The sequence below is a fragment of the Choloepus didactylus genome, chromosome 3, assembly GCF_015220235.1.
Source record: "Choloepus didactylus isolate mChoDid1 chromosome 3, mChoDid1.pri, whole genome shotgun sequence".
NCBI lineage: Eukaryota > Metazoa > Chordata > Mammalia > Pilosa > Megalonychidae > Choloepus > Choloepus didactylus.
Genome location: NC_051309.1, coordinates 168,417,077 through 168,489,165, shown reverse-complemented (window position 1 = coordinate 168,489,165; position 72,089 = coordinate 168,417,077).

Genomic DNA, 72,089 nt, shown 5'->3' with positions numbered 1-72,089 from the left:
TAAAGGATTCTGTGTCAATTTATTTCCAGATAGCCCACAATTCTAGTTGCCTCTCTTATATTGTGTACTAGAAAGTTAAGTATGGTTGCAAAAATGTACATAACAAGAGAAATTGTTGTGAATATATTAATACTGAACTAGAAAATGTTTTACATTGATAAAACAATTTTAAAAGAGCTTCTATGAGAGTGTTTGAAATAACGTATTTGAAGAGCTGACTGAGAATATTTTAGGAGAAATCTTCACTTCTTCATTCATGCCATAAACATACCCATATTTGCATCAAATAACATGAAGGTCATTTCCTACTGAAAGAATTTTGCTTTTAACAGATTTCAGTGCCTTCCTTTATCTTTCTTTCTCCTTTATTTGTATTTTTTACTCTTTTACCTTGCTGACTCATTTTTAATTTAATAGCTTGCTTACTTTTTTGCTAGTTTAAACTTTTATTAAAGGGTAACATACATACATAAATGTGTACAACTCATAAAGGTACATGTTTATGAATTTTCAAAGCCTGAACATGTCTGTGATATCAGCACTCAAATCAAGAAACAGAATTTTACCAGCATCCCAGAAGCCCCTACCATTCACTATCTCCCTCCCAAGGGTGATCTAAGAGCATAGATTATTTTTTGAGGGTGCTAGATTATTTTTGCCTATATTTGTAGTTTATATATAAATTGAATTTTATAGTTAGTACTCTTTTGCTTCATTTGCTCAATATTTTATTTGAGAAATTCATCCAGAGGTCTGCTGGCTCTGTCCCACTGTGGCTGATTTCAAGCTACATGCATGATGTCACTGATCACCAAGATGGAAAGAGATGTGCCACCAGCCCTCAAGAGCCAGTGTGACTGCCCTCCTCTCTACATGGGATATGACTCCCAGGGGTGTAAATCTCCCTGGCAATGCAGGATATGACACCCAAGGATGAATCTGGACCTGGCATCGTGGGATTGAGAACATCTTCTTGACCAAAATGGGGATGCAAAATGTAACAAAATAAAGCGTCATTGGCTGAGAGATTTCAAACGGAGTCGAGAGGTCACTCTGGTGAACATTCTTATGCACTATATAGATAACCCTTTTTAGGTTTTAGTGTATTGGAATAGCTAGAAGTAAATATCTGAAACTATCAAACCCCAACCCAGTAGTCTTGACTCTTGAAAACGATTGTATAACAATGTAGATTACAAGGGGTGACAGTGTGATTGTGAAAACCTTGTGGATCGCACTCCCTTTATCCAGTGTATGGATGGATGAGTAGAAAAATGGGGACAAAAACTAAATGAAAAATAGGGTGGGATGGAGGGGGTGATTTGGGTGTTCTTTTTTACTTTCATTTTTTATTCTTATTCTTATTCTTTCTGATGTAAGGAAAATGTTCAAAGATGGATTGGGATAATGAATGCATAACTATATGATGGTACTGTGAATAGTTGATTGTACACCATAGATGACTGTATGGTATGTGAATATATCTCAGTAAAACTGAATTTAATTTTAAAAAAAAGAGCCAGTGTCAGCTGGTTTGAGCACACTGCTGAAGCTGTACTTATTGTAGCAGGCTGTGTAGGGGGTGCATTCTTAACTGCTAACTACTATTCCATTAGTTGTTATATACTAGTCTATACTAGTATGGTACTGGTATATTAGGTATTACTAATATACCACAATTTAGGTATTAAATCTTCAAGTGATTGCTTGTGAGTAGTTTCCAGTTCAGGGCTATTAGGAATAGAGCTGCTCTAAATATCCTTGTACATATCTTCTGCTGAACATACATAAGCATTTATTTGGGTCTATGCTTAGGAGTGGAATATCTGGGTATGAATATGTTCAGATTCAGTAAACATTATCCAGCAATTTCCTAAAGTGGCTGTGCCCCTAATTTGTACTCTATCATGTTTTTTATTGTTTTTAATTAAAATGTTCCTTATATGAATTTAATCTTGACTCTTGTTTTAAATTCTCATTTGTTCTTTGTTCTTTTTTCTATTATCTTGCTACAGTTTTTAGTTTTACTCTTCTCCCTTCGTTTGACCCACTTCATTATTTTATAATTATGCCTTTTATACTTCTTTTTATGTTTTTCATGCTTTTTAAAATATCAATTTGAAAATTTTTGCTGCAAGTATGGTCAGAGAAGAGATAGCAGGAGCTAGTCCTCAGGATAAAAAGAAGAGGCTAGAGACTTCCTTCTCACCCTTAATCTCAAGAATTTTTTTATAGTGACAACTCTGAATCCCAAATTTATCTACCAGCATTTTTAAGCCTGGATCCACAAAAATTTTACCTGTTAAATGCAGGAAATCTGTTTGTGGCAGAAAAATATATTAAAATAGTAAGGACTTTTTTTTTCTTTATTACATTTTCCCTGCCTTTACCTCTATTAAAACAGATTTTTGCCCTGGCTCATGACCTTGGGGGAGGATGTGACAAGGTAAAAAGCAGTAGTCTTGAGTGTTTCATTTCCAAAAATTTAATCCCCAGGTCAGTGAGACGATTTACGTCTTGTTGCTGGTGTTGGTTCCAGAAACATAAGGGTTCTTTCTTTGAATACTGAAAGAGTATTTCTCTGAACAAGAATAAAAAAGGCAATAAAATCTAAGAAGTATAGAGTTCTCACAGAGACGGAATGTGCCTCCATCATCTCAAAAGTACTTCCAGGGAAAACATCAAATCCCCAGAGAAGGGTATAGGACCCTTAAATAAAGGTTACCCGCATCCCATTTCCCAGCTGGAACTACTGTCGAGGCAGCAGCGTCCGAGAGATAGAGTAACTACATGAGGAATCTTAAAGAGATGGTATCTGGGCATTTGTAACCAATGAACAGCCTTGTAGAAAAAGAAGTTAGCATGATATTAAAGGTCTGGGAAGACTGAATTAGTAGGGGTTCATAACTGAGAAAACAATAAAATGCTTATAACTAGTTTAAAAAGAAATGAGATTTATTGAAGGATATTAGGCAGTTAAGAAAATCTCCAGAAGGGCCAGAGAGTCATCCTTGGGAGCCATTGCCAAGGAAAAAAAATAATAATAACCAAATTACAACTCTGGTCCACTCAAATGGAGATCCTATTCCACTGTTGTAGGACACAGGCATTGCAACTCATACCACACCTGAGCATGGGAAATTACCCAAGGACCTCTGCCACTTCTGCTCTGAAATGTCTTTCAAATACCCTGAAAAAGTGATTACACAAAGAGACTTCCTCTTAATAGCATTCTTTTTAGAATAAAAGTCTCATGTGGTTGCATCTGATGGGCTGAGCCTAGGACACATGACGATGCTCGAACTGCAAGTGAGAATGGGAGACTGAGTTTCCAGCTTCCATATTGGTGAGACTGGACACATAAGACAAAAAACCCCAAACATAGGAAGAGTGTTCAAATATTGATGGACAGCAAGAAAACTTGGCAAATATCCATTACAGTTCACCACTTGGTTGACCAACATTCTACTTCTCCTGTACTTACACTACCTAGATTAGCTTCAACAACATCTTGGAGCTGCAAATCGGAATGCAGCTTACCCACATACGAAGGAAAACACACTCATTTCTCCTCAAAATAGGAAACAATCCAAAATTTCATTAATTATTGCATGCAGCTTCAGGTCCAAATGTCTGAGCAGTATTTCTCTTTGGTTAACAATGCTCTTTGTTGTACTCACTAGGTGGTATTCTGTATATTATTCATATCTGTGTAGATATAAGAAATTTAGAGCATAGCACCTAAACAAAGAATGTTTGGATACTGAATTGGTTTTCCCTCTGTGTAAGGCTCTTATAATTTCCTTGTAATCAAGGCTAGAAGACCAGTGACATACCTTGTTTTTTAAATTTCCTTTCTCAAAGAGTAGACTTCTATTTCTGATTCTAGTCATCTTTTGTAAGCCAAAGGCTTTTTAAGCTCCCTCTTTTGTGAGTTCGTTTCTTTTGTGTTGTTCAGTAAATTTTGAAATCATTGGGAAAAACTATGTGTATTTGATATTTAGAGAGTTTTTTTTAACAGTTTTATTACACATCATACAATCCATCCTAAGTATACAATCAATGGTATAATCACATAGTTATGCATTCACCACCACAATCTATATGAGAACATTCCCATTTCTTCCAAAAAGAAAGAAGAAGAAAAAAGAAAAAAAATCCCACACCCCTCCCTTATATCTCCCTATTATTGACATTTAGTTTTGGCATAGTGTCTTTGTTACAACTGATGAAAAATATTACGAAGTTAATATTAACTATAGACCTTAGTTTGAATTAATTGTATTTTTCCCATATACCAGCCCATTTTTAATACCTTGTAAAATGATATACATTTGTTCTAGTTCATATAAAAACTTTCTTATATTTGTACAATTAGCCCCCATCACCATCCACTCTAGATTTCACTAGGGTATACAGTCCCTTAAAGAATTTTTAAATATTTAAGAAAATTTTCAATTTAGAATATCTGGCAGATTAACCTTTTAATTATATTTTTAAATTTATAATGTATATTATATTTATGATTTGAACTTGAAAAGTATAACTTGACTTGTAATAAAACTCTAACAAGAATTAAAATATTTGAGAGAAATCACTATTGTTAACATAAATATAATTTGTGAGAGGTTTATAAATATGAAATATTTGGGGTGGGTTTGTATGTTAGGATGATAGATTTGACCAGGCAAATATTTGATTTGTGTTTAAAATATATATATATGTACATATATATATATATATATACACACACATATATATAAAATGTATGATTACTTAAAGTTTAAAATGTTTAAGGACTGATTATTTAAGGAGAATACAGTCTTTTCAACTTGTGCTTAAATAATATTTTTAACATAAAGATTTGATAGCTTAAAGTTAAGGCTTAAGGAAAATTACATTTTTAAAATTTTAATTCTAATAAATCAGATACTATTTTAAACCTAACTAACCATAAATAATCCTTTCTTGACACAAGAGCTGCTTCAGTCCTCAAAAAACAAAACAAAACAAAACAAAACAAAAACTTACATTAAGAAATATAAGTTCTGTTTGAATTAAACTCCAGGAAATATGGGATTCCTGATTATGATGCCTATTTAGATAAATTATGGCCAACTTTAAAACAATATAGCAATAGAACATTTGGCAATCATCATAAAGTAAGCAAGAGCAAAATCAAAATATGCTATCTAAAAAGTTACCATATTTAATTATATGTGCCAAAATAATATCAAAAAAGCTCAAATCTAAGAAATCCATATGGGAAGGGATAAGTTGGGTATCTCATATATAAATGAAGGAAGATTCTGGACATAGATTTTTGACTTGGTAATTGGGAGGTTTATTTTCTAGGGATTTACAGACCAAAACCAGCTGTTCCACATTTGTAGTTCCCACTTCTTACTGGGTCTTATAACTGCTATCACACATTAAACAGTTAAATAAGATCCTGTGGAAGAAGGATCTGAATTGTGAGCTTTTTCTCTAATGGCTTATATAGGTGAGCTCTGTATATTTAGCTCTATCTTTGCTAGGTCTAGAATAAAGTCTATCCCATTTTTGAAGGGAAACAGCTTCCTTTTTTAAATTATATTATTAGGCACTATAAAATATGAACAGATAATTTTGTTTCCACTGCAAAATTGTTTTTGAAACATTTTGAAACATCTGTTCATGATATTGCACAATGTTCTTTTTATGAAAACCCATTAGAGAAATGCCTTTCTTGTTTGTGTTAATTGTGCCTCCCTCTTTATTCACTGCCTAACTTTAAGACAAATCACTGGACCACCTCCAGTTAAGTAACAGGACACTGCAACATGCATTTTGTGTTCAAGCCTTTCTTCTGACTTCAATGTCTCTTCCGTATTCTGATTTTCCTTTCTGTCATTTCCTTCAGGCAGTTACTTAATTTTTTAATCTTGTATTGTCCATTAAGTCAAGCTACCTGTATTAGCTATCTAGTCCTATGTTACAAACTACCCCAAAATTTAGCAGCTCAAAACAACAAACAATTATTATTTCACAGTTCCTCTGGGTCAAGAGTCTAAAACCAGCTTGGTTGGAGGGTTCCAACTCAGGGCCTCTCAGAGGCTGCCAAGTGTCCGCTGGGGCTGAGGTCATAGGGGCTTGACTGTGGCTGGGGTTTCTACTTCCAAGCTCACTCACATGGCTATTGGCTGGAGGTCCTAGCTTCTCACCACATGGGTCACTTCACTGATCGCTTACAACATGGTATCTGGCTTTCCCCAGAAGAAGAGGGAAGAAGGGAAGGAGGGAAGACAAGTGAAATACTGGAGTTCCCGTGTTTTACACCCTAACCTGGAAGATGACTTGCCATCACTTCTACTTATGCCATTGGTCACACAGTCCAACCTGACACAATGTGAGACGGACATATAAAGGGAAGCAGGATCATTGGGAGCTGTTATGAATAGAGTAATGTCAAGTCTTAAACCCCATCTTATGAATCTATGAATATGACCCTATTTGGAAATAGGATCTCTGAAGATGTTAGTTAGGATGAGGCCAAACTGGAATAGGGTGTTCCTTACAGGAAAAGGAAATATGGATACAGACAGACAGAGAGAAGAGTCATATGACAGAGGCAGAGACTGAGTCATGCCGTAAGCCAAAGAACACCGTGGATTACCAGCTTGCCATTGCCAGAATCTTCCAGACTTGAGGGGAAGCATGGCCCAGCTGAAATCTTGATTTCAGATTTCAAGCTTTTTAACTGTGAGACAATAAATGTCTGTTTTTTTCAGCCATCCTGTTTGTGGTATGGCAGCCATAGGAAAGTGAGACAGGGGCCATCATGGAGGCTCTGAAGCAAAAAGCATGTGGTGCCAAATATGGGGGTGGAAGGAGAAAGACACTCTAGATATAATAAGTGTGATTTTATGCCCATTCTTGATTCAGCTTATGGACTAAAGATCACTAAAGCAACACAGACACCACACTTCAGTGAGAGGATGGGAGGTGGGAAATAGAAGGAATGCTAGAGATTTGGAGAACAGAATTATATGTGGTCTTAGCAAACTGATGAAGTGGTTAGAAATAAAAGGAATACCAGTGGAAGTAATTTCATTATTGTACACCAGAAAAAGAAAAAGAAATGTACTCTCTCTAAATATTAATTAGTACACTTTTGGTTTTAAGTGTCAGAAAACTAAAATTGTCTTAAGGAAACAAATGGTGTAATGTATACTGACCCAGGTAACTGAATAGTTTTGGTGAAGGGTGAGGGGTAAGATTGACTTCAAGCACAGCTTGATATGGGCCCAATTTCTCTATCTCCATCTTTCTCTCTCTTCTTTGGAGATTCCCACACCATAGCTTCAAGGGAGGCTGAGAAAGTATATATACCTGGCATTGTCATCTTCAATAGTAGAGACAGCCTCTACCTCATAATTTGAGGGATTCACTAACAAGAAGTCAGCATAAACTTCAGTATATGGACTGTAGTAAACAAAGTCTTTAAAATGCCTCCCTGTTGTGTGATTTACAGACACCACTGGTTGGTTGAACAAACAGATATTTTCAACCACCTTCTCTTGGCTGCTCTCTATAATTGAGGATGGAAAAAATTCACAGATTCCCTTGAACATTGGTGTGACCAAAGACATGCCAATGAGGCATTCAGATTTCTAGAAAACAGGGTATTTCTGACCTTCAGCTCTTCTTCTGCTTTGTGTATTTACTCACAGACATTACATCTGCAACTATAGGTGCCATTTTGGGACTATGAGGCAAAAAGCATGAGACTGAAAGGTCCAGGCATAAGAAGGGCAGGGCTAATCCCCTGGTGGTGCCAATGAGCAGCTAAACCAATGCTAGCAGCCATCCACCCTCAGACTTCTTGTTATGAGAGGTGAAGAAGCCCTGATTTGATTAAGCCACCTTTAAGGCAGAGTTAATGTAACTTACAACAAATACATACCTTAAGTAAATAGGTGGGTTTCCAGGACAGAAACTAAAAGACCATCAAACTGACCGAAGGCAGTGCACAGAGACTGAGCACCTGGCGGTGCTTTCCATAAAGTGTGAGCTGTTAGACTACCTCAGGCTTAGCATTCAGTCAGAAGCTGACATCCCAAACAGCAACTTGCAATCCAGAAAGAACAAAGGGACCCACACAGCAGTACTGGAGGCTGGGGAATTGGTGCTGGAAATGCAGATTCACTGGAAGCACATGTGTGACATCTAAAGAGCTCAGATACTTGAGAGAGAGCTTGTAAAATGCCCCAGGAATCACCTGCCGGTGATCTGGAAGGGAGGACATGGATTAATGATGGCTGGTTAGGTTCAGCATGTGATGGATCATTTCATTATTTTTTATCCCAACCATATGCTCAGGCAATTATAGCCTGGGAAAGTATTTATTACAGGAATAGAATAAAGCAATCTGCAATGCTGGTGTCTTGAAGAAAGGTAGGCTATCTGGATATCAGGGAGCAAAGCTGAGTATGACTGAACAAAGCAGTACAATTACAAAAATTATGAAACTAAACTCTGGAAAGTATAATGACATATTCAAATGTCAGTTGAAACCCTGATATGACATTGCTATGTCCCTCAGCATCAAAACACAGCCTTTCAGAGCACTGAGTAGTGGGTTTGATTTTAAGAAAAATATGGGGATTTGGAGAAATAAACTGATGAAGAACAATAAAAATGATGAGGTTTAGAAAAATATCTAAATTTCAAAAGATTAAAAGAATTACGCTTATTTTGCCAGCTATGGTATGATTTTAATAATCATCTTTAAGCTTTTGATGTGCTGTTAAAATTAAATCAGAATGACTCAACTCTTCAATTCTACTCCTTTTCCTTAGGGGTCAGAAGTTCATCAAACAGGGTGTTCATTTGTTGTTGTTTTGCTCCTCAGGAATATCATTCTGTCCATCCTTGGCAAAGAGTGACTCGCGAAGATGTAATGAAAGCTTCTGTCCCTACGGGGAGAAGTTCACTGCTGTATTTCTAAAATCAGGCCTGCTTCACCACAGAGAGAGGGTAACCAAGTTTTGTGTGCTCTGCACCATTGAAGTGAAAGTCTAAGGAGGAAGGGAATGAAAATACAGAGAGATAGCTTGAGGGAAAGAATAGGAGAAAGGAGCATATCTGATGCCCATCCCCAATAGATATTGCTAATGGGCCTTGGGGCTGGAATAGGTTTCCCTGAAGGGGGCACTCTGCAAGGTCCAGAACCCCCACAACACTAACTCCGCACAGCTGCAGCCACACAACCACGCACCAGAGCCCCATGGACCTGGAACCAGCTCCCTGCCCAAACCTCAGGATCCCTCCTGGCAAGTGGCTGCCATCAGGTGAGCCAGGTCAATGATCCTCTTGGGTTGGAGTCCACACATACCAAATAACTTAGCCTCCTCTTGAGGAGTCCTCCCTTCTGCAGTCCAGGGCTAAGGGCCTAAGGAAAGTACCAGATTAGTCTGGGAGCATCTCCAACATGAGAACTTTGTGGCTGGACCGGTCACCAAGTGCTGGAGACAAGGGGAGTGTAGTAGATTGTATTATGTACCCCCAGAAAAAAACATGTTCTTAATCCACAGTCCTGTGGCTGTGAAGCCATTGTAAGTAGGACCTCTTGAAGATGTTATTTTTAGTTAAATTGTGGCCTAACTGGATGAGGGTAGGTCTTATTCTGAATTACTAGAGGCCTCATAAAGAAGACCCACAAGTCACAGATGCCAAAATCCTATGGGTTTTCAGGAGAAAAGAGAGGACACCACCATGTGATGTGACCAGAGATAAAAGCCAAGGAACCCCAAGCATTGCGGCCTCCAGCACCAAAACGTGGACTATGGGAGAAAGCAAGTCTTGCCAATATCTTGATCTCAGACTTCCTGTAGCCTCAAAATCATGAGCCAAAAAATTCCCATTGTTTAAGCCAACTCATTTTGTGTTTTTTTTTGCCATAGCATCCTGGCATATTAAGAGAGGAAGAGAACCTCTGTTACAGTGTAAAAGAAGAACAAACTGCCTATGAATGTAGAATAAACCTGAAGGAATCCCTGACAATGAGCATCTCAGACATTAGGATGCATCACAGATATATGTTATCTCTCTCAGAAAGTCTTTTAAAATAGAATAAAGTATCATCTGCCTTCAAGGGTTAATTTAATCTTACTCCTTGGCATATGAATATTCAAGATGGCGTCTCCTAGTTTTTTTCCTCAGAATTCTTTATTTAACCTAAAGAAAACAATATTTTGTTTTTGTATTTATATTTTACCTCCTTCTCAAAAATGAATGAGTTACAGTGACTTACGGGGATATATAAATATTTATAAAATAAATATTTATTAAAAAATAAGAATATGAATAAATTATGGAGAAAGAAATATTCAAGTGGGGTAGTAAGATAAAGTCAAAAAAAAAAAAAAAGTAAGGAAATAGATTGGCTTTTGCTTTGCCAGGAGAGTAAATCATGCCAAGAGAGGTAACCAGTCAATTTGTGGTGATAAGTTCAATGCAATGGAGTGTCTGCAAGAAATTAGTAAACTTTTGCAAAGTGTCTGAAGTATTCCCGAAAGCTGTTTCTCACTCTCCATATGTCACTGGTTAAAATCTCAGAATTACAATGTGCCATCAGAACATGCTTGTTCTAGTCACACAGACATATTTCTACTCTTTGAAAATTACCTAGCAAACTCAGAGACACAAGCCACATGACATGATCCTCAATTCCCAACACCATCAGGGCAGCTGAAGGGGGCCACCAGTGAGGTCACCAGCATCTCTCATCTTCTACTTTGCTTCACCTGCTTCTCTCTCTCCTCTTCCTGTGTCATTTTCTTCTAGAGAGAGCCCCTGGTCAACAGCCTGCCTTGAACCACACGTAAACGAGCTAGACAAATATATTCTAGGATCCCCTTAATTGCTTAACAAAGGGGAATGAATAAACAATGAATAGATAAGAAGAAACTGAATATAGATTGTACATTAATGAATTAATCAATCATAAAAGGCAGGAAAAACCCAGTGATTTGGCTTGCTTGGGCTCCTGCTCCTGTAATGGTGCTTTGCTTCAGAGCTCTTTTACTCCTACATTACCTTTCTTCACACCTTGTTACATCTGCCCCAAGCAGTGAGCTGATTGCCAGGGAAGGGCCTCCCTAGTCACCATTTTCCTCCTGCTTGAATTGCCTTCTGTCCTTCTCTCTGACCATCCACCCCTGTTCCCTTCTTCAAGCTCCTTCCTTCCACAAAATTTTCCCTAATGTCCAAAGCCAACCTGATTTGTCCTTTTGCTGCATTCTTACAAGCCTTTAGTCAGTTCCTCACTATTTAGTACTTACTCATCCATTGCCTTGAAATTCTCTTGAGTTGGTTCATTTATGTAAGTCTCCTTTTCCCAAAAGCTTCATGTGCTCATCAGGGTATAAGATCTCCATGGGTAGGCAATGCCCTGGTGCTTTGATCAGGCCCATTTAATCAGGCCCAATGGCAAATGAGTGACTCGGCTGCAAACTGGATAAGAAAATGAGCAAGAATTCTCAGAGGAAATGTACTTTAGCAGCATGGACTGAAATGTGAAGTAATCAATCTCTCCTCCCTCCACCCCTCCCCTTCTCTTTACTGCTAATATTAAATGGCTAATCCTTTTAATGCTAATGCTAAGTGGTCTGGATGATAGCAAATAAATCAGTAGTGAATTACTGCTCTGCTCTAGGGTCCTGAATGCATTGGGAATGAAGACAGTGGCTGAGCATTCATGCCCTTATTTTGCAAGTACATCACCAGTCTTGCCCGTTTGCCTTCTGCCTCTACCACTCCATCACTGAGAAAAACACTTCCCACAAATGACTCATCTTCCTTCCATCAGTGTTCCAATCTTTTTGCCGTGGGTTTCTAATAGTTGAGTATCTTTTATATCTCAGCGTTAGGCATGGGGTCTACAACGAAAAGAAGTTCATTGGTTATCTGCCAAGAAAATGTTAGTATTCTGAGAGTAGGTGGTTTTTTAAAAAAATATGTAATAAGTGGGTATGAAAGGTTAAGTCTTTCTTCAATGAAAATTAGCTCTGATTTAAAATAAAATCTTTCAGTAATTACTATTAGCTGTGTCATTTTGTCTCCTTCAGAAAATGGACATTTTTATCCTCAAAGTTTAGTTTCAAAGTATTATATACCATGCAGCTTTTTAACATGTTTTTCTCCTTTGATTCACTGAGGGTCACCTGGCATATGTAAGGGTTTATATTAGCTCCCCAGAAGAAATACAGACTACTAAGGGTTAATCCTAAAAAGAATTATAGATAAAAGTTCTGTGCAAAAAATCATAAAAATATGAACTATGCTTGTTTCGTACCTTCAGGGAAAGGTGTTGCAGAAAATTCTCAGGTGCCAAAGTGTCATTGGGGTCCCAAGTCCTTACTGAACTTCAATCATCAGATGGGAACTCCTTCAACTTTCTGCAACTGTGGCTATAAATCTATCTGCATCTACAGCCAACCTCTTCTCTTTCTTTCTTCTCATAATAAAAGAAGTGTCACTCAGCCTTCCAAGGCCACCACACATTCTAAATAGATCCTATTTTCTCCTTCCTTCTCAGAGATCTCATTCCAGCCACTGTATCTTCAACCTCTCCTTCACTACCAGTTCCTTTCCATCAGCATGCTAACATACTAAATTTGCTCTATTTAAAACAAAAACAATAATGAAAGCAATTACTTTCTCCCTTGTAGTGGTTTGCAGCCATGTACCCAGGAAAACATGCTCTTAAACTTAATCTATTCTTATGGGTGCAGACCCTTGTAAGGAGGATTTTTGATGAGATTACTTCAGTTAAGGTATAGCCCAGCTGGATCAAGACGGGTTTTAATCCTATTACTGAAGGCTTTACAGGGAAGGTCACAGAGAGAGAGAAAACTACAGCCAGAAGCTGGAAGGCAACCAACCCTGGAAGAGAAAAGAGAAGAGAGGAGAGGCTACCACGTGCATTGCCATGTGACAGAAAAACCAAGAACCAAGGATCACCAGCAACCAGCCCCACAATGCGACAGTCTCTGGGGAGAAAACATTGTCTTGATGACTCCTTGATTTTGGACTTCTCCTAGCCTCAAAACCATGAGCCAATAAATTCATGTTCTTTAAACAAAACCCATTGCATGGTATTTGCTTTAGCAGCCAGGAGACTAAAACACCCCTCCAGTTTCCTCTTTTCTTCTCATCCACCTAGTATCAAATCCCTACAACATCCAAGGTTATATCATCAGCCAAGCCTCTCTTTTTATGCTGACCATCTTATTGCCGTCTCTATTTGCACATCTCACAGGCATCTCAAGTTTAACCCAAACTACTTGTGATCAATGCCCTACTGCCATCACTTCTGCATTCTCTATCTAACTCCTGTGTTCCCTATCTCAGGATGTGATGCTATCTATTTACTCAAGCCAGACACTGGAAAAGAATTCTTGTCACAGCCCTCTCTTTCACCTTGAACCCTCAAACACTCACTTACTATTGTAGCTTGTATTTCCAGAACATATCTCAAATCAACTCACCTCTCTCCATCTCCAGTACTGAAACTGGAATCCAAATCATCATTACCTCTTGGTGTGTATTTCTTCAATAGCCCCTGAAACAGATGTTACTTGGACCTTCTTTGTTGTCTTGCCATTGGCAACTGGGACACAAAGCTGGAGTCCTAAAGATGTAAAGTAAGATGCAAAGTACTCTTCACGACAGAGCCACAAATAATCGAGGGCCAGACACTCCCTCCAGAGTTATTAAGTGATATTCAAGCTGAATCTGCTATACCCACACATTAACCCCATCTATGTAAGCAAAAGATGAGGGAAGAGGAAAAGAAGAGGCTTATTCAATAGACCGTAAGAATCTAAGAAAGTAATGTGACTCTACCTCCCTCTCCACCAGAGAAAAGAAGGGGATTTTTATCCTCCATGTTTCAAAGTGAAGTGATAGTGGGTCCAAGAAAATCACTCAGAGACATTAAGTCAGCAAGAGGAAGATTGTATAAATCCAAGCTCAACAGCAGAAAATACAATACAATCTAGCTGGTTTAATGAGAAAGAGTGATTGATTACAGGGGAATAAATAGTTTACAGAATAATTTTCACTGTTGATGAGAGAGTCTAGGATGCACCACACCGTAGAAAGCTTGGCTGCCAAGGCAGCTGCTGCCCCTGCAGTGAGAGGAAGCTGTACAAACCAGAAGCAATGATTCAACTGCCAGTTCCATTAACACAACCTTCTTCATGGCCCATATAGGCAGAAATGGGCATCCAGTACCCTTCCTCTTTTATTTCTACATGACTCAATTCCCAAGTTAGTTGAATAATATACATAGTATAAATGCATTTATGTTTTTGTTGGAATTTATTTATACACTTATGAATGTGTGTGTGTGTGTGTGTGTGTGTGTGTAAACTTATGGACAAAGTTATGAAAAGGATATATTTAATGACTGTATACAATTTTTCCAAAGGAAAAATCTTGCACAGAATACACAAAATATGAAAGTAGTTGTAGGTGCAAGCAGTCATAATAAGTGATTTTTTAATTTTCATTTCTGTTTTTAAAACTTTCTAAAATGTTTTCATACTTTCTGTTTATTTTAACAATTATTGAAGAGATATCAGACATTCTTAATAAAAATCAAAGAACATCACAAAGGGAGGGTGCATGTTGGGAAGGAAATATTTACCCTTCAGGGCAACACTCAATAATTTAAAGTCTTTATAGAAAAGCCTTTGAGGTGGCCTGAAGCCCTGATTCTCCATTTCAATACAATTTCTCTGGAACTTATTTATCAAAGTATTGTAATATGGAGTTGTGTTCCTACACTTCCTCTTTGACATGGAGATCTCATGCCATTAATTAAATGCCAGTTATAAATTATTTCATTCAATAAGCATAGATAGAGTGCTTACACCACGACACATGCTGTGTTGGACAATATTCAAATAGTTAGGAAGACAGCATCCCTTCCCTCAAGGAGCTTTCCTTTTAGAAGGGAAAGGCTATGCTCTGCTTCCATGGCAACCAATAAGTTATCATGGCAGAACAGAGGAAGTGTTCTTAACCAGATTTGAGGTGGAATGGGTTGTACAGCAGAGGTTTCCTAGAGATGATGACATCTGTGCCAAGTATGGAAGGAGGAGTCTGGGAGAAGCCAAGGATGTTCTGGGCTTGTATAAAGGCCCAGGGCAAGAGTGGACACGGTTGCTTGACACAATGGGAGGACTGGCTAAAAATAAGACTGGAGTAGCAAAATCCCCAGCAGGTAGGGGAAGCTAAGGAATTTGAACTTGATTCAGGAGTGAAAGGGATTCATTAAAAGGTTTTAAAAATTACAGAAAAATATCAAATTCATGATTTAGAAATATCTCTGTTAGATAGAGAATAGATTAGAAGGAACAAGACTGGAGGCAGAGAAACTAGTACTTAAAGAGATGCAAGCAACCCTAATAAGATAAAGACAAAGGGGTGTAGAATAGTTGATACACATGGGAGATTTTCAATGGGTGGACTCATCAGAACTCGCTGCCTAACTGAGTGTAGTGTATGAAGGTCAGGGGAGGTGAAGAACGACTCCTAGATGGTTGATATGTGCCCACCCTAATCCACGGAGTCCAGAATCTGAACTTGGCTTAAAACTGTGCCTGCTCTGCTTTCAATTAGAAAATAGTCCATGTTATGTTTCCAGACATTCTTGATTTTATTTTTTAAATTCCTGTGTTGCTTGATTACTTTGAAAGAATGATTTGAACTTCAGATGCACTGTGTTCTCAATTATTACAAGAAATAGATGTGATTATGTTGGGATGAATTTAATTTTCTTCCTAATTTATTACTTGTTTCAATTTAATCCAAAAAGTGGAAGCCTTTATGTCCCTGGTACAAATAGCAGGCTGTTCTTCCAATCCCAGTTTTTCCTGTTTAAAGATCAGGCAACCTTGACTAAGTCTTAGCTCTAAGTCCCAGCTTCTCAGAGAATATTTAACAGGTGTCTAAAGCACAAGGGTTAGGTATCTGTTTTTATTTCCTGGCTGCTAAAGCAAATACTTGTCATGAGTTGGTTTAAACAACATAAATTTATTGGCTCATGGTTTTGAGGCTAGAAGACCAAAATCAAGGTATCATCAAGGTGATTCTTTCTTCCAGAAGACTGTGGTGCTGTAGGGCTGACTGCCAGTGATCCTTGGTCCTTGACCTTTCTGTCACATAGTAATGCATATGGTGGCCTCTCCTTTTTGGCTTTCAGTTTCTGGCTGCTCCCTCTGGCTTTTCCCCCTCTGCTTATAAAGGACTCCAGTAATCTGGATTAAAACCCAACCTGATTCATTTGGGCCACACCTTCACAGAAGCAACATTTTGAAGAAATCTTATTCACAATGAGTCACCAAAGTGTCAATTACCAAAGTAAGAGTCTTATTTAAACTTTTCTCCATATTTATTCTACTTTTAACACTTAGATTACTTTTGTTCCTCATTGCCTCATGAGTATATGTGTTTACCAGAAGAAGGAAAAGAGATAATCATGAAATGGAAATTAGCTTACCCTGAGCTTCCTTGATGAATAAACTGCTTTTTTTTCTTAAAAAAAAAAGAAAGAAAGAAAAAAAAAAAAAAACAGCTGTTATGCTTATACTAATGTGTCTTAGCTATACCTGGAAAGTGTATTTTCTGAATTAATTTACTGGATTTCCACATTTCATTCTATAATGCTCCCAAATTTTTGTGATTCCTGAAATTGTTAAATTCTGCTGCCCCAGACCATGAAAGTATTTATTCTTTCACAGATAGTACACAGTATTCATTCTGGGTACAAACAAGGCTATTTTCTATTTGCACTGGCTGCCTATTTCTCTTGGGCTTTTGCACATGTACCAGCAACCTATTAAAAACAATAGCAGTCATTCCCTATCCATTGTGTAAGGAGCACTCCTCATGGGATTCTGGAGGAATGGAAAGGAACTAGAAATAAGTCTTGTACTCTTTCTAGTGAAGCATATATATTTGACTCGTAAAGCAGGGAATTGGGCTCTGAGAGAAGGGGGCCAATGGAACAAGTGAGTGTTATGCATTTGTTAAGTATCGGGTACTCCCTGCATATAGCAGACAGACCTGTCAAGTGTGATTATAACATCTGGATGGGAGTGGATTCCAGCTGATGGGAGACAGCACAATTAGAAGACAGTTGTGGCAAATGTCTAGTTATAAAAGCAACCTTCATTCAGAACCTGCCAGAACCCCACAAAACTAACTGAACCACAGTGCAGCTGCTGACTCTTTAAGTAGAAAATCAGACCATGTCCCATGGCCACTGATTTTGTTTGGTCCTGACCATCTGCCTGGAGATCCAAATGCCACTTTATGCCAGAAACCTTTAATTGCATCAAATGATGGAAAGTAATTTCTACAACCTCATTTTCTGGCTCTCATGAAAGCATTATCTTTAACTCTAACCACAAGACTAATATTTATTTTGTTTCTCCAAGAGAGTTTTAAATTTGTAAAGGTCCCTTTACAAATATTATTGGTAGACATTAAAAAAATTCTTATGTATCAAACCAAATAAATGTAATGCCAAGTAATAGCTATACAGAATATCTTGTTAAGCACATCCAAGAATTTTAATGTATTTTTAACATGTACTGTAAGTAAAAGTGGTCCCTGGACATATATTTTCCATTTTGCATTTTATGATGTTAATATCAAATATATGGCTTGCAATGAAATGTCATTATGAATCTTTGCTTTTGCAAATGATTAGAATACTCAAAATTCATATAACTGGCTGTTGACTAGTACTCTTCTTACTGCCTCAGATTTTTGCTGAAACCCCAAAGCTGAGAACAATAGACAATAATTACCTGCACGTTCTAAACAGAGAGCTGGACTCATCCATGCATAACTTACTGAAGATTTTTTAGAGTCTACCACCCTCAACAACCTATAAAAACAGAAAACTAGAGTTGGATGAAAGAGTAAATATAATTGAAGGAAATCTTTAAGAGTAGTAAATGCTTTAGCTTCTCTCCTCCTTTCCCTGAAATTAGTTGCTTCCACACACCACCCCATCCCCTGAACAAATGATAGGATCTTGGAAAAAAACACACTTGGAGATTGTGGGTGCATGTAAAATGAGATTGGTTCTCATTCCCTGCATAATGCTTGCAGGGCTCCTGCAACCCTCCCCATGGGACACAGTGAGAAGATTCATGAAAAATCTCCCTTGGATCCCAGGAGGAAGGGGCATATGGAAACCCAGCATCTGATGCTAGCTTTGCATATGAAGAATTCTGAATGCAGAGGGCTGACTTAGAGCTCCTGGGACTGCATATCAAGGAGAGAAGGGAGCAGGGGAAGCTTCCATCTTGTGGCTAGGTATGTGTGTTACCTGTATAATTATTCTGGAAGGTAAACACACATGAGCTGTATTGATTGGCTCATGCCAGGGTAAGAGGACCCAGGAAAGGAGTCTGAGGGAGGTACTATAGAGGCAGGAGCTGAGGGAGGTTCTCAAGAGATCAATTAGATGGGGAGCAGCGTTTTCTACAGTGACTCCAAAAGGCCTTCAAACACACCATATAAGATAGAGCCAGACAAGATGGCTTAGACTCATTTCTCAGCTGCTCCTTACTAACTGCAAGTATAAACCCTTGAAAGAATTCAAGAGGCAACCAAAGGAGTACTTTGACAGGTGGTTAAGAGGAAGGCAAACTGGTTTGGGACTCCAGAACTGGAAGAACAGCACAGCATCATCAGAGTATCTGTGTCCCCACACCCAACGGAAGAAAGTGACTCCAATTCGGCCCGTCCACCTCCCACAGCTTAGCAACAGCGGGCAGACCAGATGGGCTCATTTCACCCCTGAAATGATCCAGAGTCTCCCCATAATATCAAGCAAGTCCTACATCACTGGCAAGGGGATCTGTGGGGAGAACTGTCAACAATAAATGGGCAAGCTCGCTCCTTTCACATTGGAACTGAGATTCGCCTCCTCTGCTGAGATTACCCAGTTGAACAGACAGAACTGGCAAGAGAGACACAGCCGCAGCAAGCCGCCTAGCCCAGGAAGCCCCCTTGTCTCTGTGTCCCTGACAGTCCCTACCCCATCCAAAAAACTAAGCAACCCAGCTCCTCAGGCAGCACCAACAGGGACTGGTGGGAGCCTCAGTGGTCGTAGATAAACAAAGCACACCAAAATAACATTGAGAAGGCTCTGAAAATTAAACTGCCATTGAAACAACAGGCTACAAAAGTAAGCCAGAACCTGTGTGCTAACTCTAAATACGGTGACTGCCTGATAAAATAAAAGATTACATAGGACACTCCTAACATAATAAACAAAGTATCCAGGATGTAATCAAAAAGCACCTGTCATATCATAAGCCATGAAAATCACAATTTAAATGAGAAAATACAGTCAACTGACACTAATGCAGATATGACTCAGGTGTTGGAATTATCTTACATAGATTTTAAAGCAGCTCCCATAAAAATGCTTCAATAATTAATTACAAATTCGCTTGAAACAAATGAAAAAACTAGAATATTTCAGTAAAGAAATACACATTATAAAAAGGAACCAAAGAAATTATAGAACTGAAAAATACAATTACTTGTATTGTATAACAAAACTTTGCTGCATGGGCATAGTAGGAGAGCGGAGATGACAGAAGATAGAATCAGTGTGCTGGTAAACAGATCAATAGAATTTACACAATCTGAACAGAAAATAGACAGGGAGAAAAATGAACAGAGCCATGGGGATCCATAGGATAATAATACATTTGTATGATCATTGCCCAGTAGGAGAGGAGAAAGAGAATGGGGCTGAAACAATATTTAAAGAAACAATGGCTGAAAACTTCCCAAGTTTGGTGAAAGATACAATCACTGATTCAAGAAGCTGAGAGATAAACCCAAAGAAATCCATGCCAAGAAACATCATAATTAAACTTCTGAAAACTATAGACAAAGAAAAAATATTGAAAGAACCCAGAGAGAAACTACACATTACCTACAGGGAAAAACTATTTGAATAACAGTGGGTTTCTCACCTGAAACTATAGAGACCAGAATGAAGTGGGATAACATTTTTTCAAGGGCTGACGAAAAGCTCTATTAACTGCCAATTCTACGTGTAGTGAGATTATCCTTCAGGAATAAAAGAGAAATAAAGGCATTATCAGATGAAGGAAAATTAAGAGAATTTGTCACTAATAAACCTATCCTTAAAGAATGGCTAAAGAAATTCTTCAAACAGAAGGGAAATAATAGAAGAATTCTTGGAGCATCGAGGCACCATCCATACAGGCACTAATAGAGAATTAACTCCAGCACCAATCAGATTAGAGGTATTTGTCCTTTTCTCTCCAGTCCCCCTCTCCATCCTTGATTCTGGAAGACCCACCACCTATCTCCAAACAACCATAGCCTTTCCTTTCTATAGAAAACTCCTTGAATTCAGTATTCCACTGTCTACAATTCAAATACAGACAAGATTCTCATCCAAATCAGCTTGCGTTTGAAAGAATTGGCATAGACTGATAGCATTCCTGTCCTTACAAATCCCTGTCCTCCAGCAGTATACCAGAATTGGTCAAGAAACAGCTCTTCTACGCAGATCCTGTAACCTACAGTAGGCCCACACGGAAGATGTAAAAAAGAGTCCCTGCCTTCAATAAGATCAAATTAAAAGGGAAAATAAAGTACATTATAATGAACAGAAATATAAACGCAAAAAGACTTTGAGGAAAGGGTCAGTTCAGAGGTTGAATTGGTAAGGTAGATAATGGGGTTCCTAGGCAAAGTATACTGCCTTGTTTTTAAATTTTGAGTTTAAACAGTATATATTTACTTTTAGCAAATCTCCAAAGTACAAAGGGCTTTTAATAAAAAGTATCAGTCTCCTGCTGATATCCTCCCTGCCCCAATTACATACCCCAGAGGGAATATTTTTTGATTTATTTAATCTTTCTGCTCTTAGTACTTCTGGTGATTACCTCCAAATTTCTAAGTTATATATATTTAAATGATTGCATCTTGATTTATTATATTTTAGAAATTATCTAGTGATGTCCTAATCTAACATAATTGATGATAATTTAGCTCTCTTTTCCTACTCCCAAGTACCCTACTCCAAATATAGGTGTAACAAATTTTAGTATTACTTAGAACTTTAAATAGTATCCTTATAATTTTATTCCTGGTTCCATAAATTACAGACTATTGGGATAAAATCTCATCTTCCCATTATTTTAAGAAAATAAACCGTTTTTATAACAGCATGTTAAAATCAAGCCTTAATGGAGAAAACTACACGTAGAATCTTAATGCCATTTTGCCTAACAAAAGAATACAAGAGCCCCTCATACACAGATAAAATTACATTTTTTGCAAATCTAGTTTAAATGGTTACATTCCATTGAAGAATATAGTAAAATTTTAAATCCAAATATCATGAAATTGCTTCTTACATACGACCTAGAGAGTTCAACTTCATGGGAAAAAAAATACAGAACAACTATACCTATGGCAAGGGAATATGTCATCTTTACTATTTCCAGGACAAATATATTGTAACTATTCCCAGTTAATCTTTTTCTAACAAGCAATGAACAGCTTACACAGCTCAGAAACTTGTCTCTAATAACATGAATCAACAGACTCTTATTCGTCCTAAGGTTTTCACTAACAACAGCTAATTGAAAGAGTTCAATATCCTGCTTCTGGCATTGTTTGATCAACTAAACAATTCAAAGAAGATAGGGTTTAAAGAATTCAGGAATTAATCAAAGAATATAGAATTTTAATTTTAAAATTTATATTTCTTTTTATAAAAAGTAACACTTCCATCCATCCACACTAAGACGAAAATAATAGCAGCCAATATTTCTCTTCATATAACTCCAAATAACATCACCTCCCAACTTCTAATATGTGGGCCTTTAACACACATACGCAAAAATGCACACCATAATAAATTATTAGAAAGAGAATATCCATATATTTATCAATACAGTCAAGAAATTAAATATTGTCAATATGTCAGATCTGCCCCTCTCAAACCTCCATCCTAATCATCACACACTCCTTCCTTCCTAAAAGGAAAACAATATTTTGATTTTTAAGATAAATAAAATTGCCTCTCTTAATAGCTTTACTCCCAGAGTATATCTCCCTAAGCACAATAGTTTTTTTTGTTGATTTTGATCTTTATATAATTGAAACCACACAATATATATTTTGTGGCTGGCTTCTCTTAGCTCAATATTTTGCATGTGAGATTTATCTGTGTTTTTGTGAGTGGTAGTAGTTTTTTCAGTTTTATGGCTCTGTATCTATATCCAATTGAATGACTACACCATAATTTATTTATCCATTCAGATGTTGATGGAGATTTCAATTATTTTTAATTTCGACTACTAGAAATAATGTAACTATCTCTTTGTGCATGCATATCTTTTGTATATATAACTAGGAATAGAAATGCTTGGTCATTGATTACGTGTATGTTTAACTTTAGTTTGTAATGCCAAATTGTTTTCCACAGCGATTATACCAAAGTATACTCCCACCTGCAGTATATAAGAGTAACCATTGCTGCATATCCTTGAAAAAATTTTGTATAGTCAGTTCTTTAAATTTTAGCCTTTCTAGCAGATTATATTGCCTCGTTGTTGGTTTGTGAATAAATTAGTAATTAGTAATCTACTAACTGGTAATTACTAATCTATTAATGTTTTGGTAGATTCCTGATTAATAAGTTTGTGCACCTTTCCATACATTTACTGAAATCAGATATCTTTTTTGATAGTGGTTTGGCTCAGTTTTGTGATAGCTTAGGTATTAAGAAATGATTTGATTATGATTATATTTTCAAGGTCAAGCCAAGAGCATTTGCTGATGGGTATGTGGAATGGGAGAAAAAGAAAATTATCCACTGACACCAAGGTTTTTAGCCTGAGCAACTGGAAGAATGGAGTACCTATTAGCGTAGGGTAAGTGTTCCAATTTGCTAATGCTGTTGCTATGCAAAATACCAGAAAAGGACTGGCTTTTATAAAAGGGATTTATTGGGTTACAAATTTACAGTTCTAAGGCCATAAAGTGCCCATACTAAGCCATCAGAAAGAGAATACCTTCACTGAAGAATGGCCAACAGTGTCTGGACACTTCTGTCAGCTGGAAAGCTTTTTACATGGCTGGCATCTGCTGGTCCTTTTCCTGGGTTGTGTTTCCAAGTGGCTTTCTCCAAAATGTCTCTGGGCTTCTGTCCTTGCATCCCTCTCAGTTTCTGTGCCTCCTTGCTTCTTTCTCCCAGGATATTTCTCTCTAAGAGTGTGAAGGTCCTCTCTTAGCTTCTCTGGGGCAAACTCTGGGCTTCATCTCATAGCTTAGCATCTCCAAACATCCTTCTGTCTGCAACTCCAAGCATCTCTCAGAGTCAGCATCTGTGTCGGCTCTTAGGTCTCTTAAATAGTCCAGTGAACTAAATCAAGACCCAACCTGAATGGACGGGGTCCACACCTCTATGGAAATAGTTTAATCCAAGGTTTTTCCCGCAGTTATGAGTCAGATCTCCATGGAAATACGCAATCAAAAGTTTCCACCCAACAAGATTGGATTAAATGATCATAGCTTTTGTGGGGGACATAATATATCCAAACTGGTGCAGTAGGAAAAACCACAAAAGAAGATGATTTGCTGGGAATATTAGAGTCAGGATGGATATATCAGATTTGTTTAGATGCCTAAACAGGTCAAAATATCAAGTAGGTAACTGGAGTTCAGGAGTGAGGACCAGGCTAGTGACATAAATTTGGGAGTCATTAGCATAAATTTGATAGTTGAATCCTTAGAGCGAGTAAAATTACATGTAAAAGGTAACCAAACAATGGAAGAAAAACAACGTTAAGCCTTTGACTTTGAAAGACACAAGCAAATGATTCCAGGGGGATGTGGCATGTTTTGCAAATAAACCCTGCCCTAGGGGTGGATAGGAAAGTGAATTGATAATGCTCTCAGAATTATCTCATATTCTCCATTTGGAAAGTGTCTCCATTTTCCTGAGCTGCTATCACAAATACCACAGGGATTGGCTTAAACAAGCATTTATTGGCTTACAGTTTCAGAGGCCAGAAATCCAACATCAAGATATTGGCAAGGCTTGCTTTCTCCTGAAGACTATAATGTTCTGGTGTGGGCTACCAGAGATCCTTGGGGTTTCTTGGATTGTATCTCTACCTCCCATTACATGCTACTGTCCTCTCTTTTCATCCACTCTTCCAGTTTTCCTCTGACTTCTGACTTCTCTCTTTGTGGCTTTCTACAACTTCTGGCTTCCAGTTTCTTCTCTTTATAAGGCTTCCAGTTAACATGGATTAAGACCCACTCGAATTCAGTTGGGCCACATCTTAACTAAAAATAACATCTTGAAGAGGTCCTATTTACAATGGATTATCATCCACAGGCATGAGAATTAACATTAAGAACACTGTTTTTTTTCTGAGGTGCATAACATAATGCACCACAACCAATTCAGATTTAGTTCTGGGCTAGTGGATGTTCAAAGGCCTTTCTGGCTAAAAGGAAAGCAGGTAGAAGGTACACTCTCAGAGCAGTAAACGTTTCTAGTAGGTAATAGATGACCTCAATTAGAACTGAACATGTTCCAAGAAAGCACACCTTTTAGCACTCATTCAGATTTGTTGTTTCTTCCGCAATGTGCACTGTCAATCAAATAATGTAAACTTGAAACCAAAGTTGTAGAAATAAAATAGATATGATGTATCCAATCTCTGCCCTCACCTCCCACCCTTTAGTCCACTTTTAAGACACTTTTCACAGACAAGACACCATAGGCTGATACCAAAAGCCAAGTTTAAGAAAAGAATTGAACTTTCCTGTGCAAAAGAATGGTATTAGGAAACATCATTCTGCCTCTATTATGCATTATTGTCATGTTGTGCTCACATTCACCAATGTATCCATTCCAAAATTCTATTAGTACTACAAGGCAGGGATTTCTAAATAGGATTTATTGCTAAATTTAAGTAGAGAATATTTTAGAAATACAGATTCCCAAGCCCCACCCTATACCTACTGACTCAGGGAGTACTTTTTAAAGTCTCCCAGTTACCTCTGATCATCACACAGGTTTGGGAATCACTTCCCTGGCACATGTTATTCAGGCTCCTTTGGAAGTTCTCCATGACAACATTCCCTCCTGGAGAACTTTCCAAGTATTTCTCAAGTATAATAGAGGACTTTAAGAGATTCCATAACCCTTATTTAAACAGAACTTCAATTATCCAGATACACTCTCCACCCCCCACCCCCCCCCCCGCAGCTTCATCCCACCCATGCCCTGTTTGCTTAAGGCTGCCTGAGACTTTATTATAACAAACCCACAACTTCCTTGAACAGACTGTGGGAAAAAGGACACACATCCACAGGAAGTATTGCAAATAATTAGAAAAATAGAAACTTTTTTTTATTATGTGTATCAGGTGCTTTGCAAATTTGATACTATTTAATGCTTATAACACCAAGAGGCAGTCTATTATTATGAATCTGAGTTTATCTAAGTGTGTGAGAAATATTCAATAAATTACAGGGTTAGTAACAACTTGAGCTGTAGAACTAGGATTTGGACCCAGGCAGTCTGAATTCAGTGACTACATGTTTAACGACTGTCCTAGTGTGCTAATGCTGCAGAATGCAAAACACCAGAGATGGATAGGCTTTTATAAAACGGGGGTTTATTTCACTACACAGTTACAGTCTTAAGGCCACAAAGCATCCAAGGTAACACCTCAGCAATCGGGTACTTTCACCGGAGGATGGCCAATGGAGTCCGGAAAACCTCTGCTAGCTAGGAAGGCAGCTGGCATCTGCTCCAAAGCTCCGGCCTCAAAACGGCTTTCTCCCAGGACGTTCCTTTCTAGCAAGCTTGCTTCTCTTCAAAACATCACTCCCAGCTGCACTCTCCTTCCTCTTTGAGTCAGCTCATTTATATAGCTCCACCGATCAAGGCCCACCCCGAATGGGTGGGGCCAAGCCTCCATGGGAACATCTCATCAAAATTATCTCCCACAGCTGGGTGGGGCACACTCCAAGCAAATCTAACCAACACCAAAACTTCTGCCCCACACAAGACTACAAAGATAATGGCATTTGGGGGACACAATACACTCAAACCGGCACAACGACCAAGTTATGGAACCATAGAACATAGTAGGGTGAGTACAGAAAGACATTTCAGTGCCTGACATGAGCTAGAGGAACAAAAGGAGACCACCATGGTTTTCCACCCAAGGGGACAGATAGATGGGAGCCAGGGCAACTTCAACATCATGGGAGGAGAATGTAGGGGGTAAAATCAGGCCACCTAATCATCTCCTTGCTTCCAAATCTCAGGTTGGGTGAGCAGGATGTGGCTTGCTCCCATTAGTTAAAAGACTTTTATGAAAAACCTTAATAAAATTGGAGCCACCTCAGGTGCCCTTCTAAGACTAATGAACAACGGAACACATTGAGCAGCTCTGTTTCTAGGAAGTCACTACAAGTAGGTGGAGTGGACCTGATAGCTTCAAGTACCTTTCAAAAGTCTGCAGACATGATTTCAGAATCTTCACTGTGGAGGCACTGTGTGCCTGTGTGGGGTACTTAGTGTTTGCTTCTGCTTTCTGGAGCCTGCTCACAGCTGAATGGACAGTAAATAGCATAATGATTCATTAAAAGCAGATGCAGGAGGAAGACATTCAAACTGTTGTTTGGGCACATTAGGAGGGACTGGATTTATCTAGGAATATGAAGGGTTCATATTTAAAAGTGTGTGTCAGGCCAGTCCTAATTTGGGGAGTAGGTAAAAATTTCAGCTGAGCAGACAACTGTTTAAAACATGATGTTGAAAATGCAATGGGTTATACATTGAAATCCACTAAATTTGTGTGTGTTTTTAACGTGTCACAACTAATTTCCTTTAATGTTCCAGCATTATTATTAAAACAAATCTTAACTATAATTTCTGTAGACCTCGTCTACACAGAAGACCTGGGTTATTCATGGACACAACTCTCTTTATACCATTTCTATTCTGAAACACAGCAAAGTTCCCTATTAGACATCTGAGGACACAGACACCTATTCCTCAGAATGTAAAAAATACTGTAGCAGAGGGATGTTTTATTGGAAGAGAAGGGGAGGAGAGGAGATGGGAGAGAGAAAAAAAAAATCCTTTTGTAACCTTTCCCTTCATGAATTGCAACATCTGAAAGGATGTACAGGTCCAATATTACATGACCAGGTGAAAACAGCAGATAATCATGAACGTGCCTCATGCAAAATACTATTTTTTGCTGTTTTTACAGGGTCATGTTCCAGTTCACAGGGAACCATGCTCAAAAGTCTCAGTTCACATGGTCCCCTTCGTCCCTTTTACCCTCCATCCCAGAGTCTTGACTCCTGCCTCTGATCCCTGTGGCCAAGGCTGGGAAAACTCTCTCCCGGTCCCTTACCAGGAGTGCCAAAGATGACAGATTTTTACATCTTTAGAGTAGACAATCAGTAAAATTAAAAGCTTCTCTTATTGATAATGCATCTCAAAATAAATCCAAAACATAATTATGCCAAAATTATTCCCTTTGCATCAAAAGTGAGGAAGAGAAAAACAAAAAGAGGGAAGGGGTCAGAGCACCTAGTTTTGCCACACAGCTAAGTAAAGCAGCAGCAATGCAAAGTCCCACGACTTCCCACAGCCCCTTGGGGCCCTACAATTAATATTTCCAAATGTCTTTCATGAAGAACCTCTCCACCAGAAAGTCTACTGTACTGCCCTCTGCTGGAAGATCAGCTCACCACTCAGCTTGACGGGGTCTGAGCCCAGCCATTGTTCAATGTCGACAGGACTAGGAATCTCAGGTGCTCAGTCCGCTGTCCCAGTAATAATCTCTGCCTTTATCAAGGAGCATAAATTGATCAGAAATGCCTCTTTAGGACAACTCTGCTGGACAGAAGCTCAGGTAGGAGAGGTCTCTGTGTCTCCTTGCTATCCCCTCTGTTGCTGCCTTTTCTGAATCTCAAGAAAATGACGGTAAGCAGCAGAAATCATGCCTCAGGTTTCATTCCGACCCACAGGACAGTCCCTAACCTCTAGCAGCTGGCTGGCATCCCACATATGCACTCGTTTACTCTCATTCACTTCAAGATAGGAAGAGCTAAGTAATTTGGAGTTTTCTGACATCACTTCCAGAGATGCATGGCTGCTGAGATAGAGGGTGAATTAGAGGAAGGAAGCTGTCTTCAAGCCCCAAAGATTAGACCCTGTGATCCTTCTCTTAGTTAAACAGAGGCAAATGAATAACTAATTCCAGTGGCAATCCAGATGTCATTTCTTTACCATAATGAGCAATTGCTAATTATTTTATCCAAAAATAATTTCTATAATAAACTAAACTATTTCTTAAAACAAAACAATAATAAGAAGAAGAATATGGAGTAGTTGCCCCTTAAATTTCTATCGTTTCAAAGTTTTATGCTGTATCATTTCTTGGGAAAACAGTCATTCTCTCTAAATTACACTTCCTCTTTCTGTGCATCTCTGGTCTTGAAGAAAGATAAGTTTGAGTGCAATTAATCACAAGAACTTAGCAAATCCTAATTTAATTATAAATGACGCCTTACACCTGCCTTACCAAAATCTCCTCCAGGAAAACTGACAGAATTCTGATGTATGTTACAAATGTAACAGTATTCTTGCCCTCTCCACGCAGCAATATATTCTAATAAGTTAAAACACAAAATTAGAAATTTAATGCTCACACTGGTATTTTGCAAGCTAACCAAACTAAACTTGATCTTTACCTTCACACATGTTATATCATATATCATACTGCCTTTTCTCCAACGTCTTCTCCACCATAGCAAAGTACTCATGAGTATAAATTCAGATGACTCCCTAGTCAAATTGCCTGACCGCTATCTGCTTGCAAAAGCAAAATATATGTAACTTTTCTCTTTGTGATAGTTTTTCCTTCTTTTTATTTCAATGCTCTTGAATACGCTTCCAAACAAAATAATTTTCCATTTTATTCTCTCATTAGTTTTCCTGTTGTTTTCAGGATAATTTTATGGTTCTACCAAAAGTCTAGTTAGAAGTTTCACTAAAGGCTGGTTAAGAGAACTATACTGATGAAGACCAAATAACCCATTGGACCTGTCTCTTGCCCACAGGCAGGCTAAGTAGACATTTCTCAAAGTCCCATTCATCTTTGATGCTTTTCTGATTTTCTGAATCAATCATGGCAAACCATTTCCTCATCTCAGTCCTTTTCTTAGATAGTGGTATAACTAGACAAGCCCCACTACCACAACCTGGAAGACACAAATGGGGTCAATTAATATCGATAAACTTTTTCAAAAGCAAAAGGCCAGCTTTCTTCTCATCACAATAAGAGGCCTTGTAATATAGGATGACCAACCTTCCTGGTTTGCCTGGGACACTCCTGGTGGTTTCAGCACTGAGAATCCCTTGTTCTGGGTCATCCCTTGGTCTTGGGAAATATTAAACCCAAAAGAATCAATATTTTAACCTTGGTAACTTAACACGACATGAGGAAATGCCCATTTTGTATTTTCTTGGATCCCTGGCATAGTTATGACCCTGGAACAATCTAAAACCTATAACTCATTGTCTACATATGCTTTACCCTCAACATGAAATGTAACTTGTCTTATACAAGAATTATTAGTGATGCCTGCTCAAAAGTATCTGTACCTGCTCAGAGAGTTGATTTCAAAAGCTAAAGTACAGAGATATTGATTCTGGATATATCTTGGCTTCTGAATGCAAGTACTAATTTGTTCAGGTTATTTCCTAATGAATTACTAGCCCATGGTAATGTGAATCTCCTGGAAAAGAAGGAACCACTTTTTCTTTAATTCTGAAATATTTCAAATTCAAAATATAATAAGCATCTGGTATCCACAATTCATACTTTAAAAATATTCAAATATTGACATTTTGCTACATTTATTTCAGATCTTCTTCAAAGATTTAAAATATTAAAGATTTGGGTATCGTTACCCAGCCCCCATCATCACCACCACCATTTTCCCCCTTCTTTTTCCAGGAATAATCACTTGTCTGAATTGGTGTCTGCTTCCCAGGTATGTCTCAGATTTTTGGCACATACGCATGTACCTGTTGCAATATTGTTTTATGTGCTTTTATGTCTTATACATATTTGACCCCCCTCCATATAGAAAATTCTGAAAATCTTTAGTTAAATTGAATTCACCAGCTAAAATGGAAAATGGGGAAAACAATAAATCCTCTACTTTCAAAAGGTCAAGCTGAAAGTTAAATAGTCTAAGAATAAAAAATTAAACTGAAATCAATATAAATTATTGTCAAAATAGTCATGCTTTAGATAATAAATTCCATATCCCTTCAAATTATTCAGAAAAAAATATTTTTGTACTGTGTCCATTAAGATCTCATGTAGTTCCCATTCTAGCATCAAAATACAATCCTGACTTCTTCCACCTCTATAAATTCTGCCCATATAAAGTAAAATTTCCATACTTCAATTTTTATAAATATTTCCTCTATACATCTGCCTCATAAACAAAAATCACCATCCTGGGTTCCATTAATATTTCTACTTCCCAAAATCAGAAAACAAATTTGGTTAAAAAATTATGTTCTTCTTTTATTACCGCTTTTCTCCAAAACCACATTTTTTATCAGTTACATAGTGACACCATCTAATCTTCCCCAAGATCTATAACTTTACCTAGTGAATATAGAAATTGAATAAACAACAAATAATCCATCATGCCAAAAAATAGGAAATGTTCTAATTATTTAGCCCAGCCTCAACTAACACAATGATGATTTATGCTCCTGTGAAACCACTCTTACATCTTTTATAAAAACTGGTTTCAAAAGTTTCAAAGAGCCCCTCAAGATGGCTGAGTGCGATGTTTCAGGGCTCCTTCCTCCAAAAAGAGTTTTGAACAGGTAGCAAGAATTGGCAGAAAAATCTTTCTAAAAGCTCCAAAAAAACAGTTAAAGGAGTGCAGTAACAGAGTAAACACCAAATCAAGAAAAAGGCCACTTAAAACAGTAGGATTTTGTGGCACCCTGGCTGACCCCTACCCCATTCCCTATCCAGTTTGGCATGAAGCCAGCCCACACTCCCAGTGTGAAACCCTGGGCAGTCCTAAATGTGCTCAAAGAGCTGAAGGAAAACATAAACAAAGAAATAAAGGAAATCAGGGAAAAAGTAGATGAACGCAAAGAGACTATTAATAGAGAGAAGAAAATTATAAAAAGGAACCAAACAGAGCTGAAGATCAGAGTAACAGAAATTAAAAATTCCCTAAAGGGGTTCAACAGCAGATTGGAGCTGGCAGAAGAAAGAATCAAAGAACTTGAAGACAAGACAACTGAGGAAAAGAAAGAAGAAAGAATGAAGAAAAGTGAGGAACCTGTTGGACACCATTAACCATTCTAATACACACATTGTGAGAGTCCCAAAAGGAAAAGAGAGAAAGGAGCAGAGAGAATATTCAAAGAAATAATGCCTGAAAACTTCCCAAATTTAATAAAATACATGAATATACACAGCCAAGATGCTCAACAGACCCCAAACAGGATAAACCTGATTTTCATTACATATTAGATCATACATTAAACACTGGAGAATTGTAGTCTACCTCCCAGATTCAGCCTTCCCCAGATATCATCATCCTGGTACAAACTTCCCTCACTTCTGACATATTTTCCTGAGGTATTTTTAACAACTGTCTTCACCTCCAATCTATCTTTACACAGCAAACCATGTTTTACAGAGCTGTATTATTTTCTAGAATGTGATTGAAGAATCTATGGTATGTCCTAACTCCATATTTCATCAAAGACAAATAATAAGAAATCTTACTACTCTAGCATATTTTCATGTCTTATATTCTCAAGTTATTTGAAATTCTCTGACCCACTGTAGCCTACAATGGGGATGACTGGTCACTCAATAAAACCCCAGGAAGCTGCAGCCGGCAAGGGAACTTAGGTGAGTGATACCAAGGAAAGATCTTGGAATCCATGGACCTCTGCACAGATAGGGCATTTGTGTCTCTATTCGAATCTCCACGTGGAAACTGCTTTCTCTTTACAGAAGCCAGAACAGGTTCTAAAACCCTTACTTGCACAGATATTTGAGACTTCAGGAAAAGAAAAAGGAAAGGGCTACAGCTTTCTTTATAAATAGAAATGTGGATTCCTAGGTGTCTTCATCTGGGTTCCTCTGGAAGCAAAATCTGAAACAAGGACTTGGTAGTTACTTGGGGAGTGCTCTGAAGAAGCAAGGGTGAGGGAGTGGGGAGAGCGAGACAGGGAAGAAGGAAAAGCCAATACAAGATGTGTTATCAAGGTGCTGCTGTGAACAAAGTGGCTTGATTCCACAGGACCTCAGAGAAGCACAGAGCATGCCTTGCAGCATCGTCCATCTGAGGAAGGGAGGCTGGGCATTTGTCCATTGGCTCCCACCCACCAGTGGTTAAGTGTTGCCCCCAAGAGCATGAACTCTCCTACACTTCCGGGCTGCTCTAGCATGCAAGAATTCATCCAGCTCGCTTGGCTTTGGAGAAATCTCTGGAACAGAAAAGAAGGACTCTTGGCTAACTTGATTATATCATGACTGTTTTGATGTGCCTACATCCCACATAAAATATAATTATATGCCATAAGATGTAAAAAGACTGTTATAGGTTTGTTTTTGTAATTACTATCGGTTTTAATATTGCAATCTTTGTTTCATATTTTTAAACCAATTTTCTTTTAAGATCTTAAATATTTTTTAAGGTTTTTAAATACTTAACCAAATGCATAAAATATCTCTGAAGCCCACTTAAAGATAGTTCTATAGGAACAAGTAGCTACAACTCTACTCAATATCCTGACTTCTGTGAAATTGCTATTACAAGCTCAAATACCAGGCAGCAATCATATCCTGTGCAAAAGTGCACAAGAAAAAGAGTAGCACAGAGCACAAGAAGAAAATGATCAGAGAAATTGAATAACAAAAGCCAAATAGAATAAATAGCAGACCAGGAAAGAGAGATTTCTATCAGTTTTCCCTGGTAAAGACTCAACAATTTCCTGGTAAAAATGAAATTATAAATTAATATCAGAACCACAGAAGGCTTATATAATCACTATAATCCATTTAACTGTTTCATTAACTGTGCAAAATTCTGATTCCAACATGTGGATTTATCTTTTCAAATTTAGTCTTTAGTTTTTATTCATAAAGTCCCAGTTAGGAACCCTTCAAAGTGTTGCTATGAAAACTGACCATTGTAAAAGTGTGTTGTTCAAAGTAAATGAACAAGGTAAGCTACACTCTACAAAATACTGCTTTAACAAGGTTTTGTTTTGTGCCTACTCAAGGACCTTGTACTGTCTTTCTCCCATTTTCTAGTTTACAGGTATCTCCAACATTACTTCTCACTCTCTGCCATCCCCGGTGGAGCTTGAGACAATTATTTTAACTATATTTAAATAAATAAATTACCAGTGGTACATAAGAATATACTACATTGAATTGCCCATGTGACATGAAGCTCAGTTGCGTACAAATCTGGAATTCAGAAATCTGCCCTTAGGATTTTGATTGAAGTTTGTATTTGAAACTACACTTAATTTCATCTGTCCATGGACCCTTAACACATGCAGGAGAGAGACCTTTTAAAATGAAGATTCATTTTTAAAAATCACAACACATGCAAACTTAAAAAATATAAGCATGCATTCATTCACAATTCTTTTGATATTTGGCCAACTTTCTTCTTGTTTTTCACACCAATAACAAACAGTCTACCATGTCAAGCTTCATGTTTCTTTTAATAGTATTAGGAACTTAAAAGATGGAGATGAAGCAATCTGAGAACAGAATCCTTTTGTTTTATGTGTGTGTTTATTTTATTATTTTCCTCCTAGACCTGTTGCAGTTGTCTCAATGACACCTGTTTGGCAGCAATTGTGGCTTGGAAGACATCCGGGTTCTAAACTTTTGCCCCTGCTGTTCTCTTTTATTTCTGCTGATTCAATATCACCAATTCCTTTCAAAATCCAGTTTAAAACTCACCTCCTCAAAAGTGTTTCCATGGATCTCTTCCTTACTGTTCTCTTTCAATATATTTGCATACCATTGTTCTGCATTTCTTCAGCCTGTTGCTTTATATCTGTTCTTGCTTTTTTTCTGCTTCTTTCTCCAGAAGGTTCTACAGGATAACAATGGACATGTACCAACAGAGCCGAGTTTTTCTCAAATTGCTAGTCTTGACCCTGTTTCAGAGTGATGCTGCTGATTTAACAGGTCCAACAAGGATTTGTTCTAATGAAATTAAATAGAATATAAAATAGGGTGTAACACAAGTAGTAAGCATACAAATTGTTTTATGGAACTCTTTTAGTTTTATATGCCTATGTATGATTGCGTGACTTGAATCACAATATAAAAAGTATTTCTCACTGTGGATTACAGTTAGAAAAGTTTAAAAGCCACTAATGCAGGCCAGTGCTGCTCAAATAGTTATTAGCCAGCAAATGCCTATTGGTGGGTTTAAAGAAAAATCATTGCTAAGTATAAAAATTGAATGTCTTCAGTCACACTGCCTATAAAATAATGACATCCAACTAATATTTTTGAATACTGATTTGTACTAGCCACTGCAGATATAATGAAATAGATTCAGTCCCTTTCTTTAAGGATCCTACAGAGTAATGCGGAAAGACAGGTAAAGAAGAAATTATAATTCAATATAATAATGGCATAAAATCAGGAAGCCATGGGAGCACATAGAGGGTTTTCCTAACTGTGTCTCCAGGAACTGGTTATTGGTTTTTAACTGCCCTAAATCCTTAGAAAGCCCTAATCTATAGACAGATTTTTGGCAAAAAATATCCACAGGTATTAAACCAACATTCTGTAGTGAACAACATCATGTCAGACTGCACAATGGAAACTCACTTGGACTAATTAGTCTTTCAATCAGGTTTCAGATTCTGAAGGGTTTCAGGAGGCAGCTTACTCTCCTCTGCTTACTTTTCTCTGCGAACTTGAAGAAACACAGCCTACCCTGTCAGGAATCCCTTGTGTTGTATTATGTATGCTCTCTGCCTCAAGTCAGCCCCCAGGAAATAGGCTGAAATTTGTGTGCAGGATGTTTATTGGGAAGTGGTCTCAGGAGCAATACCTGGGAATGGGAAAAGAAGCAGGATTAGGCACATGAAGAGGCTGAACTGCTGCAAAGTAGTTCAAAGAAAGTTTCAACAAATCCCAGTGGGAACTCTAGAGCTAGGATGGCCCTTTAGAATGTCCCACATTAAGGCATGAGTCTTGGCCTGTATATACCTGTCCTTATTATCAGTCATTGAATGTGGGCTGTCCTCAGCACAGCCTTGGTTATGGTTCCTTAAGCCTGGGGCAATTACCTGAGAGCAATGCAGCTCTGAGCTGTTAGCAGCAAACCTCCTGGCAGTCAGGAGTAAGAGGGCCTTGCCCTGAAGGGAGAACTGGGTGGCACACCACAGCATCCACTACTCTATGCCTGTAGAGTTTTATGTTTTCAACTACTTTTATCTTCATCAAATCTATCTCACTGGGAATAAAACTGGACATGACAAAAAGTCTTTTTTGAATTCCTGCCTAAAAATTTCAACACAAATAACAATTCATGAGGAAAATGTAACAGCCTACTATGAAAAAACAGCAGGTCTTTTTCATCTCTACAATTGAAAGGTTCAATCTTTTAAAACAATAAAAATTCTATATTATAAATATACCATATATGATACCAAGAGCATAGGAAGTTGAACTGTACCCTCACTTAGGCATAGCTTGGCTGTACTCCTGTCTTAGTGTGCCAGGGTGCTATGATAACTGTCACACAATGGATTGGCTTTAACAGTGGGAATTTATTGGCTCATGGTTTTCAAGCCTAGAAGTCCAAAATCAAGATACTGGCAAGTCTTGCTTTCTCCCTGAAGACTGTAGCTTCTGGTACTGCCTGCCAGCAATCCTTGGCGTTTGTTCCGGTTTGCTAATGCTGCCATTATGCAAAATACCAGAAATGGATTGGCTTATATAAAGGGGGGCTTATTTGATTACAAATTCACAGTCTGAAAGCCACGAAAATGTCCAAACTAAGGCATCAACATGAGTACACCATCACCAAAGGAAGGCCAATGCCATCCAGAAAACCGCTGTTAACTGGGAAAGTACGTGGCTGGCATCTGCTGATCCTGGGTTGCGTTCGACTCCTCTCTGAGCTCCTGTGTTTTCTTCAAAATTTTGTTCTTGGGGTGTTTTGCCCTCTCTTACCTTCTCTGGAGCAAACTCTGGGCCAGCATCTCCAAAGTGTCAGCAAAAGTCTGTTTTCAGAGGCCATCTCCAAAATGTCAAGTCTCAGCTGTTCTGAGGTCCTTTTGCTTGTGAGCTCTTTTATAGGACCCCAATGATTAAATCAAGACCTACCCTGAATGGGTGGGGTCCATATCTCCATGGAAACAATCTAAGCAAAGGTATTACCCACAGTTGGATGGGTCACATGTCCATGGAAACATCCAATCAAGAGGTCATACCCTAATTAAAAAGATTAATCAATCTGCCCCCATGAGATTGTATCAAAGAATATGGCTTTTTCTGGGGGACATAATATATATATACAAACCAGCACAGGGTTCCTTGGCTTGCATTTCTACTTCCTATCACATGGCGATGTCCTCTACTTTCTGCTCTTCCAGTTTCCACTGACTTCCAGTTTCTCTTTATAAGGCCCCTTGTAATCCAGATTAAGGGTACCCTGCTTCAGTGGTCCACACCTTAACTAAAAATAACATCTTCCAAAGGTCCTATTTACAATGAGTTTACACCCACAGGGACATGGATTAAGATCAAGAACACGTGCTTGTTGAGGTACATAATCCAACCTACCACAACTCCCTACCAGGAACTCACTATAGGATATAATCAATTTGTGGGGTAGCAAATAAAAATCCCACAACAAAAACTTGGAAAGAAATTTGCCATTTATGAGTTAAAATTCTATTGTTAAAGTTTAAGGTTCTGCCTTTTTTTTTCCCACCCAAACTGAGATTTCAGACACTTCCATATGAAAGTAAAACTGAGAGCTGCTTGTGAATGTAGTTAATGTATTCCTTTAAAAGGAACTTTGAGTTCACTCAAGTACTTTGACAAGTTAAGACATCAGAGTTCTACATCATACGATAGAGGAGAAATCGCTTGGGCCTGGGAGTTATTAAGAGCAATTTTTTTTTTTCTATTTCACTGCCCAAATCCCAAAGAACTTCAGTGTAGCTCTAGTGTTGCATCTAACTCTTATGTGATTCTGCATTTCTGTCAGAGATGAGCTGCCTATAAAATGGGCATCTCCAAGTTGAAGGAACTGAACCAGATGATGAGGGCACTGAAATCCACTTCAGGCAATTGTTATTTTGGCACACCATACTAAAACAAAGTAGTGCCAGAGATGTTCAGCTGTCATCCCTGGCAATAATTAGCCACCTGGTTTTACTATAACATGATGGCTCTGAGCTTTAGAGAATAAAACTATATTCCAAGCATAAAATGGACACCTAATTGCTATAAACTGAAGAAATGTATCCAAATTTTTTCTGGAAGGGACTACATTGCAGCTGTTCTAGAGGACGGATGCAAGTTAGCCAGTCTGGGGAAATGTTCCAAGTAGACAGAACCAAAGAAAGGGAAGGAGAATTGTGTGTTCAGGTAATTGCAACTAAATCTCCTGGCTGCAGGGGAGAATAGACGACATCAAGAGGGAATAATCTGAAGAGGTCTGCAGGTACAAGATCATCAAGAATTTTCTATCCTGTGCAGGAATCCTAAACTTTATGGCCAGTCATTGAATGGTTTTAATTTGGGCAAGTGTAGATGTGATTAAATATACACTTTAGGACAATTTGGGCACAGAGGAAAGGAGGCCTCATCTATTTACCAATATCATGACACAAGTTTTGAGATATATTGAGAGTCAGGGATTTATGAGAGATAATACAATTAAGTCCTTAGAAAGCTTCTGCCTTCAATTCAATAGCTGATAACATACTACTGAACAATCTTTGATGATAAAACAGAACACAGGTGTGTCCAGTAGTAAAAAAAAATAATTGCTTATAAAGACAGATCCTTTCCATTGAAGTTCATATTGAAAAACTAAATAACATAATTTTCTGTAAAGAGTCACAAAGAAAAGATCAATAAATTTAACATCCTAAAATTTAAATGTAAATATATCAAATACCATGTAACACAAATTTGAAGGCAAATAGTCTGAGATAAAAGTTGCTCTTCTTACTGAATAAGAAACTTCACAATTAAATATATCTATAAACATACCAGTAAAAAGAAGATCAAAAAATATTAATTCAAAGAAGAAATATAAAAGGCCAAGGTTAATGAAAATGTTTAATCTCATTGGTAATAAAAATACAAATTCAAATCATGATGGGATACTTTTACCTATCAAATTTACAAATTTTTAAAATATTTAATCTAGTGAGATTGGAATAGAAAACTACCAAAAACTGTTGGTGGCATTATGAACAGGTAGTAATCAAGAAAGCAGTTTGTCAGAATACATCAAGAGCCTTAAACATGTTCATACCCTTTTGTTTCAGTTTGCTAAAGCTGCTAAATGCAATATATCAGAAATGAGTTGGCTTTTACAATGGGGATTTATTAGTTTTCAAATTTACACTTCTAAGGTCATGAAAATGTCCCTATTAAGTCATCAACAGGATGATACCTGGACTCTGAAGACAGGTTGCTGGCATCAGGTTTCCTCTGTCACATGGGAAGGCACATGGCCGGCGTCTGCTGGTCCTTTGCCTTCAGCTCTGGTTCCAGTGGCCTCTCTGAACTTCTGTGGGTCCTCTCTTAGCATCTCTGAGGCTCTTCTGGGTGTTTATCTCTTTGGGCTCTCTGGCTTTTCTCTGTCCTTTATCTTCTCATAAAGGACTCCAGAAAAGGATTAAGGCCCAGCTTGAATTGGGTGGGTCACATCTCAATTGAAACAATCTAATCAAAATGCCCCAACCACAATAGTTCTACAGCCACAGGAATGGATCAAAAGAACATGGCCTTTTCTGGGGTACATAACAGCTTCAAAGCAGTCCCCCTTTGATCTAGTTTTCTCTACTTCTATGAATCCAAAAGAAAAAAATCAGAGATATGGCACAAGACTATTCTTGTGTTAAAGACATGAAAGTGTTAACAGACCTCCTGGCTGCAAGTAATAAACCCAACTTTAGTTATTGTTGAATAAATAAATCAGAAATTATATCACACTTGAGCATATGGTTTCTTCCAGCCAATTCATAATTCAACATGTTTGGGGTCAAAATTAATATTGGTACAAAGATCCCACCAAAGGTGTGGCAAAACTTTAGAAGAGATGTTAGGAGGTCAAAATGAAAAAGGTGATCTATACTAATATGCTTGGAGCTAAAGAGATCATGGCATAAGATGAGAGCTGGGTCCCTGACAAGGGTTTCTGTGAGATGTTGTACCAGTGGAATTCATCCACATTCTGAACCTTGACCAATCATAGCTCACAAATAATTTAAAAAAAAAAAAAAAAAAAAGCTGAGCTAAGAACAAGGTGGCTCAAGTTAAACTTTTCTGCCTTCTTTTTGCCATGTTAGTAGGATGAGTGAGAAACAGATTACACTCAAGTGTTACTCTGGTTACCTCTAAGATTATAGAAGATTTTATTTTTTTCCATAGAATATTGCGTGTCCATTTTCCTACAGTGAGTATGCATCCTTATTTCTCATTCAATCAACAAACATTCAATGAGTGCCTGCTCTGGGCCAACACTGTTCTATACGCTAGAGATGGATCATGAAACAAAATAGACATGGATGCCGCATCCTTGTAGAGCTTACATTCCCCAGGGGGAGATATACAAGAAGCAATAAATATAATAAATAATAAAAGTATATTAGCTATTAGAAAATGATAAAGGCAATGGAAAAAGGAAATATAAAGCTAAGAGTGCCGGGGGTAGGGCACGTCCAGTTTGAAATGATTGAGGTGATGTTTGAATTAAGACATGAGGGAGATGAGGGAATTTTAAAAATTTTATCATTTTCAAAAATATGTGATTATCTTGAGAAAAAGCAAAAAGATGAAATGGAGTCTTGATGTGAAGGCCAGAAGACTAAAGGAAAACATTAGAGAAAGTACAAATTTCCCTTTTCGGGGTGAGATTCATTGACATTTCAGTCCATCCTAAAAGAAATATAGCTAAGAAGAAAAGGAAACTAAATTACATACTTGGTACATGCTAATCAAAATAATTTTCACTTCAAAAGACTTTCCATGGCTCTCTTTGTACCTTTAAATGACTGATCAGATGGGATAAAAGATTCTAGCTAGAGGGAACCCTGGAATATACAAAATATAGAAAGATGACTTTAGGATTGTGTAGCTGAATCGAATTATGGACTTTTATTCTTAATTTGCTGTTCTTACATAAATGAATTACTTATATAAGTGAATTATTTAAATAAATGAATTTCTTACTGACCCTGATGACTGAACCCAGGCCTCGGTGTCCTAGAAGATACTTTCTTTATTAAAAAAAAAAAAAAATTAAAACATTTAAACAGTGAATCTTTGGATAGAGTCTGCTGTGCTTCACTTGAGATGCTGTTATATAACTACTGTTTCCAGGATATTCTGGGATTAGTAAATAGAGAGCATAGCCCATTACTTTTAATTCTTGGTCTTATATATGCTACCTTTCTTCAACACAGTAACCCCTCTCTAATATTTGCTGATTGACATGTAGAAAGACAGATAAAGGCAAATAGGTACATGTCATTTGCTTTTTATTTCATTTAGGGATGCTATAGATGCACTCAGATCTATTTTTAAAAAATTTATTGAAGTAACTAATTATAAAACATGAAATTTCCCATTTTAACCACTTTTAAGTGTAGAATTCAGTGGTTTTAACTACATCCACAATACTTGCTACCATCACCACTATGCATTACCCAAACTTCCTAAACAGAAACTCTGCATCCAATAATAACTCCCCAAACCTTCTCATTCCCATAAACTGTAATCTACTTTCTGTCTCAATGAATTTGCATATTCTATGTATTTCATATAGGTAGAACCATACAATATTTTATTCTATTCTGTAGGTGATATTTTCACTTTCTTGATAATGTCCTTTGATGCACAAAAATGTTTAATTTTGATGAAGTCTATTTTTTCTGTTTTTCTTTCATTGCTCGTGTTTGATGTCATATCTAAGAAATCACTGCCAAACCAAAGGTCATGGAAGGAAAAGTTTTACCCCATGTTTTTTCCTAAGAGTTTTATGGTTTTAGCTCTTATGTTTAGATCCTTGATTCTTTTTGAGTCAATTTTTGTATATGATGTAAGATACAGGTCTAATTTCATTCTTCTGCATATGGAATATCCAATTTTTCCAGTACTATTTGTTGAAGAGACAATTCTTTCCCATCTTGAGTGGACTTAGCACTCTTGTCAAAACTCAGTTGGCCAGAGATGTCTGAGATCTACTCTGGACTCTGAATTCTATCCCATTGGTCTACATGTCTATCTTCATGCTAGTGCCACACTGTTTCGATTGCTGTGGACTCACAGTAGTTTTTATTCCCTTACAGATTCTATCCATTGACTTAATTATGGCCTCCATCATGAATAAAAGCAATAAATGCAGCTATTTTACCTTCTACTGAATGTTGTCTATGTTCCAAGAAAAGGCTTTACGTATATTATTTCATTAAATCACAGTGTCTCAAAATGATGGCCATTTACAAAATGGGGAAATCAAGAGCAAAAAAAGGATGCACTTCCCCCAGGATTACATAGCTACTTAATGATGGATATGAACACTAGTAAATCTGATGCCAATATCTGCGGCCAGAGCTCTTCATTCTATCCTAGGTCACCCCCTCCTATTTAAAGCACAACAAATAGTTGGAGCTATGATGATGGCCCCTTTCCCACTGTCCTCTTCACGGTGCCCAGTTCCCACCATTTCTCTTCATATCCACCGTAGCAGCACCAGTCTTTCTCCTCATTAGACATCCTCTCCTTCACACATACAGTCAATGCCTGCTTAAATAAGTTCCCATTTTATAGGATAAAATGTCAAATAGTGAACACATTTATATATCAAGCCTCGAATCTATAAGAGACTAGTCTTCAAAATTCCCTTTACTTGGTATTTACGATGGTTTGGAGATTTTATGGACCCCAGAAGAGATCATGTTCTTAAAGCTAATTCATTCCTGTGGGAGTAGACCTATTGTGAATGGACCTTTTGATTAGGTTATCTCAGTTGATACTTGTCCCAGCTGAGTCTTAATGCTCTTACTGGAGCCCTTTATAAGAAAGAGAAATAGAAAAAGACACAGGAGCAAAAAAAAAAAAAAAACACACAGACGCTCAGAAAGAACAGCCAGAAGCTGAAAGCAACAAAGCCCAGAGGAGAAGGGAAAGTCCAGCAGAGGTCACCATGTACCTGGCCATGTGACAGAGGGCCCCAGGATTGTAGGAAGCCTGTCTTCAGGGAGAAAGCATAGCCAGTTGATGACTTGATTTGAACGTTTTCACAGTCTCAGAACTGTATGTTTGTAAGTTAATAATTCCCCATTGTAAAAGCAACCCATTTCTAGTATAAGTATTCATATAAATGTTTTCTGGAATGTTCCACATTGCTTGCTTTGCATCTTCAGTTTTCTCCCTGATGACAAAATCATCAGACAAGGCATAGCAAGAGCCTGGAGATAGGTGGTATTGATGCCCAGCTCAACTCCACTCTTCTGTTTTCTTCCAGCATGACTCAAACTCCTCATTGTCTTATACTCTAGGTAAATATATGGCAGAAAAAATCATTCCAAAAAATAAGTATGTAAGACTAGAAATCCGTCTTCTGAAATCCCCTTCCTTCCCTTATTTTAGTACCTAATGCAACTCTAACTGGGCATTTTGTACCTCCTCAGACAACTGGAAAACCACTTTTCTGCCTCCTAAGAGGAGTTTGGCACTGTGACTGGAACACTATATGCAGTTTCCTCAGGACATCATGTGCCAATTAGTCATTACCTGCTTGAAAGTAGAGTAGCACAGTGAGTCCAAGGCATCTTTTCTGGCTTTCTCATCTTTATGCAATGTGTCAAGAATAAAAAATCTGAAGAGTAATTTCAATTCAAGTTAACACAAGGGAAAAAAACTTGCTATGGCAAAAATCCTTTTCAAATAAATTCTGACTTCCTCCTAAATTCTTATCATTATCTTGGCTCTGGTATACTTAATCCCTCTAGTTATCTCTTAAAATAAAGTTTGCCTTCATGAAAAAAATCCCAGACAGAACATTGTAATGGTTTTATTACCACAGTGAGTCATTTTTTCCCTTAAGCCTTTGCATTTCAATAGTTCTTTACAGATTATAAGTCTCTTTTAGATATATATTATGGACTCTGAGAGCCAGAAAAGGGTCTCAGAAATTACTTAAATCAATCCCATAATCTCATTTGACTCTCACAACAACCCTATGAAGTTGTTATGTAAGAAATATTATTCCTTTCATTTTATAGTTATGAATGAAAGCTCACAGAGTTGAAAAGGGGGAGAGTTAGAGCAAACACCAGGCTTCTGACTCCCAATCCAATCCTGCTTCTAGAATGTCACGCTGCCACTCACTAATCAGTGACTGCTAAGAAATGACTGCTCCTTTCTCTGCTGACCTTTAGGGACTACATCAGTCAGGCTCTCAAATCCTCTAAATTCTGGCTCATTTCAGCCAAAAGGAACCACTGTCGGGAGATGGGCAGAAAGGAGAAGCGAGAATTTGGGGAAGGTACTCCTGCTTGCGCTCTGCTTTGCAAGGATCTCCCATGACTACAGCTCAGGTTGAACAGCTGCTCTTCATGGTTCTGATGCAAAGATTGGCACAAATGTCACCAGCATAGGTTTAAGGTGGGGTCTTTTCCCCCCTTTTGAACCATTAGACAAAGATATGCACTATCAAGGATGCACATGAGCAGCTGTGGCTCCCTAATGCCTCCCGTAATCCTTGGAGTGATGACCCAGACATTTGGTTGTCAGTGAGAAACCTCCAAGCCCGTCCAGCTGCCTGCAATTTTTTTACCTATTGCCCTCAGCTCCACTCCTTGTGGTCCTTCTATATTTTTTTCTGTGGTGTTGGGGTTTGGGTCTACCAACTACATTTCTTAGATTCCCTTGACAGCTGGTTTCAACTGGATGGCAGGGGAAGGGGAGAAACCACCTCTGAGCGGTGAATACTTGAAGAGTTTCCATGATTCTCGTCTGTCATGAAGAGAATGTGTGAACAGTTCCCTCATGACCTCAGTTGGTTAATACTGTCTGCACATTTACAGAGCCCTCTCATTTTATGGTAGATAATAAAAATGAAGGTAATGGATGGTAGTGCTGGTAGTACAACATTGTGAACAAAATTAACAGCATTGAATCATATATTTGAACATGATTAAAAGAAGAAATTTTAGTTGTATGTATGTTACTAGAATTTTTTTTTTAAGTAGTCATTTCCAGGGTGTCCTATGGTACCTATGCTGAAAACGAGGAAAAGGTCAGAAATAAAGCATTGACACATCAAACCTGGCATCTTCCAATCACTTAAATGAAATTCTGAAGTATGGAATGAAAACAATTACATAAACAATAGTTCAATTACTAAAAGTGGACTCGACTAACCCAGAGCATCCTACCATTTTAAAAATATCTGGGCCATCTTGCCACACAAATCTCTAGCTAAATCTGCAAGGGGCAATGTTACGTCCTGGGAGACACCCACCCCTGATCCACAAGGACCAGATTTATACCAGAGGGACAGAGCTAATTTAAGATTAAAATAAAGATCATTAAGAACTGTTAAATTAAACGTGGAGTACATGGCCATATTGAAAGAAGAGCCCTTTTTTAGTAATCTTTGCAGGATTCATTTTTTAAAGGGCATGTATAGAATGTAAGCCTAGTAAAAAAGACATTGTAGTGTCTTGGGTGTAGTAGCATTCAGCTTGGTGACGGTGAACATGTTACTAAAAGATGTGGGGTCTTGGGTGTATTTCCAAAGGGAAAGAACAGAAAATGTCAGGGAAAAATGACACTTAAGGAAAACAATATTCAAGATACATGATCTGTTGACAAAAGAGCAGTCCTTTGAAGTCTATCCTAGAGATCGTTTGGAGTAGCTCAGCAGAGTTTCAGCAAATTCTGTGTATTAGATCACTTGAAATCATTAAAAGAGTTTTAAAAAGTATTCATGTCTGGATCCCACTCTCAGATATTCTGATTTACCTGGAATGGGGTGTGCCCTGGGCAGTGGGATTTTTAAAAGCTTCCCAGGTGATTCTAATGTCCCTTGAGGTCAAGCACTAGTAGAAACTACTATATTAGATCATACAGCTCTGTTTACTTTTCCACCAACTTAGCATTTATCTACTCACCTATAATTTTATTGTCATAAACAGCAAAAATACAAATCACTTATCAATTAAATATGGTGGAATAACAGGTCATTGGAACTGAGTCCAGAATACCCAGGCCTCAGCTCTGGGAGGAAATTTATGCAGGCAGGTAAAGTCTCCAAACTTTTCTGAGCCTGGGCCCTCTCAGCTGTAATATGAAAAGAAGAAATTAAGTCTACTCACCAACAAGTAAGTTCCCAGGACTGTGAAGTATTGTCTCATTTAAGCCTCAATTTTGTGACTATTTACCCCATTTTTATACATGAGAAGTATGAAAACCAAAATATGAAGTGACTTTCCAAGGGCATATAACTGCTAGGAGTGAAAATCAGAGCTTGTAACCTGACTTACTGATCCCCACAAAGGCTCATTTGACTAACATCTTGATGCTCTTCTGAGTTCCTGAAAGCCTTAAAACTCTGTGGGAATATCAGCTATAAATATGATTAAAACTAACACTTATTCAAGGAGTGTTTCATATCGGGTTAGAAAGCAGTTGGCCCATTTTATTATTTTTTGAAAAGGGTCAAGTGATAGACATTACCAGAAAATATCCTTCTCCTTAGTGGGATTTAACACCTCCTTCTATTGGGGCTTAACAAATGAGTGAACTCTTATTACAGAATATGACAAAAAAGAAAAGCCTTCAGACAAATTAATAATGACATACAGAGGCAAAGGAAGTAAATAGCAATCTGGGAAGATGTTCATATAAAAGTCTAGCAATATACCCACATGTGCAATATATACCTTCAATGAGCATTTGGTAATTCTATTTTTTTCTGAAATGTTGAGATACGGTATTAATTAGTTTGCAGAGAGAAAAACCATTATATTAGAATGAAGACTAGAAAATAGGAGACCATGGGAATTATTTTAACACCATAATAGACTGTTATATTTTCACTAGACTTATGGAATAGATCACTGCTTTCAAAGGAAATACAAACTGAAATATAACAAAGGAAATTACAAATTGGATATATTTTTCATGCTAAAGCTCATTTTAAGAATCTCCCAATATGAATAGATATTTCTTACTAAGAATAAATGGTCAATCCACTTGTGAATCCTGTAGGAAACTCATGGGAGGAGAAAAATAAAGGCTGGGGTGAGAAATAATCTTCAGCTAAATGAACATTATTTCCTTTATGTCTAGTATGTCCCAGAAAAACTACTCAAATCTTACCCTGGCAATTCTTTATTCATTCATTCACCTAATAAATATTTATGGAATGTGTAAAAAGTAATTTTGCTAAGCAGTGGTAAAAAGGGCAAACAAAAATAGTGTCTGCTCCTATGCTCATGTAGCTTTCATTCTGGTGGGGGAGAGGGACAATAATCATCCAAAGGAACAAGCACATAATTCCACATTGAGGTAACTACAGTGAGAGATAATAAGACTAGGAAAACAAGACTAAAAGAATCCTGATGTAATCCGTTGGGTCATGGAAAAGTACCTAAAGAAATGAAAAGAATGCTCTCTGATTGGAGAGCCAGGTTTAAGAATATGAGGGAAGAAAATCCCAGGCAGAGGTAACTAGCAAGCGCAAGGGCCCCGCAGCAGGAGGAAGCATGATGTGTTACAGGAACAGAAAGAGCCCCTCGTGACTCAGTTTGCCAGATCTGCTGTAACAAAGTACCATAGACTAGTTGGCCTAAACAACAGGCCTCACAGTTTTGGAGGCGAGAAGTCCAAAATCAACTAGTTGCTAGGGCCAGGCTCCATGCATGAAGTCTGTAGTGTTCTGACGGTGGCTTGCAGATAATCCACAACTCGATTGCTGCATTCATCACTTGGTCTCTTTCTCCCCATCTGTCTCCTTCTACTACTATATCCAACTTTCCTCTGTTCATAAGGACTCCAGTCATATTGGATTCAGGCCCACCATGATTCAGTTTGGCCTCATCTTAACTAATAACATCTTCAAAGATGTTATTTACAAATGACTTGACATCCACAGGTCCAGGGGTAAGACTTGAACATGGCTTTATATGGGACATGATTCAGTATGTAACACATAGTGATTAAGTGCAGAGAGCAGGAATGAGAAGGGTGAGAGAGCAGACTGCAAAGGTAGGCAGGTTGGGGACTTGCAGAATGGGCACTGGGGTTTTTAAAAGCTTCCCAGGTGATTCTAATGCACAGCAAGGTTCTAGAGCCAGTGAGAACCACTGTATTAGATTGTACATTTTTTTTTCTTTTCAACCTAGTTAGCATTTAACCTAATCTATAACTTTATTTTCATAAACATAAAAAAATACAAACCATATATCAATTAAATTTATTGGTATAACTGAGTCCTGGGTCCCTACATGCAAGGGGGATGGAGGTAGGAGAGTAACAATATCAGATCTGCTTTTGAAAAGGTCACTGGCTTTGTTGTAGAGACTGACTTCGAGGGTGTATTAGTTCCCTGGGGCTGCATAATAAATTACACAAACTAGGAAGCTTAAAACCACAGAAACTTACTCTCTCACAGTTCTTGACATGTCAGCAAGGCCATGCTCCCTCTGAAAGCTCTAGAGAAGAGCCCTCCCTTGCCTCTTTCATATTCTGGTGGCCACAGGCATTCCTTCAGTTGTGACAGAATAATTCCAATCTCTGCCTCCATCTTCACATGCCTTCTTCTGTGTTTCTCTTTGTCCTCTGCTCTTCTCATAAAGACACCAGTCAATAGACTTAGGGCCTACGCTAAATCCAGGATGATTTAATCTCAAGATTCTTAACTAATTACATCTGCAAAGACCCTAATTCCAAATAAGATGACATTCTGAGGTTCCAGGTAGACAAGCATTTTGGTAGGACACTATTCAACCAGTACAGATGGGCAGAGAGTGTAGGAGCCCAGTTAGGAAGCTACAGCAGTTGTCTAGTAGAGTGATGACAGCCACTTCAACTAACTTTATGACGAAAGACAAGTGGATGTGTTGGGAAGAGATTTAAATATTTATTTTAAAGAATAAACTCAACAGGACTAAGTAATGGTCTGGATAGTCAGGATGAAAGAGAGGGACATGTCAAGGATAAAAACTACAGTTAACATTTGCTAAGCATTTACTTTGTGGCAGGCACTCTTGTAAGCACTTTAAATTTGTTAGTGCCACCTCAAACTCATGAGATGATTACCATCAGTATCTCAGTTTTGTAGGTGAAGAATGCAAGGAACAGAGAAATTAGGTAACTTTTTAAGATCACACAAATAGTAAGTGTCAGAATGTAAATCCAGAGTATGTTTCTTACCCATCATCCTACTCCCTTCTTGCATAACTGACATGGGGAAATGATAGTTTAAAGAAAGAGAATCACAAGTTCAGGTTTAAATAGGCTGAGTTTTGGAGAATTTGAAACATCAGAAAGTATGTGTGGATCATGCAACCGCCTATTTGTTCACTGCTAACTTCCAGAACAGTGCCTGGCTGTTGAATGAATGAGTAAATGAGTCAGTCTCAAATTCAGAGGAGAATTCAGGGCCGTGCAAAGTTAGAGTCATTCATTTCTGGTGTTAACTAGAGCCGTGGATGTGGCTTGGATTTCCAAGAGAAGAATGAAATGAAAAGAAGAGAGGCCAGGACTCCCAACATTTTACCACATTGAATAACCAGATAACCCACTCCACCATTATCTGCAGCATGGAAGCTTGCTAATATATAAGAAATTCTATTTGCTTACCGAAACCAGCATTCCTATATACTCTCCAACAGCTACATCCTTACCTTTACACATTGCTTACTTCCAACTTCACTTTTCATGCCCAGGATATAAGCCCAGACACTAAAGATACTAAAATGGAGAATAAATCACCCTCAATATCAAAGAAATCAGGAAAACAGAGCACACACTATAGATAAATATTGTTTTATGCTTGAATTACCCAGATGAGGAAAAATGCTGGTGACAATTTTGAACCTGTGCAAGGAAATACAGCTAGTAAGTTGCAAAGCCAAGGGTAAAAGTTGGAGATTGGGTCTCTGAACCAGTATTCTTTCCCCAACAAGTCAACTGTCTTTCACAGACCCTCAATCAATGCCCTGGGTTCGATTGATTGTGACCAACCTTGGGTTAAAAAGAGAGGTCCAGACATTGGCACTCTAATTTCCAGGGCTGGAGAGATTAGCCAGGTCAATGATAGACATGGAATTCCTCTAAAGAAAAGCGAGACTTCACAAGGCCCATAAGGATGGGAAGAATTATATCAAGGTAAATTCTGACAAGCAAACATCTTGTGAAGAAAGGTGGTGCATCTAGGCCAGATGCGAGGAGATGAGGACTGTAAGGAGGGCACCTCCACAGAAACGGAAACTGAGAGAAAGCAAGAAGCAGTCATGAAGAACCAACAGGGTTTGGTGACCAGCTAGATGTAAAGAGAAAGAGAATTATTTGAAGCCTGGGAAAATAAGAAAATGGGAGACTACTGACAGAAAATAGGGAAGTCCAAAGAAGAAACAGGCTTTAAGGAAAAGATGAAACAGAAATACAGTGAGCAGAGATCAAGGACCTCACACTGGCCTTATCTCCTGACCATTCCCATTATTCCCTTCTAAAGAGAAACTAATGCCCTCCCTTGCCCAAAGCAGGACATGGTGCATGCCACCAAAACAGGTACCAGCTAAATATGTGAAAGAATATCTTCAGCTCCCTATTCTGTCACACACAGAACATGCACCAACCTGGCAGCCCAGCATCCTTACACTGCCCAACTGCAAGCCAAGGTCCTCAGTGGGAACCTAACTGATTATGCTTTTTCACATATGATCCTCATTCCACCATCAAAATTTGCCTGTCCTGTGTTTCATCTTCCTATATACACTTTTAGCGCTAATGCTAGCCAAATACTTCTCCCTTCTTGATACTTCTCCCTTCTTTACCAGGATCCACTGTCAATGCCTGAAGCTAGATTTTTCTCAAAGTATGCTCTGTAGACCACCTGCATCAGAATCTCCTGTGGTGTTTGGAAACAATGCATATCTCTGGGACCCCTCTAATAATATTCATGAATCTGAAATCTAGGGTGGGTCCTAGAATCTTATACAAGTCCTTAGTGATTTTCCTAAACACTAAAATTTATGGGTCACTACTTGACTTAAAAGAATGGATTATATGGTGATGCAGAACTCCAGGCAGCATGCTGAGGCAAACAAGAAAAATCACTGGACCAGGAGTTAGCAGATACAACATACAATCATGACTTGGTCACTTTCTGATTGGGTGGCATTTGGCAGGTCACTTGCATCTCTGCTCCTTGGCTCTTATCTGTAAAACACAGGAGCAGAACTGGGCAAACCCTAAAATCCCTTTCAGCTTTACACCATCAGAGGGAGGCATTTTGGCTGGAGAAGGACGTATTACAGGATGCAATGCATCATTACAACCCCAAAGCAGTGACGTGTGAGCTCAAGGTGCTCAAAAGGTAAGTTTCCTCTCTGTTATTACCACAACCATTAAACATGTTGTAACTCATATCAAAACTAATTTCAAATTAATTTTTCAGATGAATAACCTAACTTGACCTTATAGCTACTTCTAGCTGCTAAAGCTTTTTTTCTGCTCCTCATTATAGCAAAGCTGCTTGAAATAAGGCCTTCACCATAATCAAAAGTTGATGGGACACCATTTTACTCTGGAGTTTGTGAAAATAACATGCTTGTCTAGATTTAGTAAGGAAAAAGGTGAAACTTTTCAGACCACTATGGTGTCTAAACTTTTGCCCTTCCCAAAATTATACACAGGAACATTTTTATCCACAATAATTTCCTTATTTATCTTTCTTCTCCCTTCTCTACACAGCATGTATAAAAGAGTTTTGAAGATAATGGATGTACAAAAGAGATGTGTCGCTTGAGTGAATGAACAGAGGTTTATCTATATTGGCACAGCTCTCCTGTAGAAAATTAAGCCCTGATTGTTTTTAAGGATTTTGCTTTCCCTGTGAGCTGAGCAGAAGCTGATTAATGTGTATTTACTGATGCAAGAGAAAACTTAGGACATGTCTTTAATATCCATTCACTATTGAGCATCTATTATGTACAGATGATATTCTATGCCCTGGGGATACAGAAGTAAAACCAGATTAATTTGGGCTTCATAGACTTTACATTCTAATGAAGCAGACAGATAAAGTTAAATAAATATAGAATTGCATCAAACAATGGCAGGTAGAAATAGGCTTTAAGTTTTCACTTTTAGATGATAAACTCCCTTCAATGGATACTCATTACTGGTTTTAAATGACAGACTAAATGTCTGCACAATTCTTTATTGTGTTCAATTTTTTTTTCATATTAGAAACTATGAATTCAAAAAGACAGAACAAAGATTTTCTAATATTCTATTTTTCCTTCAGAGAATTGATTTTAATATTTTGTCTTTTAAAAATGTATTCCTGTGAGTAGTGAAAAAATGAACTCTTTATTTCAAATATAATTCTTGTAAAAACATGAAAAATATTTAAGGGTATTGAAGTTGTTATGGATTATTCAAGACTATAAGTTATATGGCACAGAACTCAGTTACGTTAAAAGCATACAAATTACTCTTGCAGTATTCCAGTTTTATCATAATAACATAGACTGTCCTTTAAAAATATAATGAACAACAAAGATAAAGATATTTGTCACGTTATAAATTACACAGCTTGGATTCTAGTTCAATGTTTCTTTAAAATCGACAGGTACCTTAATTGCATTGCCCCCCACACTTTTAAAATTAGTCATTCTGACAAGTCTTGCTGAAAAAATTAGGTTAGGTATTGATTTCTCTTCTTTATTTATTTCTTTTTAGTCCTCATTCTCATGGTTGACACAATGCTTTCTGGTAACAAATTAGGGGACAATTGGGAAATAAAAGTTGGTCGTGCTTTCTAAACCACTATCATCTTGAGAGAAAAATTATTATAGAGCACTGAAAATTTGAAACAGGTGACTACCTATAATCTTGTAGGTTTATAATACATATTATTTAATTTTTAGTTTTCATTATCATTCCCTTGAGAATATTGTTATTGATATCTATTGACAACAATGGCTTTGCTTCTTATAGCCATTTTTTAAAAACTTTTTATTGGGAAAGAATTTCAAACTTACAAGAAAGTTGCAAAACTAATACAAAACTAATACAGAGAACTCCAATATACCCTCATCCATATACTCATATTTACCAAATTTTAACATTTTTCCATATTTGTTATACACATTCACTTATGTATCCACCTTAAGTGCAGTTATCAAGTTCAGGAAATTTAACACTGACATAAAACTTGCAGTCTATATTCCAATTTTTTCATATGTCCCAATAGACTCCTTGTGGGCACTTTCTCCTCATTATTAGATCCAGTCCAGGATCATGTACTGCATTTAGTATACAACATAACATGTATACAACATAAACATTCCCATCCCAACCCTTCCCAAGCCAGTCTTTCAGTGGGATTAATTACATTTACAATCTTGTGCTACCCTCACCACCATCCATTACCAGAACTTTCCCATCACCCAAAAAAAGAACATACATTTGTAAGCTGTTTGTCAATTTTTCTCTGTCACATAGTGGGCTCCTGCAGGCAGGAATGCTGCCTACATTGCTTGTGAGTCTCTAGCGCCAGCACAATCTTAGTGCTTGGTGGGAATTCCGTAAGTGCTGTGGATTGAGTTGAGATGGTTAGGACTGGAGTTAAACTGCCTTGGTGAGAATCTTGGTCTTAGTGCTTCTGGGCTCTGTGCAAAATGAGGCTAAGTATAGTACCTACCTCATAGTTATTGCGAGGATTAAGTGAAATGAGCCCTATTATAGCGTTTATAACGATGCCTGGCACCTAACAAGAGCTGGGTGACTCTTTCTATCACAGACCTAACTACTTTGAGTCCCTTCTTGTTCTGAAATACTGCCACCTGCTGGTAGGCTCCGGGCAGAGCCACCACATTGCATTTACCCCAGCTGGCTCTGGTGGTGATTCCCCCATTTGGACCATCCTCTTCTCTACTCTCAGCCATGCTCCTCCCTCTTTCCAAATACTGCACAATAGCACCTGCTGCTGGAAGCTTCCTTCATTATCAACTTTGCTCTCCAGTGAGCCCAGAGCCACCGCTAGTGTTCCCCCACTTCCTCCCATCCCCTAACTATTTCTTTGGCTACACAGAGGATTTTGGAGCCAGGAAGATGTGAATTTGGATGCTGGTGTCCACACTTTTTGCCCTGTGTGACACAGGGCAAATTATGGAACCTCTCTGAGCTACCTTGTAGAAGGGACTCCCATACCCCCCATAAATATAATAAATGGAGCTACTGTTTTTAATCTTCTGCCCCCTTGTCTGGGCCAGCCCCTGGCATTCCCCCACTATCCTTCTCCCCTGAAGCTCTCAGTGGGGTATTGATTACCTTCTGGTCCCTGATAGCAGACACCCTCTTGGCAGGTTCTGGACAATGTTCCCTTCCAGTAACCACAGGGAAAAGAGAACAATACGCAAGCAGGGAAAGGGGTTATCACAAAGATTGAAGTCCATTTCGATGGTCACATAAAAAAGTCCCAAGTCCCCACTTTTTAGCTACATTCCTGCTCTCCATGTGTTTCATCTTAGGCCTTGCCTGGAGGAGGCTCAGCCTTCCTTGTCTCCTCACCACACCCTGTGCTCTCCCAAAGCAGTAAGTTGGAGGAGGTTGGTTTGTTCCAAATCCTCCTGAAGGGGGGCTTTGATCTGTAAATGTGGGGGGTGGGGCCACAAGGTTCTCTAAGGTGTTTTCTAGCTTTGGCATGCTTTGTGTCTGAGTCAATCCTTCTCTGACTAAATGGTTTCCAAAAGTTTGCTTGGGAGAAGTGGCTTTTGTTCCAGTAGCTGAGTCTGAGAACTACGTCACAACAAGAAAACCTGCTGGGCCTCCAAGGTGATATGTCTTGACGGAAGTCTGGCTCTTCCATTCAAATCTAATCCAAGAAGGTCCGAGGCTGAGAGATAATTCAAATTGAGCCTTCGTCTGGCATGGTGCCTCCCAGGCAGTCTTCTTTTCAGTAAACCAAGGCCTATAAGTGGGGTTAGATGAATGAATGAATAAATGGATGGATGGATGAATGAATTGAATGAATGGCAAGCTCATATTCAGTCTTCACACTCCTGAGACAACTTTTCAAAATGCTTAGGCAGAATCACTGACTCCCTGTTAATATCTTCATTGTCAGCCTCATTACACAATCCAATATCAATAGGCAATATTGGTTTAGCATTGTTTATTCTTGGTTTAACACTGCACACAGTAGATGCTCAATGATTGTGGAATTCTGTGGAACTGGTGACTATGATGTCATGTTGAGTTTTCTCAACCTGACTCTGTGCTGCTCACATCTAAGCTTAGGCTTCTTCTCTTTCCTTTTCTCATGAACATTCAAGATTTTCCTACCGGCATTTCTCAGAGGACCTGGGAGCTATAAGGGTGCCTGTCCTCTCTTAATCTATCACCTTCTCAAGAACAGTGGCCTTATGCTTTTAGCTCGGTGTCCTATGTCATAGCATGGTGCCTGGTGCTCAGTAAATGACTGTTGGATGAATGAATGGAGATGGATTCAATGAATGCCTGAATTAATGAAGCTTCTGGAAATCTCCCCAGCTATCTGATGATCACTATTCATCAGGGTTCCTCTCACTCTCAACTTTTCTAATTAATTTCTTCTTGCTGATCAGAATTAAGTCCAAATGAGTATTTCATTTCCCCTTCTCATACACTTCTCTATGCACTTTCTATCGCTGCCTCACAGAGGCATATTGTGGTCAGCTTGGTATCAGTCAGGATAGGCCAGGTTATGATACAGTAACAAATAGCCCTCAAGTATCTATTAACATGACAAAGGGCAGGGTCTTCCATGTAATTTCTTAATGTTGCACCTCCATTTTTACAGGTTCTTCCATAGCTGCCACAACATGGGAAGAGAGAGGTGGGGAGCTGTACATGGTCAGTTAAATTCTTTCATCCAAAAATGGTGCATATCACTTATGCTCACATTTCACTGGTCAAAGTAAGTCCCATGCAAGTCACAAAGCAAGTCCTGATTTTTAGGGGGTGGGAAAATACAGTCCTCCATGGACCTTTCAGGTATGGAGAAGGGTAGGTCACTCAGCTCCAGCCTTTAACTTAGGACAGCACCAACTCCAATCCTGCCTCCTCAGTAGATCCCCTGCCATTCAAGACTCCTGGGTCCACTGTGTGTCTGATCCTAAAAACCATGTCCTTAGCTACCAAGCTCTAGCACAGTAGCTTTGGTGACCAGAAATCTGTCCAACTGGAAATCCTTCTTGCAGACTGAAGAACCTTCCATCCCATGAAACTCTGCTCCCACACAGCATCAACTGGTTGAGTTTGGCTCTCCAAAGAGAGAGTGCTTGCAGGGCAGGCCATGCTGCATTTCCGCTTCCAGGGAGATCCCAGACAGGTGATTCTTCTGAGATTTCAGAAAGCACCTTTTCAAAGTCAAAGCTGGCCTTAGGAGAAAGGCAGGTCTCGGTTCTCAGGGTCCAGACATGAAGGAAACCCAGCAGTGATACTGAGCAAAGCCAGACCCCACTGCCCTCAGGAAGATGGAGGGGCTGCCCCTGCCCTGGGGACATGGATGCTATCTTTATGGTTTGAAGAAAATTAAGACCAAGAATCTCCCACTCTAAATACCTCCCTCACTTCCTGCTAATGTGTCTGCAATTGTGTTTTTAATCCTGAATTCCCCAGAAAAGCCTGTGAAGAAAAGTAGGGCCCCAGTGGAGGAGTGACATATTTCAACTCTTCTGAGAACTATTCGGCACTTTCTTCCTGATAGGCAGCGAGCGGAGCCCTGGAGGCCTGAAGGTCCTGAAGTTGCACCCCACCACGGTCGTTCTAAACTCCCCTCTTATAGCCATTTTAAAGAAAAATAAGGAATGTGTTTTCCCTTTTAAATGCAGACCATACCAAATAGAATCTTCCTACACCCAGGTCTCATATATGGATGCATCATGCTTTGTGTAATATAGAATCCTGATAACACAACACATGGTTTAAAAAATTAGATCATTTAGATTGACAAATGGAAAAAATCTACCACTATTGCATTCATAGTCAATTGTTTCCCATCTCCTCATACAACCACAAGATGTTAGACACAATGAAAATCACCTTTACATGATGGAGTTAATAAGCGATTTATACTTTACCTTCCTCTGACCTATACAATTTCATCACAGATGCAAAAAGGCTCAGAAATATAATATTCTACATATTTAAATAAGTATTGTTTGAATACATTTGTACTTAGGGCTGTTTTACCACTGACCTGTATAAAACGGTATAATATGACACCTGGAAATACTTTAATTTTCATTTGGAGACACTGTTGTTTCTGGATGAGTTGTATGCAATGGCAAGCTGGAAGATAGTGGCAACAGGACAAGTTACAAAATTTACACTTTTAAAGATACCAGAAAGTTATGGAAGCAGAGACGATGAATGAAAAATCCAAAAACAGAAGAGCCCTTGCTATGTGAGCTGAGATCCCTGGTCATTTTCTCCCCTGGGTAAATTGCCAAGTCTTCATAAGAGCTAGAAACTGGGCTGACTTAGGCAGGTGGATCTTCATAAGGAAAAAAGAAAACAGCAAATTTTTTTTACAGATGTATAGGCTAACAAGACAGATTTGAATATGAAGGATATTCAGATACATGGATGTATCTACCCACAATATACTTGCTGAGGTGCTTTGTTTTTTTGTTGTCTTTTTTACATATAGGTATTTTTGTTGTGGTAGCATATATACACAACACAAAATCTGCCATCTTAACCATTTCTAAATATACAACAATTCACTGGCATTAATTACACTTACAAAGTTGTGCTACCATCACCACCAACCATTATCAAAACTTTTCATCACCCCGTACAGAATCTCTGTGCCTATCAAATAAGAATGCCTCAGTCCTCCCTCCCTACAGGCCCTGGTAACCACCAATCTCCTTTCTGTCTCTATGAATTTGCTTACTCTATATATTTCATGTAAGAACCATACTTTATGTATAGCTTATATCATTTAGCATGTTTTCAAGTTTCACCCATCTTATCGCATATATCAGAACTTCATTCCTTTTCATGACTGGAAAATATTTTATTTATAGGTATACCACATTTTTGTTTGTCCATTCATCTGTTGGTAGACACTTGGCTTGTTTCCACCATTTGGCTATCGTGAATAATGATGTCAAATATGTGTTCAAGTCCCTGTATGCAATTCTTTGGGGTATATATCTAGATATGGAATTGTTGGGCCATATGGTAATTATGCTTCACTTTTGAGGAACCACCAAACCTTGTTCCACAGTAACTGCACCATTTTACATTCCTACCAGCAACGCACAAGGACCCCAATTCCTCCATATCCACTTTTTTTTTTTTCAAAAAATGGTCATCCTAGTGGGTGAGGGGTGGAAACTTACAGTAGTTTTGATTTGCTTTTTCCTAATGGATAATGACATTTTAATGAAGTGTCTATTCAAATCCTTTGCCTGTTTTAAATGGGGATGTTTGTCTCTGTTGTGAAGAGTCCTTTATATATTCTGTATATTAAACCTTTATCAGATATGTGATTGGTGACTATTTTCTCCCTTTCTTTGGGTTGTCTTTTCACCTTCTTGATAATTTCCTTTGATGCACAAAAGTTTTTAATTTTTAATTTTGATGAAGTCCAATTTATCTATTGTTTCCTTTGGTGCTTAATATCATATCTAAAAATCCATTACCAAATCCAGAGTAAGGAAGATTCACCCAATGATCTCTTTAAAAGAATTTTATGATTTTAAGCCCTTACATTTAGATCATTGATCCATTTTGAGTTCATTTTTGCATATCATGTAAGGTAGCGTTCTGCTTTCATTCTTTTGCATGTGGAAATTCAGCTTTCCCACCACCATTTGTTAGAGAAACTATCTTTCCCCATTACATGGTCTTCACAACCTTTCAAAAATTAACTGATAGATGTGTGGGCTTATTTCTGAATTCTCAATACTATTTTATTGTTCTATGTGTCTATCCTTATGCCAGTACCACACTGTTTTGATTACTATATCTTTGTAGTAAGTTTTAAAATCAAAAAGTGTGAGTCCTCCAACTTTGTTCTTTTTCAAGATTGTTTCGGCCATTCAAGGACCCTTGCAATTACATATGAATTTGAGGATTGGCCTTCCCATTTCTGTAAAAAGGCACTGTAATTTTGATTGGGATTTTACTGAGTCTGTAGATCTCTTTGGGTAGCACTGACACTTTAACCAACCTTTTTAAATTTATTGAGACCTGCATTGTGACCTAATAGATGGTCTATCCTGCAGAATGAACGATGCCCTTGAGAATATGCATTCCACTCCTGTTAGGTGGAGTGTTTTATATTTGTCTGCTATGTTAAATTGGTTTTTAGTGTTGTTCAAGTCCTCTGTTTACTCATTGATCTTCCATATTGATGTTCTATCCATTATTGAAGGTGGGGTATTACAGTTTCCAACTATTACTGTAAAATCAATCATCTATTTCTCCCTTCAATTCTGTCAAGTTTGCTTCAGATATTTGGGGCTCTGTTGTTAGATGCATCTATGTTTTTAAATTTTATATCTTCTTGATAAATCAACCCTTTATCAATATATAATGTCCTTTGTCTCTTGTAACAGTTTTTCACTTGGTCTATTTTGTCTACTATTAGTGTAGTCTCCCCCACTCTGTTTTGATTACAATCTGCATGGATTTTTGCCAAGACTTTTAGTAATGGGAAAAGCTGAGATGCTGCGCTAGAGAGACACAGTGAAATACTTTAGTTTCATGCTGCTTAGGTGGTGTGTACAGACTCCAAGGTAGCCTCAATGATCCCTATATCCTGGTATTCATGCTCTTGCATAATATCCTTCTCTTGAGTGTGGGGAGGACCTAGGAGTTACTTCTAACCAATAGAACATGGCAAAGGTCAAGTGATGTCACTTCCATTATGATGTTATAGATTGTAATCCTGTCTTGCTAGGAGACTCTCTCTCTCTCTTGCTGGCTTTAAGCAAGCAAACAGCCATGTTAGGGAGAACAAGTGGCAGGGAACTGAGAGCATCCTGTGGCTAACAATCAACTAACAGCAGAATGAAACTTCAGGCTGACAGCCAACAAGAAACTGAGGTCCTCAATACAACAATCTGCAAGGATTCGAATTCTTCCAACAACTTCATGAGCTTGAAAGTGGTTCCTTCCATGAATAAATCACAAATGGAAATCCAGATTTGTCCAACACCTTGGTTGCAGCATTAAAGAGGAATCAACTAATCCCTCTCCAGAAACTGTGAGATAATAAGTATGTGTTTTAAACTACTAAGAATTTGGTAACTTGTTATGCAGCAATGGAAAATTAAAACAGGAGACAACATGTGATATAGAGAGGCTACTCTAAGAGAAAAGAAACCAGAAGAGAACTCTATCAAACTGAAACTGCAGTCAAAGGTGACACCAACAACATGCTGACATAATACATTCCCTGAAAAACCTCCCCAGAAATTCAGCAAATATAAGGACAAATTCTACTTTCTCAGTACTCTGGAGGATGCTAGAGACTGGAAAAGGACCCCACAAATGCTGAACTGAAGAAAGAAAAAAATACCAAGTAGGAAACTTCCATCCCAGGCTAGCCAGTCCCCTTCACTCTCCCCCACGTGGTCACACACAGTTTGGGACTTCTCTAGAGACAATGGCCTGGGTCCCTCCCACCAGGGTCACTGACTAAAAAGGAACTCCCAGCAGTGAATTAGAAAACCAAACAACAGGCACCAAGACCCAAGTCCACAGAGACCCAGGGTGGAACACAAGCCACTGAGGAATGCTGAATACAAAAGGGTCCCCAGGTAGGTAAAAAAGAAAGACAGAGAGAAAAACCTGGCAGAATGGTGGTGGTCAACTGGTGCAATCACTCAGTCTAGTTACTGTCAGTGGGATCCCTAAACACAAAACAGAATTTTCTGGAGTGACCCACATTTCTAGATTAATCCCATCTAGCTCCCTGGGGTGGGATACCCTAGCATGGAAGAAACCAAGGCAGAAAAGGCTCACAGAGAAACAAAAAGGGATGAGGGTTAACAGAACTGCTGTAAGACTGGAGGGTCCCAGAACTGAAAAGTATAAGGAAAAGGGGGTACCGGGTGAGGGAGAGAATTTAAGCCAATCATAGGAGCTGGAGAGAAAATACTGCAGAAAAAACAAACAGAGCAGAGCAAGATTCCCAGAGAAAGAACAGAGGAAAGGAAGCTTTCTCCTGGAATTGAAACAAAAAGTGCAATCTTAAAAATCGTACCACATATCCAAGGCAGGAATCAGTTGAATAAGAGCTAAGAAAATGTGATCAGTTAAACTCAGGCTATTCTAAAAGGTGGACATTTAAAATAAGTTGGAAAAAGCATAAAAGAAGAGCCTCAACACAAGGCAAATCAACAATAAAACCCTAGACAAGAGGGAGAAACTGGCCTTCAGAGTTAACTCAAGATAATAAGATGCCTAGACATCAGCCAAAAAAAAAAAAAAAAAAGCAATATTATGACTCAAGAAGATGTGGCTTAGTACAGGGAACAAATTAAAATTTTAGAGCAGAAAGAATTTGGAATGACCAACCAAAGAAGTTCAAACAAATCTCTTAAATCAATTCAAGGAGATGAAGGAAAATAAGCATAAAGAGATAAAGGATATTCAGAAAACAATGTGTGAGCATAAATAAGAATTTGAAAGCATAAAAAGAAACATAACATTAATTATGGGGATGAAAGGTACATTAGTAGAGATTAAAGTACACTGTAAGCATTCAACAGCAGATTTGAACAGGCAGAAGAAATAATCAGTGAACCAGAAGACAGAGCAATCAAAATCATACAGTTAGAAGAACAGATAGAGAAAAGAAGAGAAAAACTTGAGCAGAGTCTCGGGGATTTGAGGGATAGCATGAAGTGCACCAACAGAATATTTGATGAATAATGGCCTAAAATTTCCCAACTCTTCTGAAAGACATAAATATACATGTCCAGGGAGTGCAACATACTCAAAACAAAATAAATCCTAATAGACCTACTCGGAGACACAAACAAATCAGAATGTGGATTGTGCAATATAAACCCCAGGGTAATAACAAAGAAAAATTATACAGAAGCAGAAATGAGAAAGAAAACAGGCAGATACATCACAAAAGATCAAATAGTCAGAAAAAGAGTTCGCATTAAAGGAAAAGAGAGACAAAAATACGATACACCATATAAAAACCAAAGGACAAAATGGCTGGAGTAAGTTTTGGGGCACCATGGTTAGGTGTATAAATGCATATGATTTTTATTTCTTCTTCATGGATTGCCCTTTTTATTATTATATAGTGCCTTTACAGTAAAAACACTTAATGATAATGTATTAAACTCCCTAAACAACAGACACAGATTTGCAGAATAGACAAAAAAACATGATCCAAATATGTTGTTTACAAGAGACTAAACTTAGACCCAAAGACACAGAATAGGTTGAAAGTGAAAGGTTGGAAAAAGATATTCCATGTAAACAGTAGCCAAAAAAGACCTGGAGTCGCTATAGTAATTTCAAGTAAAATAGACTTTACATCAAAAGCTTCCTTAAGAGACAAAGACACTATATAATAATAAAAGGGGCAATCCACAAAGAAGAAAGAGGAATCACATATATTTATACACCTAACCATGGTGCCCCAAAACTGAAGAGAGAAATAGAAACCTCCACAACAACAGTTGGAGATTTCAGTACACCATTTTTATTAATAAATAGAACATCTAGACTTAATATCAAAAAGGAAACAGAACTTGAATAATATGATAAGTAAACTAGACCTAACAGACACACACAGAACATTTCACACCCAAACAGCAGGATATGCATTCTTCTTAAGTTCACATGGATCATTCTCCAAGATATACCACATGCTGGGTCACAAAAAAGTCTCAATAATTTTTAAAAGATTGAAATAATGTATTTTTGTATTTTAAATGTATTTTTGTATTTTGTTAGTTAAATACATTTAACTAACTTTGATTTAATAACATTTAACTAACTTTGATTTAATAACTTTGATGGTTATTAACTTCATCATTGTTTGATGAAATGTTTCATATTTTCAGTCATTTTGCTATCTTTCCATTATTTCATATAGATATATGGATGTAATTTTCATATATATCATATATATATATATGATAGTAATTTTAAATTCCTTTACATTTAACTAATATAAAGAACTTGTGGAATGAAATCAATACTAGCCTGAACAAAGCAAAAGAGAAGATCAGTGACCTAGAATGCAGGTCGATTAAAAAAAAAACAGATAAATAAGAATGGAAAGAAAAGAAAACATCATAGGAGATATGTAGAACAGAGTCAAATAGTCTAAGATGCATATAATTGAGTCCAGGAAAAGAGGAGGAAATGGGGTAGATGCACTATTTGAAATTGTAATAGCTGGTATTTTCCAACTGATCAAAGCCATCAGTTTACCAGTCCAAGAATTTCAGCAAATCCCAAGCTGAATAAACAAAAAAGAAAATAAAACCTAGTAACATCATTTAAGTTTTGAAACCAAAGATAAAGAGAAAAATCTAAAAGCCTCCAGAAAAGTAAAGGAAAGAAATATTACCTTAAAAGTGAAACAAGAAGATTATGGATGGCTTTTTAAAAGAAACATTGAGGGGATAGCTATCTGGCTGGAAGTTGATGGAGGATGCTGGATTACAGCTAAGTGTCATGGGCAAGGGTCAACCCAAATGGCAACAGGGTGCCATTTTCCCACAGGATCTTTGAACAATAGCAAATCTTACATTTCCATCTTCCTGAAAACTCTGGAAAACAATTAAAGGGTGATAGTAACTGAACTGGGTGAGTGCCAAGTCAAGAAAACACAGCTTTAAAAGTAGTAGGAGAAGCTTGTAGTGCCCTTACTGGCTCCTCCTGATGCCTTCCCCAGCACTTTATGGAAACAGCCCGAGCTCCCACAGTCAGTCCTCGGTCCTATTCCAGATGGAGCAGAGTAACACTGTTGGACATACAGGGGTGCCTATATGTATGTGATATCCATCAGGTGACACTCTGAAAGACTGAAAAACTTATTTTTGACTTGCTGTACCAGAAACAGCTTGCAGACAGCTAAACCATTTTAAAAAATAATAATAAAGTCAAAGCAGCCTGGGGCAAAGGATTACCTGCTTTCAGATATACAATTGAGCACCTAGATATGAGGGAAGGTCTATCTCATAGGAAGTGGAAGGAGCATTTAGATTCCTGTAAACAGGGGAATTCCTAAGACCATGAGCCAACACTGGTCCAGGACAAGATGCAGACTCAGAAAAGACATAGAGGACCCTGCACTTCACTTTTACCTTGGGATATTTTCTTGATAGAAGGGCTAACTCTAAAGGAGAGCACCAGCCAATACAGAGCCTATTGATAAAAACTGTGAATGGTGTTTTTACAGTTGATTTATTTGTTTTTGTTGCCTCCAGGCACTCAAGGAAATCTCTGTCATATCACTAACTGAATACAAATTTAAAAAACAGACATCTCAAGGACTAAATCTCAGATTTAAAATACTAAAATATACCACATACAACAAAAGATTACAAGACAAAGAAACAAACAAACAAAAAAAAATCATGGACTATCCAAAGGAACAAGATAAGAATTAAGAAACCATCAACATAGAATAACAGACTTTGGACATACCGTGCACAAGCAGCAATGGGAAATATATAAATGGGACTTCAAGAAAATTAAAAACTTTTGGGTACCAAAGGATTTCATTATGAAAGTACAAAGACAGCATGCAGAATGGAAAAAAAATATTTGGGAACCACATATCCAGTAAGGGTTTAATATCCAGAGTGTATAAAGAAATCCTACAACTCAATGACAAAAAGAAAAACAGCCCAATGAATAAATAGGCAAAAGACCTGAATAGATATTTCTCCAAAGAAGATACACAAATGGCCCATAAGCACATGAAAACATTTTCAACATCATTAGTCATTAGGGAAATGCAAATCAAAGCCACAATGAGATACCATTTTACACCCACTAGAATGGTTACTATTCAAAAAAATGGGAAGTAACAAGTATTGGAGAGAATGTGGAGAAATGGGAACCCTTGTTATTTATTAATGGGAAAATAAAATGGTACAGGCATTATGGAAAACAGTTTGATAGTTCCACAGACGGTTAATATAGAATCACCATATGACCCAGCAATCCATTTCTAGGTATTTACCCAAGAGAACTGAAAGCACAGACTTGGATGGATATTTGCACACTGATGTTCATAGCAGCATGACTCACAAATACTAAAGATGGAAGCAATCCAAGTGTCCCTGAGTAGATGAATGGATAAACAAAATATGGTATACACATACAATAAACTAGTACTCAGGGGTACTTAACTTCATTAAGTTAACACACATGCTACAACTTGGAAGAAGCTTGACGACATCATGCTGAGTGAAATAAGCCAGATACAAAAGAACATATATTGCATGATTTCACTCATATGAAATAATTAGAATATGCAAATTCATAGGTCAAAATATAGAATACAAGTTACCAGGGGCCAGGGTAGGGTAGGGAATGAGAAGTTAATGCTTAATTGGTACAGATTTTCTGTTTGTCGAGATGGAAAAATTTTGGTAATTAATGGTGGTGAAAGTAACAAAACATTGTGAATATATAAGACCACTGAATTATATATTTTAATGTGATTTAAGGTAAAAAGTTACAGTTGAGTGTGTATATATATATATAAAACTAGAGTAAAAAACTTTAAAAACAGGACTATACAGCACAAACAGTGGGCTCTAACATAAAATATTGGCTGTAGTTAATACTATAATTGTGATAATATTGTTTCATCCATTGTAGCAAAGTTATCACACTAATGCAAAGTGTTAACAATATGGAAACTTTATTTGTGAGGAGTGAGGTATGTGTGACCTCTGTATTTTCTGCATGACCTCTGTATTTTCTGTATTAAAGGTATGTGTGACAACTCGTTTAATAAAAACAAATTAAAAATTTTAAAACCCATCTATATCAGTAACTAGGTTAAATAGCTAAATATATATCAGTAACTAAGTTAAATAGCTAAATATATATAAGTAAGTTAAAATAGCTAAGTATTAAAAGACTAGACACTCAAATTAAGGAGAAAGATTATCAGGACAAATAAAAATATTCACTTTTTGTTGTCTATAAGAAAGAGACTTTAAATACAAAGATGAGTCCATTGAAATTAAGCAATTCAAAAAGATAGACCTTGCAAACATTTAATGACAGAAATTGCTATGTCTAAGTTGACATTGTACAAAATGGACTTCAAAGTAAAGAATATTTCAAGAGATAAGGAGGGTCATTTCATAATGATAAAGCACCAATTCAGCTGGAAGACATAACAGTGAAACATCTACATTCACCTAATGACAGAATTTCAAAATACATAAAGAAAAACTGAGAGAAATAGAAGGAAAAATAGACAGACCAAATATCATAGTTGAAGAACTTAACACACCTATCTAAATGACTAATAGAAAAGCAAAATAACTGAAAAGAATATAAAAGATTCGGACAGCTCTATTAAACCAATATGATTTAATTGTTACTTATAGAATACCACATACCCAAAAGTAAAAGAATACATTATTTCCTAGTACTTACAGAAGATTTACTATGGATCATATGCTGGCCATTAATAAAGTCTACACAAATTTTAAAATGTTCAAATCATACAGAATGTACTATCTTGCAACAGTAGCATTAAACTAGAAGTCAACAATAAAAAGATAGCTATAAAATGGGAAAATATTTGGAAATTAAGCAACAGACTTCTAAATAACCTGTAGGTCAACGAATAAATCAAATGAAAAACAGAAAATATTTTGAGCTGAACAATAATGGAAATACCCTATATCAAAGACGATGGGATGCAACTACAACAGTAATTAGAGAAAACTTCCTAGTTATAAATGCATATATTGGAGAACATAAAGGTCAATAATCAAAGATACATACTTTCATCTCACACATCTAGGTAAAGAATAGGAAAACAACCCTACAGAAATAAAAAGGAATAAAATAAGAAGAACAAAAAGTGAAAGGGAAAGAAGATACATCATAAGAAAAAGACAGTGTTCCAATTTGCTAAAGCTGCCATTATGCAAAATACCAGAAGTGGATTTGCTTTTAGAAAGGGGATTTATTAGGTCACAAATTTACAGTCTTAAGGCCATAAAAGTGTCTGACTAAGGATACCCTCACTGAAGAAAGGCCAATGGCATCTGGAATACCTCTATCAGCTGGGAAGGCGCATGGCTGGCATTTGCTGGTCCATTGCTCCCAGGTTGCAGTTCAAAATGGCTTTCTCAAAAATGTCTCTGGGCTTCTATCTCAGTTTCTCTCAGCTCTCTGCTTGGTTCTCTTGGGGCATTTTCTCTAAGCATCTGGGAGCTGTCTCTTAGCTTCTTTGCAGCAAACTCTGGGCTTCATCTCTTAACTTAGCATCTCCAAACGTCCTTCTGTCTACATCTTCCAGGGTCTCCAAGCATCTGTATCAGCTCTTACCTTCTCCCAGGGGCAAACTCTGGATTACATATCTTAGCTTCTCTCCAAAATGTTTCTTTCAGCTTCTCTGAGCTCCTTCTCTCCTTGATTCTCTTAAAGGACTATAGTGAGCTAATTAAGACCCACCCAGAATGGGCAGGGTCACACCTCCATGGAAATGATCTAATAAAAAAGGTTTCATCTACAGTTGGGGGGTCACATCTCCATGGAAACAACCTAATCAAAAGATCCCACCCTAATCAAAAGACTAATAAAACTTCCCCCACAAGATTGCATTAAAGAACATGGCTTTTGTGGGGGACATAATAGATTCAAACCAGCACAGTCAGCATAGCCAAAAATTAATTCTTTGAAAATATAAGAGAATTAAAAACCCCGAGCAAAAATGTTAAAATAGAAAGAAAAACAAATTACCAACTCAGAAATGTAAAAGTTGAAAGAACTATAGATCCTAAAGTAATTAAAAAGTTAAAAAGAGGCTATGGAACAACTTTAGGAAACAAATTTGACCACTTAGATGACATGGAGAAATTTCTTGAAAAACTCATAAGAATAAGATGTGAACAGTCCTTAATATATTAAATAAATTGAACCTGTATGTGAAAACATTCCCATAAATTACACTCCAGATCAAATACCTTGACTGGTGAATTTTCCAATTTTAAGGCCATAAAAGTGTCCAAATATTTAAGGAAGGATAATGACAGTGTTACACAAACTCCTTCAGAGAATAGGAAAACAGAGAAAACTCTTGACTCATTTTTTTTATTTCTTTTTTTTTTAACTTTTTTTTTTTTCATTTTTATTGAGATTGTTCAGATACCATACAATTATCCAAAGATCCAAAGTGTACAATCACTTGCCCCTGGGTACCCTCATACAGCTGTGCATCCATCACACTTAATTTTTGTTCAATTTTTAGAAACTTTTCATTACTCTAGACAAGAAATAAAGTGAAAGATGAAAACAGAAAAAAAGAAAAGGAAACTCTAATCCTCCCCTATCCCTAACCAACACCCCTCAATGGTTGACTCGTAGTATTGATATAGAACATTTGTTACTGTTTATGAAAAAATGTTGAAATACTACTAACTGTAGTATATAGTTTGTAATAGGTATATAGTTCTTCCCTATATGCCCCTCTATTATTAACTTCTAATTGTATTGTCATACATTTGTTCTGGTTCATGGAAGTGATTTCTAGTACTTGTACAGTTGATCATGGACATTGTCCACCACAGGATTCAGTTTTACACATTCCCATCTTTTGCCCTCCAACTTTCCTTCTGGTGACATATATAACTCTGAGCTTCCCCTTTCCACCTCATTCACACACCATTCGGCGCTGTTAGTTATTCTCACATCTTGCTACCAACACCCCTCTTCATTGCCAAACATTTAAGTTCATCCTAATTGAACATTCTGCTCATACTAAGCAACCACTCCCCATTCTTAAGCCTCGTCCTATATCTTGGTACCTTATATTTCATGTCTATGAGTTTACATATTATAATTAGTTCCTGTCAGTGAGACCCTGCAATAATTGTCCTAATGTGTCTGGCTTATTTCACTCAGTATATTGCCCTCGAGGTTTTGTCATCAACCCATTTTTTTTTTAATATGGTTTTGTTCACTCACCATACATTCCATCCCAAGTAAACAATCAATGGTTTTCTGCATGGTCATACATTTATGTGTTCACCACCTTCACCACTATCTATATAAGAGCATCTACATTTCTTCCACAAGGCAGGAGGGAGAGTCAAAGAAGGTAGAGAGGCAAAAGAAAGAGGAAAAAAAAAAAATGACAGCTAGGAAGCAGCAAAAGGAAAAATAATCTTAAATCAAAGTAGAATAAAGAATCAGACAATACCACCAATGTCAAGTGTCTAACATGCCTCCCCTATCCCCCCCTCTTATCTGCATTCACCTTGGTATATCACCTTTGTTACATTAAAGGAAGCTTAATACAATGATTCTATTAGTTACAGTCTCTAGTTTATGCTGATTGCATCCCTCTCCCAATGCCTCCCCATTTTTAACACCTTGCAAAGTTGACGTTTGCTTGTTCTCCCTCGTAAAAGAACATATTTGTACATTTTATCACAATTGTTGAATACTCTAGATTTCACCAAGTTACACAATCCCAGTCGTTATCTTTCCTCCTTTCTTGTGGAGTCTCACATGTTCCCCACCTTCCTCTCTCAACGGTATTCATAGTTACTTTGTTCAGTGTACTTACATTGTTGTGCTACCATCTCCCAAAATTGTGTTCCAAATCATGCACTCCTGTCTTCTATCACCCTGTAGTGCTCCCTTTAGTAGTTCCTGTAGGACAGGTGTCTTGTTTACAAAGTCTCTCATTGTCTGTTTGTCAGAAAATATTTTGAGCTCTCCCTCATATTTGAAGGACAGCTTTGCTGGATACAGGATTCTTGGTTGGCGGTTTTTCTCTTTCAGTATCTTAAATACATCACACCACTTCCTTCTTGCCTTCATGGTTTCTGCTGAGAGATCTGCACATAGTCTTATTGAGCTTCCTTTGTATGTGATGGATCGCTTTTCTCTTGCTGCTTTCAGGATTCTCTCTTTGTCTTTGACATTTGATAACCTGATTATTAAGTGTCTTGGCATAGGCCTATTCATATCTCTTCTGTTTGGAGTACACTGCGCTTCTTGGATCTGTAATTTTATGTCTTTCATAAGAGATGGGAAATTTTCATTAATTATTTCCTCTATTATTGCTTCTGCCCCCTTTCTCTTCTCTTCTCCTTCTGGGACACCAATGATACATACATTATTGTACTTTGTTTCATCCTTGAGTTCCCGGAGACATTGCTCATATTTTTCCATTCTTTTCTCCATCTGCTCCTTTGCGTGTAGGCTTTCAGGTGTTTTGTTCTCCAGTTCCTGAGGGTTTTCTTCTGCCTCTTGAGATCTGCTGTTGTATGTTTCCATTGTGTCTTTCATCTCTTGTGTTGTGCCTTTCATTTCCATAGATTCTACTGGTTGTTTTTTTGAACTTTTGATTTCTGCCATATACATGCCCAGTGCTTCCTTTACAGCCTCTATCTCTTTTGCAATACCTTCTCTAAACTTTTTTAATTGATTTAGCATTTGTTGTTTAAATTCCTGTATCTCAGTTGAAGTGTACGTTTGTTCCTTTGACTGGGCCATAACTTTGTTTTTCTTAGTGTAGGTTGTAATTTTCTGTTGTCTAGGCATGGTTTCCTTGGTTATCCAAATCAGGTTTTCCCAGACCAGAACAGGCTCAGGTCCCAGAGGGAAGAAATATTCAGTATCTGGTTTCCCTGCGGGTGTGTCTTAGGAAATTGCTCCACCCTTTGATGCCTCGGGTCACTGTGCTTTTCTGCCCAGCAGGTAACGCCTGTTAGCCTATAATTCTTGACTGGTGTGAGGAGGTATGGCCGAGCTCCCCCAGGCTCCAGGGTCTGGTACTGAATGGAAAGGGCCCCACCCCTTTCCTCCTAGAGAAGACAGACCCCTCAGGTGGAAGTCATTAGCATTTCAGTGGTCTCGCTCTCTGCTTGTGCTGTCTCCACCCTTCCCCGAGTCACAGCCCTGGAAACTGAAAATGACTGGGGCTTTCTCCACTGAGCCAAAAAAGAAACAGATCGTCCCCTTCAGACCCAGTCCAAGGCGACCCTCCGGCTCTCCCAGGTCAGTCGTCACCCAAAGCCTCTGTCTGTTTTTTGGGGATGCATACCTGTAGTGAGCAGTTCACACTCACTACTTAAAACCCCAGTTGGAGCTCAGCTGAGCTGTATTCGCTTGCTGGGAGAGAGCTTCTCTCTGGCACCACGAGGCTTTGCAGCTCGCGCTATGGGGGAGCGGGTCTCATGACTTGGTTCCGCAGGTTTTACTTACAGATTTTATGCTGTGTTCTCAGGCATTCCTCCCAATTCAGGTTGGTGTATGATGAGTGGATGGTCTCATTTGTCCCCCCGCAGTTATTCTGGATTATTTACTAGTTGTTTCTGGTTTTCTGTAGTTGTTCCAGGGGGACTACTTAGCTTCCACGCCTCTCTATGCCACCATCTTGCCCCTGAGGCGTTATTTCTTGATCCTCTTGACTCATTTTATGAAGCCTGCATTTACCCTGAAACAATACCTAACAAGACATTACAACAAAATAATATTCCAGGTCATTGTCTCTCTGGAATACTGATATAAAGATATTTTTAATATTTTTAACTATTTTAAACATTTTTATAATGTTTAAAAATATAATCCAGTAATATGTAATCCAGTTGGATTACTCCTACAAATAAAGTTTGATTTAACAATAAAAAAAGTCAATGCTTTTTATCACAGTAACAGAGTAAAGGAAAACAATATATATGATCTTTTTTTATGCAGAAAAAGCATTTGATAAAATTAATCATCTATTCATGGTAAAACTCTCAGAAATCCAGGAGTAAGAGGGCACTTCCTTAACCAGATAAAGCATATCTTAAAAATCTCTAGCTCTCTATCAGGCAAAAATGTGAAATATTAAACAACTTCTTCATGAGGTCAGGAAAAAAACAACAATTTTTAGAACAATTTTATTCATAACATCCCAGAAATGGAAACAGTCCAAATGTATTATCAAATAATAAATAAATTTTAACATATTCAAACAATTGAATACTACACAGCTATAAAAAGGAACAAACTCCTAATAAATCTATCAACATGGATGATTAAAAATCACGGGCATATGGTTCAGATGAAAAAAAAAAGATGGGATGGATAGCTATTCAAAGTATTCAGACTGACAGACAGAAGTTAGTAAAGGGGAAATGAAAACCTAATATGTACAGACATGATAATAACGGTGAACTTAAAGGTATGGGAATGGAC